Source organism: Chionomys nivalis, chromosome 11, assembly GCF_950005125.1.
Source record: "Chionomys nivalis chromosome 11, mChiNiv1.1, whole genome shotgun sequence".
NCBI lineage: Eukaryota > Metazoa > Chordata > Mammalia > Rodentia > Cricetidae > Chionomys > Chionomys nivalis.
The window spans coordinates 31,229,167-31,279,782 of record NC_080096.1 but is presented as its reverse complement, the minus strand read 5'-3'; the positions used below and the strand labels follow the sequence as shown (position 1 = coordinate 31,279,782).

The 50,616-nt window shown below is 49.9% G+C and overlaps 4 protein-coding genes across 6 annotated transcripts; 2 read left to right on the top strand and 2 right to left on the bottom strand.

Moving 5' to 3' along the window:
- Window positions 1-2,530: 2,530 nt before the first annotated feature.
- C11H1orf50 (chromosome 11 C1orf50 homolog) lies at window positions 2,531-13,632 on the bottom strand. Its single transcript, XM_057784685.1, has 5 exons — window positions 13,525-13,632; window positions 13,293-13,408; window positions 9,548-9,634; window positions 8,173-8,304; window positions 2,531-7,693 (listed from the first exon to the last, which is right to left on the bottom strand). Exons 1-5 carry the CDS (start codon window positions 13,601-13,603, stop codon window positions 7,508-7,510), a joined length of 600 nt encoding a protein of 199 aa, XP_057640668.1. The 5' UTR covers window positions 13,604-13,632; the 3' UTR covers window positions 2,531-7,507.
- On the bottom strand, window positions 8,568-8,930 carry LOC130883874 (60S ribosomal protein L39). The gene has a single exon (XM_057784686.1). The coding sequence runs from the start codon at window positions 8,883-8,885 to the stop codon at window positions 8,730-8,732; it is 156 nt and encodes a 51-aa protein (XP_057640669.1). The 5' UTR covers window positions 8,886-8,930; the 3' UTR covers window positions 8,568-8,729.
- Window positions 13,633-13,830: 198 nt separating the features above from the next.
- On the top strand, window positions 13,831-28,046 carry P3h1 (prolyl 3-hydroxylase 1). 3 transcript variants are annotated; one of them, XM_057784532.1, is made up of 15 exons: window positions 13,831-14,365; window positions 16,011-16,163; window positions 16,692-16,881; window positions 17,482-17,613; window positions 18,255-18,394; window positions 20,529-20,618; window positions 20,914-20,966; window positions 21,136-21,257; window positions 22,759-22,886; window positions 23,003-23,098; window positions 23,563-23,713; window positions 25,487-25,604; window positions 26,192-26,267; window positions 26,475-26,615; window positions 26,951-28,046. In XM_057784532.1, exons 1-15 carry the CDS (start codon window positions 13,892-13,894, stop codon window positions 27,104-27,106), a joined length of 2,220 nt encoding a protein of 739 aa, XP_057640515.1. In that variant the 5' UTR covers window positions 13,831-13,891; the 3' UTR covers window positions 27,107-28,046. The 3 variants fall into 3 exon arrangements, 1 of the variants encoding a protein (XP_057640515.1); XR_009057993.1 differs by lacking the exon at window positions 26,951-28,046 and adding an exon at window positions 24,788-24,999 and having other exon boundaries at window positions 25,487-26,267; window positions 26,475-26,548; XR_009057992.1 differs by lacking the exons at window positions 26,475-26,615; window positions 26,951-28,046 and adding an exon at window positions 24,788-24,999 and having other exon boundaries at window positions 26,192-26,268.
- A 7,579-nt stretch (window positions 28,047-35,625) lies between these two features.
- On the top strand, window positions 35,626-39,785 carry Cldn19 (claudin 19). Its single transcript, XM_057785135.1, has 5 exons — window positions 35,626-35,848; window positions 36,955-37,119; window positions 37,222-37,306; window positions 38,862-39,014; window positions 39,737-39,785. Exons 1-5 carry the CDS (start codon window positions 35,626-35,628, stop codon window positions 39,783-39,785), a joined length of 675 nt encoding a protein of 224 aa, XP_057641118.1.
- Window positions 39,786-50,616: the final 10,831 nt, after the last annotated feature.

Genomic DNA, 50,616 nt, shown 5'->3' with positions numbered 1-50,616 from the left:
CTGTCGGATGACGAAGGGTTGGCTGGCCTGATGTCCCAGTACCTCTTTATTGACCAACCAGCTCCATGTCAGTCGGGAATGCTCACCTGGGGATCAGACATTCCTAGGTGGGGCTGGAGCCCCGCAGCCCTCTTTTCTGCTGCTGTTGAGGTGGAGGGGTCCAGCCCAGGCAAGGGTGTGTGGATGTGGGTCCAGTCTCTTAGCCTGGCTCTTAGCTCACAATCCCGAGGTCAGGGGAGGGGCTGAGGAGTCTTAGGGCAGAGGCACCAGCGCCTCAATTTACAGATCTTGCAGTGGGCCGCTAGGGGCGGGGCATGGCGGACTCTCAGGGGGAGGGGTCTGCTTTCTTGATCCGCTGGATAAAACCATCATTCACTGAGGGCTTCCGCTTAGTGCAGAGACCCCCGCTGGTTGAGTGCCTGGGATTGGAGGTGGGCTGGGAGTGAGTTGAAGAACTATAAAAAGCAGGCTGGGATCCACATCATGAAGAGCCCTTTGAGAGTCAGCTCCGAGCAGGTATGGCCTTTCATAGGGCTGGTTCTTTGTACCTACGAGGCGGTGTAGACATGTAATAACATTTCTTAGAGGGATGACGACCTGAGGAACTGGGACCCAAGAATGAAGACAATGTTTTTAGGTCAGGTTCTTTCAGAAAGGTGGTTCTGGTAGTCACTGTAAAGAAAGGAGGTAGTAAGACGGAAGCTATGTCCGGGAATGGGGAGGCAGCCAGTGTGGGAGGAACCCTAAGAGTGTGAGGAAGGCCCTGAACAAGGACACAAGCCTTCATTTTTTGTTTTTGTTGTAAGACAGTGTCTCACACCGTAGACAAGATTAACCTGAAACTACATAGCTGAGGCTAGCCTTGTACTGGTGTGATCCTCCTGCCGCAGTCTCCCAAGTACTGAGATTACAGGTATGAGACACTCAGACTTGGAAAGAAACAATGTTGGACGATGTTCTAAGTAGGGTCCACCCTTACCTGTCCCACATCCACTCCACACTAAGGATAAAGTACACCAGCAGGAGTATCCAGAGCCCAGAGAATATGCAATAGAAAGGGTGGGGCTAAGAGGCCACGTGACACAACAATCAGCAAGGGAGAGAGGACCTAACTGAGCCCAGAGGCCATCAGACACTGGGCTGGAGGACATCCATGGTATCTCCCTGGGTCTTAGACTGGCCCTGCCAGTCAAGGAAATGGTGGATCAACAAGTTCATTCACTGTCGGCTCCGCTCAGCCCCACCTGGGTTGGGGATTGTAGGCTTATTATGAGCGCTTGCTCAGTGTGTTCGAAGGCCCTAGACTTAATCCCTAGCAGCTAACATTAAAATAAGAACTTGCAGAGTTGAGACCAGAAAAGAATCTGACACTAAAGTCAGACCTGGGTGTCTCTAAAGTAAAACAGGCAGGAGTCGTAATTGGGAGGGTGGAGGGCTGGCAAGATCATACTACAAGTGCAGTCAACACCACTGCCCTCTGTGGTCTCTGTGGAGGGTCACGTGGAGCCTGGGGATGTTTTGGAACAGATGTTGGGATACTGCTAGTGATAAAGGATGCTGCTGGTGGTCTCTGTGGAGACACTCAGGGTGGGGAAGGAAGCAAGGAGACCCACCAGGAAACTACTGCCTTAGGCTAGATATGTAGGTGGCTTGGACCAAGGGAAAAAGGGGTCAGATGTGGGGATGTATTTTAAAAGCAGAGCTGATTGGCATGCGGAGAGCAAATGGAATAAAGGATAGCGTAGCTTTTGTGAACTAAATAACGTGAGATAGGTGACCGTGGGAATGCCGAGGATGTGAAAGGCTTCGGGGTAATCTGAGAGTTCCTGTGGACACATTAAGTTTGTAATGACTGAGTCAAGTAGAGAGGTCAAGTATAGCAGCAGGACAAATGTGCATGAACAGAACACAGATCGGAGCTTGGAACGTGTGAGCTGGCAGCTTAAGGGTGCTAAGGCATGGGAATGGGTTAGAGCATGCAGGAGGGAGAAAGTGCCAAGAACCTGGCACCAGAGGAAGTTTGGATTCAGAAAAAGTAAAGTAGAAGAGATAAGATTAAGACAATATTCCAAATCTAGATGAGGACAAGCACTTTTGTGGAAGCCCCAGCCTCAGTGTCCCTTCCAGGGTACCCCCAGCTGATTTCTACCTGGATGGGTTCTGACACACTTTCAAGTAGTGAGCGACCCCACTAAATCAAATGTTTACAACCATCCAAGTCCAGTTTCTCCAGGGAGGCACTCTAAGCACTAGCTCCTTACGAAACAAACTTACCTTCCGCACACGTGGTGAATGCCAGAGACATGGGTTCAGTTGTTTATGCATAGTATAATGTTGGGGAAATTACTCCTCTGGCCATGGCTAACCTCCTCTACATGCCAAACACTGAACACTGAGTGAGTGCTCACACTTTCATCGTGCTTTTATTTGATTTTGGAGGCTGAGTGTATGTACACATTCTCAGAAAGGCTGTCCACCTTGTTGGTGGGGGGTGGCTGGGATCCACCAACTAGGCTAGGCTCGTCAGTGAAATCCATCCTGCCAGCACTGAGATTACAAGCATGTGCGACCATGCCCAAATTTTTTAAATTCAATTTTATGTGCACTGGTGTTTTGCCTGCATGAGAGGGTATCGGATCCCCTGGAACTGGAGTTACAGACAGCTGTTGAGTTGCCATGTGGGTGCTGGGAACTGAACCTGGGTCCTATGGAATAGCAGCCAGTACGCTTAACTACCAAGCCATCACTCCATCCCCCATGCCCAGATTTTTTAATGTGGATGCTGAGAATCAAACTCAGGTCCTGTTTATGCAACAAGTATTTTTATTACCTATCTCTCCAGTTCCCCACACACCTTTTTTCACTTCTTCAAGACGTTCCCTTCTTGTTGTGCAAACTAGTCTGAAACTGGCATCCAGACCCCTGCCTCAGCCTTCTAGGCTCTGAGAGTACAGGTGTGTACTAGAGACATGCATACATCCCACACTGGCCAAACTCCTTGTGTATGTCACCTCTGTAGAGCTCTAGAACACTGCTGGGGTAAACGTGACCTAGGTGGCTATGACTGTGGTTTATGATTGGACTCAAAGCAAACACAGCCTTGCTTAACCCTGACCTTATCACTGCTATCTGAATAGCCAGGAGCCACGTTCTGAACTGGAAATGCTCCTGCTCAGACCTCCTGGGTGTTGGGCCACATGAAGATTAAATCAGATAAAGGGAACATCTGATAGAACTAAAGTTCCCTAGACAGCATCATCTCTTCATCCATGGCTAGTACCATCCATGTTTGGGGAACAAGTCTTGAGAAGGTAAATACACAAGTAAGGCCTCCTTCCAGACCCCTGGGGTGAAGAGGCGCTCAGTCAGTGGCTACCCAGTGAGCCTGGACAGAGTCAGCAAGGTAGATTCTTGAAGCAAATACAGATCACTATTTATGCTAGAAAATATCAGAATGTTTGTAACAGGGCCCCAGATGTTAGCACAACTGACTCCATGATGGAAGTATCATTCAGGCTGTAAAACATGTAGATAGCACCATCTGCCAAGATGAAAACAAAGACCTAATCCATCAAAGTCCATAGTTGTGGGAAAGTCTCTAAATGCACTAACCTTCCATTTTGGCTTCTGTTGCTCTGCTTCTGGCTGACTGTGCTTGTTAACTGATGTCAAGCCAGGACATGGATTTTGTGCTTGAAAGTCACCCAGAGAAAGGCTTGAGGGTACATTGGGATCCCTGAATAGCCAGTGTAGTCACCAGCGGGCTATTAAGACTTTCTATTGGCTTAAACCCATGTTCAAGTGGTCTCTGGTGAATACCCCACGTATTCTCTCCCACATTTTGTTGAGTGGATCAACACACTTTAGCCAGAAATTCAAGAACTGCCCAAGATCTCCTCCTCTCACGCATGTCCTCACATTTTATTAGCTAACGAGGTAGCAGTCTATTGCACTTCAACATGCTATGCATCATCACATCAGGCGGTGCTCACTCTAAGTCACACCACTGTTATGTAGCTCTAGGGGGGAAAAGTCAAACAGGGAATTGGAGAGATGGCTCAGTGGGTGGTGAGTGCGTGCTGCTCTTGCAGAGAAAAGTCTGACATCTCTGGCCCCTGTGGGTACCTGCATATGTGCCCAGATTTCCCTCCCCCGGCAAAAAAAAAAAACAAAAAAAAACAAAAAAAAACAAAAAAAAAAACAAAGTGACAGGCCACTGACTTCTAGGAGCACTCCAATTCCAGATATATGAACACAGAGGAATTAATTCCACTGTACATCTGACACAAGCTGGCACCTCACACTCCAGTGCTGCTAGCTGGCTTCTTCCAGTCCAGTAGTACAGACCTTGGTTCCCGTCCCATCGCCCCAGCCAGCGTTCACTTCAGCTGCTGTACTTCCAAAGTGGCCAGGCTGCCATCAACACCTTTCATGTTATTTTTGTCAACTGCATTCCTTTTCCTGGCACTGACCTCTTTAGTTAGAGTTTTCTAGCCAGGACAGTCTTACCACACCCCTTGTAAAGACCAGGATGACTTTGCTTGATGAGGTTAAGAGCATATCCAATAAATTCCACCAAAAAAGACCTTCCCTAAGCCCCGAAAGACAAGCCTCCTATACACTGGAAGTCTTCCTGTATTCTACAAGGCCTATGCATACCTCCACTAAGTCCTCGTACCACGTTGTAATTGCTAATCTGCTTGTTCCTTTAGCAGACTGTGTGCTTCTTTGAAACAGGGCCCTGTGCTGAGATAATCCTCTAGAACCTGGAAATGAGAAGGCACTTGGTGCTTAGGAAATCACCAGGACAGAGGGATGAGGGCTGACGGAGAGTAGCTGCTGCATACACTCAGTGGCCCTAATCCCCCATTCATCATCCCTCAGCCAGGCAATCAGATTAACCAGGTAAGAGCACTGGCACTACCTGGTGGCCAAAATGGGAAGTACATCTTCTTGGACAAGAAGTTTCTCCAGGCGCAGCTGGCTGTTGGAAATATCAAAAGTGAGAGAAATCTACATTTTCAGTGATTCAGCATGATACTGCACGCCAAAGGAACTGAGAAAGATAGAGGGAACCGGAATGTATCCAGGAGGTTATTCTGCCAGTGCCGTGTGCAGTCCAGATCCGTGGTATCAACACCATCCAACCACAATCGCCTTTTACCCAAAACTGGTTACTTTTCCTGTCTCAACACTGATCTCTGCCTCCTGATCTCCTTGCTCCTGTGTAATGCTCTCCCCTAAATGTAGGCTGGCCCAGAGACTGACTTCTAGACAATACAGCAAAGATGTCATTCCTGTGGTGCGACTCCACAGGCTGGAACCTTCGTTCTGCTCGTGAGCTCCATCCTTTCTGATGCAGAGTGCACCTATGTTTGCAGGACTCCTGTGGTAAGAAGCTGAGGGGGACCTCTACCTATCCATCAGCAGGTAGCCCAGCAATCTCCAACGAACCAAAATTATGCCAAAATCACATGAGCTTGGAAGCAGATAGTAAGGCCCCGAGAATCCAGCCCTAGCCAAAAACCTGACTACAGCCTTGCAGTACCAAAGAAACCCTGAGGCTGAAGACAGTGAGACCACGAGTGTCACCTTAAACCACTAGCTCTGTGACAATGCTTACCTCCTTACGAACTGTGCACTACTCAAAACCATCATCACCACCAGGTCAGAACCTCCTCCAGGCTGGGCAACGTTCCCAAGTCAGGATCCACAACACCCCAGGAAAGTCTACCAGGTCTGCAGATTCCCAGCGAGGGGCTCCACAGCTCGCACAAGACAGTTCTGTGTGAACTGAATGGCCATGTTCATTGCTAGATCTCGGCTTCTTCTTGTGCTAGGCATGGACCACTTCTAGCTCACAAGGTGCACTGTTCATAAGGGAAGCCGTACACACCAAGGCAGTGTATACCCAAAGTTGGGCCTGTGGGCTCCAGCACATATTCCTCATGTTCTTCAAAATACATTGCAACAGACTACACGGCAATGAAGAAGCAGTCACTCTGCTTATAAATTTAGCTAACTCAGCTAAACAAATAGGAAACAAGGTAGAACCCAAAAAAGTCCACTCATAAGAGTTTTAGGCACAAAAGGCCCCATTCGGTACTGCTTGTCTGCAGTACTGGAGATGGAACCAGAGCCTCTTTATGCATGCTGTGTAAACACGCTAACATTAAGCTACATCCCCGGTCCCTCTGCAGTTCATGACTTACTCAGTAAGCAATAAAAATGAGTTTCAATCAGTGTTAACATGTTAGGTGTGATGGTTCAGTCCACTAAGGAGGCTAAGGCAGGATTATCACATTGATCAAGGTTAGCCTGTGCTAGTCAGCTGCAGGCTAACCTGGGCTACAGAAAACCTATAAATAAATAATCCCAGTCAACCCACAATCTGTGGACAGGTGAGTCGTTTTTCTTGTTTTCACCCCCACTGCTCTACTCTCTTCCAGTCTCTTTTTGAAAAGATTTTAAATGTATGAATATGTATATCTGGGTGTCTGTATGGCTCATGGAAATCAAGTGTTATGAGATCTCCTGGAGTTAAGAGTTACAGGTGGGCCGGGCAGTGTTGGTGCATACCTTTAATCCCAGCACTCAGGAGGCAGAAGCAGGAGGAACTCTGAGTTCGAGGCCAGCCTGGTCTATAGAGTGAGTTCCAGGATAGGCGCCATAGTTGCTGAGAAACCCTCTCTCGAAGAAAAAAAGAAAAAACAAAAAAATGGGTAGTTGTGAGCTGTCCGACATGGGTGCTCGGAACGGAGCTCGGGCCCTCTAGCAGAGCAGCAAGCACCCTGAACTGCTGACCCCTCTCCAGGCCTTCCACACTCTGTCTTAAAAATGCCATTTGATGGGTTTGTCCTGCGGGGTGCTGAGCTCAGGCTGTCCTAAGGAGGCTTCAGAGTGAGCTCAGACAATAGCAGCCTTTGCGACCTCTCCCAGCCCTAAGCGTCTGTGAGGTTTAGGATGGCTGCCTCAGTCTCCAGTCACTCTCACTAGGCAGGAAGGGCAGAAGGGCGAACCAGAAGGACGCCATGAGGACTGAAACTCTAGAATCAGCACTCTCTCCCAGCCATGCCAAGTTGTCTGTTTCTTTTAATCCTCCATAGGCAACACTGCAATTCCTGAATCAACCTTAAATTGGCACAGCACCTACGTGGACAGCTTCAATACCAACCTGACACAAAAGACAGGAAAATGACCCACCAGCTTGTTGTGGGAAGAGAGTTCTTCCTTCCCCAGTGCTGAGGTGAAGGGAAGCACTACCTAATCCTCTGAAACCGAGTGACTGGGTATCGGTGGGCTCAGGAAGATCCCACAGGAGTTCAGCGATTCCATTCACCATCCTTACCCCATTCACCAGGCTCTCCTTCCAAGGAGTTCATGATTCACCCCAAAACCCAAAGTCCTCATGAGCCTCCCCCCACACACACAAGGAAGAGAATGTGGACAAGGAGACGGTTGGTGGTGGTCAGGCCTTTGTCATGAGCACTGTTCCTCAGAGCCACACTCAATGAGTTAGTCCCTGGAAGGTGGGTTCAGTGCATGGGGGCAAGGCCATGGGCTGGTTCAGCAGCTTGTCCATCATGCCAATTTTAGCATCTTGCTTCTCAATGTCTTCGTATGGAGTCCACGACAAGTCATGTTGCAGCTTGTAGGCACCAAGGAAGTCATGTGGACAGCCTGCTCCCCATTCCTAGAGGGTAAAGGAGCAAGTCCTCATCAGGATGAGAAGTGAACAAGGCTCTTTCTCTACATAGACCTCTTTTTATGCTTTTCACTTCAGACTATTCAAACCATCATTCGAAGTTATATTACACATCAGAAATAATGAGTATCACCAGGTGGTGGTGGCGCACGCCTTTAATCCCAGCACTTGGGGGAGAGAGCCAGGCAGATAGATCCCTGTGAGTTTGAGGCAAGGCTGGTCTACAAAGTGAGTTCCAGGAAAGCCAGGACTGTTACACAGAAAAACCCTGTCTTGAAAAACTAAAACAAAGAAAAAAGGAAAGAATATCATTCAAGCACACACACAACTTTTCATTATACCTGGGCTCACATCACTTCACTTTCTAGAAAACCACTGACCAAGCTGCGGGCTACATTTTCATACAAACATGCCCAGCATTTCTCAAAGGCTGGAGCTGGTCTAGAGTTAAGAATGAATGTTCTTACCTCTGGAGAAATGATGGACAAGTACTGCTGGCCACTTTCCCGCTGGTAAAGATAGTAAATGCTGCCAGGTTTTTTCACCATATTACAAGCCACGTGGTGCAAGTCAGCATCTCTGCGAGCATCTTCCAGTACCTGCCAGCCATATAGGTAAGGCAGGGGATGAGTCAGAGGTACCCAGCCTCACCCACATCACCCTAACCAAAGCACAAACTCCAAGCTTGCAGTCTGGTCCCCCAGCAGCAGTGGCTCACTACTGGGGTGCAAACGGTTTGGAAGAGTGGAGGTTACACAAGTTGCTGTGCTGGGAAAGCTATTAGAGGGGTAAGATTTTTAAATGCTGGTGTGGCTGACTTGGGGGATTCTAAGTTCTTCTTTTCCTGTGTCAAGTACATTTCTTTTTTTTTTTTTTTTAAAGGTTCTACATTTTATTACTGGAGAAACCACTCCCAACTTAAACAGGATCAAGTCTCCAGGTTGAAAATGTTGAACTTCATCTTGTAACACTCATCAAGGATCACGAGTCATCATAAATTGTCTTGCCATTCATTGTTGACTCCTTACAGACCCAGCTTCGTTCTCCTCCAGTGTCTTCTCTTGGAGTTGTACCTGATTTTGTTGCCAGTTTTCATCCGAATCCACTGAGGAATAGGGCGATTTTGCTTTTGTTTCTTAGCCAGGAATCGCTTGATTCTGAAAGTCTTGTGAGAAGACATGGCGAGAAGCCTAGGCGGGCAGGTGGCACACGATGGCGAAGGAAAGGCGAAGAGCTCAAGTACATTTCTTAAGAAACTCTTCCTCCCTTAAAAAGCTTTATCTTACCTTTCTCCTGGATAGGAAACAAAGCCCACTTCTGCTTAAGTTCTGCTATGGTTCAGATGTCATTTGTCTCCTAAAGGATGCTAGGAGCCTGGCCACCAGCACAGTGACGTAAGAGGGAGGGCACTGCCCTCAGAAGGGGATTCTGGGGAGAGCGACGTGAAGACACAAACCAGGACTCGATGTTGTAAAGCCAGGGCCTGACACCTGAATCTGCAGCCCGTTTCAAGATGTGTCTGTTCTCCCACACATGCTCTGCTCTGACTAAATGTGACCCAGAGAGTTCTCCCCGGAGCTGAGCTACACCAGCACCATGCCCCTCGAACCTCTAAATGTACAAAATAAACATCATTAGAGGGCTAACCTGCTCCAGGTATTTCATAATAGCAACACGAAATAAACTAATGAAACCTCTTGGGCATATTTCTGGCATTTAATCAAAAGGTCTACATGTTCAGAATGTATGAAAAACAAAGAAGGCACCATGATTATAAGTTCAGCTAACCCTCCCAAGCAAAGGAAAAGAAAAGCCTGCCTAACCTGCACTGGCCTTTCTCACCTTCCTAGCTTGTTCTTGCAAGTGTTGGATTTGCTCAGCAATGACTGTCAGCTTGTTAGTAGCATTTGCTCGGATGAATTCATCAGCCTACAAAGGAGAGAAACCATACTGTAGGGTGAAAAGGCAAGTGGCACCTGTGGTCACATCAAGATGCAATTCAAGGACTTATGCCAACAGCTTCTGCGTCTACCTAAAGTGTTCCTCCTATTCCATTGCCATGTAAATTCCCACCCACCCTAGGGCCCAACTCAGGAGAACCCCACACAGTAACGACCCCGCACCCTTCATCTATCTCCACTACCGTTCACTGTCAGCTTTAATCACGAGGTTTGGTGTTTCCGCACCCTCACCTCCTACCACCAAACATGAGCACGTCCTCCATCTAAAGATCACTCCCTTTCCTCTCTGCACAACTAAACCCTCCCATTTCTCAGGCCCCTTGTTTGGTTTTGCTTTCCCATTGTGGAGTCCAAGCTGTTATGTGATGTAGGATGTTCTTATATATGTTAGAGCCAAATGCAGCGGTGCACACCTTTAATTTCAACATGGAAAGCAGAGGCTGGTGGATCTCTGAGTGTGAGGCCAGGTCTACAGAGCAAGTTCCAGAACAGAGTTCCAAGCTCAGGCAGTGAAGGAAGCCATGGAATACAGAAAGCTGGTAAAGATGTCATTAACAAGGGAATCATGCTCCAGCCCCAGCAACCAGCTGAACTTTGCACCTTCAGCCACATGGTTCTGGCTTTAGAGTCAAGGAGAGAAGAAGGATTATGGAGTCTCCCCCATGACTAAGGAAAGCCACTGAGGTCAGGCATGGGTGCCCTGCATGGAGGGCCAGAGAGGCCACCGCATGAAGATGTGAAAGTGAAGCCTGGATTTGTTGGAGACCCCAGGATGTTGGAGATGCCAGAGAGATATCCTATACCTGCCAAGAAAAGCTGTTAACAGCGAGTGGAACCAGTCCAACAGAGAAAAATGTGTTGCAATCAACAAAACTGAAAGAAGTTGGGGATCTGGAAAGTTTTGACATCAGACATGGTGATGCAGAGTTTGGAGTTTGTCAAGCTGATTTTCAGTTTTGCTTTGGTCTCGTATTTCCTAACTATGCTCCCTTCGCTACGTTTTAGAATGATAATGTATGTCCTGTGCCATTATAAGTTGAAAGTATGTTATCTGCTTTTGTATTTTGATTTTACAGGGGATTATAGTTAAGAGATTACATGTATCTCAGAAGAGACTTTGAACCTTAGACATTTAAATAAGTTTGAGACTGTTACAAGCTATGGAGACTTTTGAAGTTGGACTGATTTTTGCACTATGCTATGTCTAAAAGCCTTTGGGAGAGAGGGAGTGGAATGCAATAATTTGAAAGAAAATGGCCCCAAAAGGGAGTAGCACCATTAAGAGGTTTAGCTTTATTAAGGTAGGTATGGCCTTGTTAAGAGGAAGCATGTCACTGTGGAGCTAAGCTCTGAGATCTCAAATGCTCAAGATACACCCAGTGTCTCAGTTCACTTCCTGTTGCCAGCCTATCAAGATGTAGGACTCTCAGCTTCAGGACCATGTCTTCCTGCATGCCACCATGTCCCACCAAGATAATAATGGCCTAAACCTCTGAAGTTCTAAGCCCCCATTAAATGTTTTCCTTTATAAAAGTTATTGCAGTCACGGTGTCTCTTCACAAAAATTGAAAGCCTAACTAAGACAGTATGAGTGTATAAGTGTTTTACCTGTATGTATGTGCACCATGTGTGCAGTACCTGAAGAATTCACAAGAGAGTACTCAGTCCCCTGGAACTGGAGTAATGAATGGCTGTGAGCCACCAGGCAGCTTCCAGAAACCAAACATGTGTCCTCTGCAAGAGCAAGTACTCTTAACACCTCAGCCATCTCTCCAGTCTCAAAGGGTACTTATAATTGCTAAGCATTGATCCTGTACCTAGCCAGCCCAAGAATCTCTGTATTACTAACGACATCTAACTCTCTAGATATGATAACCTTACTTAGGCATTAAGACTCGGGTGTAGCAACTGAGGTCTTACAATTAATAAATGGCAGTTAAGGGATCTGACCACAGATGAGTCTAATTCCAAAATCCATGCCTCAATACCAAATCTCCCAAAGCTTTCTGAACACATATTAAGGGAGCCAGGAGTCAGTGCATTTCATATGTAGACCGTGAGTATGTTGATTCACTTGCCTTTGGAGATTTTATTGTATGGGGATAGATGTCCGGCTGCATATGTGTAGGCGCATCATGTTCAAGCAATGCCCACAGTGGCCAGAGAGGGCATTTGGTCCCCTGGGACTGGAGTTACAAATGATTGTGAGTTGTAATGCGCGTGCTAGTAACAGAACCTGGGTCCTTTCCAAGAGCAGTCAGTGCTCTTAACCACTGAGCCATCTTTCCAGCTCTCAATTTGCTTGTATAGCATCTTTTTCTTCAGTGTCTCCAAGATGGATCGGTTATACTGGAGAATTGAAGGCAACAGAATAACATAACCTTTATATTTCACTAGGTTATGGTATAAAAGACAAAAACTGTATTCCTTTTTTCTTTGGCTGAGGCCGTGATAGTCACTCAGAGAAACTCAAAGTACTGTTTGCCCAAGATTTTGAACCTTGCTACTTCCCTCTCAATAGCAATTTGACTAAATGGACACATGATAGTCTTCTAGTCCACAAAAGTTCTATTTTTATAAAAAGGTAAGGCTTTAATTAAAGACGCTTCCCTAAACATCTGAAGTTTTCTCAGATAAAACAGCAGACATAACTTTTTATGTGAGGGATTTGACCACATTATCATTAATTTTCTTGACCAAAGCAATCTTTTGAACACGATCATTGCCAAATAAGCTAGTTTACAAAAGAGGGAGGGGACACTAGAAGCTTTTAAAGTAGTCAGGCTCTGGCACTGAAAAGAATTCTACAGAAGAGAAGGACCTAGGGGCTTTCCCACCTCAAATGTCTAATTTTACAGACCCTGAGCTCCAGAGAGAAGCAACCCATCCAAAGCTAATGTGCCCAGACTTTTATTGTCTTTTCCATTATCCTGAATATGTTCTTTACTCTACCTGTTATGGGAACTGATGTCTAAGCTCTGGACATAGAAATACTGAATCCATTGAAATTCACCAGGTGTGGCAGCCCCCGTTAATACCCAGCCTTTGGGAGGCTGAATAGGAAGCCAGCCTGGGCTGTCCAGCAAGATGAAACTGTCTCCAGTTGTTGTTGTTGTTGTTTTCATCTAAAATGGGAATTTTACCCTGTCCCTTTTTACATGTTGTTTTTGGTGGTGCTGAGGATCCAATTCAGCCTAGGCAAGTGGTGTAACCACTAAAATACACCTCCAGCACCAATTTTTTGTTTAAAAGGAAATAGCATGTATTTCCTCCACAAGGTCTTAGGTAGCAGATAAAGACTCTACGGGAAGCAGCATAAAATAATTAACTATTCAAGTATATGGGATAGAAGATGAGCTTGCTGGCACACACCTTTAATCCCAGAACTCAGGAGGCCAAGGCAGGTGGAACTGAGTTGGAAACCAGACCAGTCTAATAGTGAGTTCCATGATAACCTTGTATCAAAAACAAACTAGCAACAACGAAGACCTGGAGACAGAGCGATCCTCCTCGTGTGTGAAGTGGGATGGCAGTACTGCCGAGCTCACAGGTTGTCCGAGGACGCAGATGAAATTTTAGGTCGGAGCCCAAAGACGCAGGGTTTAAAGGAGATGGCGATTCCTCACCTTTTGCACCTGCTCGGCGAGCGCCACGAGGTCTAAGGGATCCCCGACCCGGTTGGTGTGGTAGGGGCTCACCAGAGCCAGGCCGCCGGGGGTCGGGGTGAGCTCCACCAGGGCTCCTGCGACACACACCCGGGAACACCGGCATAAGTTGTAGTCCTCAGCCTCCCGCGAGGAAGCAGAGACGAGCCGCCCGGCAACGACCTCTTCCCCCGGCCAACTCAGCCCCACCTACCTCCAGGACCCGTCGCCTCCTGTACCCCTAGATTTCCAGCGCCTTTTTCCAATCGGCCGGGAGCCGCCGGGTCCGCCATGACAGCACTTCGGCTCCACCGCCCACGGGACAAATGAAGCGCAGGCGCACAACAGTTTGTGGGCGGGGCTTTCTCATTCGCAAGCCATTGAACGCCGTGCCTGAGCTTGGAGGCGGAGCCCCGCGAAGAACGGATGTTCCGATTGGTTGAAAGCAAGAGGCGGTGTAAACTTCCTGGCCCCGGACTCCCGGGCTTGAGGCGTGGCTCGTCTCCGAGTGTGGCTTCGGCGGGGCGGGACTCTGGCTTGTGCCCGAGGCTAGCGGTCCCGTTAAGTGAAGGAGCCAGGCCATGGCGATGAGCGCCAGGAGGCTGCTGGCCGCGCTGCTGGCCGTCGCCGCAGCTGCCGCGTCGCGGGCCGCCGAGGAGTCTGAGCCGGGATGGGACGTGGCAGCCCCTGATCTGCTTTACGCAGAGGGGACCGCCGCCTACGCGCGCGGGGACTGGCCCGGGGTGGTCCTGAACATGGAGCGGGCGCTGCGCTCGCGGGCCACCCTGCGTGCCCTCCGCCTGCGCTGCCGCACACGCTGCGCGGCCGAGCTGCCGTGGGCGCCTGACCTCGACCTCGGCCCGGCCCCCAACCTGAGCCAGGACCTGGGCGCCGCCGCCCTGCGCGATCTGCGCTTCTTCGGGGCCCTGCTGCGCCGTGCCGCCTGCCTGCGACGCTGCCTCGGGCCGCCCGCTGCCCACTTGCTGAGCGAGGAGCTGGACCTGGAGTTCAACAAGAGGAGTCCCTACAACTACTTGCAAGTCGCCTACTTCAAGGTGCGACTACCCCGGAGCCCATCGGCCCAGGGAGACCTGGGGTTCTCGGGGAGCAGAGCAGAGACGAGTCCGCAGGGAGGAAAGGGGCCTTTTGGCTAGAGAGCTCTTGGCGGACTCAGGCCCCTTCATCCAGTTCTTATGGGCAGATGCTAACCCTAAAGGTCTAGCCAGTAGTGACAGCGCAAGCCCAGAAGACCCTGACCTTTCCTTCTGGAAAGGCCTCCTAGAGGGAACCGAGGCGACCGCTTGGGTCTCCCAGCCCTACTTCATTGCAAGTGGTCCAAGTGAGAAGCTAGGCGCTTCTGCAGCATCTTCCTTCCGGTTCCTTCTCCAATCATGCTTTTCCTGCTCCCGAATTCAAGAGCAGCGCCTTCAGGACGTGGGATTGCCACGTCGCCAGCACGGGCTGCCTGGCTCTTCCCAGTGGAGGACCCTCTGGCTAGTAGGCCAGTTTTTGGTTTTGTTGTTTATTATTGTATTCGTGTTTAAAGAAAATGACTGTCTTTAGGGATGCCGCAGCGCTTTAAGGCCAAGCCAACAAACGGGCTTGGAGCAGACTTGTCTGGCAGAGTGTATTTCCGGGCCTCGGAGCTCTTGGCGTTTATTAACTGATTTGCCGTGAAGCAGCATCTTTTGAATAGATTCTATTAGTCCCATTTGGAGGTGGGGGCTGCGCACACAGACTGTACATCTACAACAACAGTTTGAGAGACCTTCGAGTCTCTCTAAAAGATTTAGAGGCTCTTGTAAACCTCAGATTTCCTCTTCTGCCCTCCATCCCTTCTGGTTATTGGAAGGAGAGCTGGACCTACAAGCCCCAAATGGTTGGGTTCTGACTTAGATCACGGCATTTAAAAGCACTACTTAAAATTTATTGGCATTGACAATGACTGAACATCTGCTACATTCCAGTTCTTGGGCAGGTGATTAAAATAACTGGTTGACTCTTTTTCCTTGTGTTACTGCTAGGAGACACTGCACTAAGGGCTAACTAAAGTGGTTATGCAGATAGGGTTGTGGGAGCACAAAGGGGGGGGGGAACTTCAGTTAACTTAGGCCTGCCTGAGAGAAGAGGTGGCATTGAAGAATGTTCCCCCCCTGCAAGGGGGAGAAGAGCTAGAGCATGACACTCCGTGCCGTGGGGGCAGTTCACCGCAGTGACTCCGGTGTCGGGTGTGTGTGAAGAACAGAAGGACCACAAAGTTTAGGGAGGTGGGATTCAGAGGAACCTTCTGCACACTTGGGACAACCACCATCAGACTTAGCTTTCAGAAGGCTAATTCTGGAAGCTGATGGATAGAATGGGCAGAAGGAGAAAGTGGCGGCAGTGGAAAGAGGAAAGACTACCCTTGTGCGGTAGTCCACCAGAGTAGGCCGGGCGCCAGTGCCTAGAGGTGAAAAGGCTCATAGGTAGGGTGGGTAAGGAAGGAAGGCGTCCGTCCTGGAGCACTGGGGAATGCACGCTGGGCATAGTGGCAGTCCTCTGGTCCCAGCACTTGGGAGCTGAGTCAGGGGGATGAGAGTTTGAGGCTGACCTACAGGGCAAAACCCCATGTTAGTAGACACACCCACAGAGAAACCAACCAAGCGAATAATGAAAACCCTAGAGTTTGGATGGGAACTCAGTCTTTTACTTCATCCGTAGATAAACAAGCTAGAGAAAGCTGTGGCTGCTGCGCACACCTTCTTCGTGGGCAATCCTGAGCATGTGGAGATGCGGCAGAACCTCGACTATTACCAAACCATGTCGGGGGTAAAGGAAGCAGACTTCAAGGATCTCGAGGCCAAGCCCCATATGGTGAAAAGACACCCCTCACCCTCTGTGTGTGTGTGTGTGTGTGTGTGTGTGTGTGTGTGAGAGAGAGAGAGAGAGAGAGAGAGAGAGAGAGAGAGAGAGAGAGAGAGAATTTATGTGGGTGCCTGAGGAGGCCGGGAGAGAAGGGAGAGAATATCATAGCCCCTAGAGCTGGAGCCATAGGCAGTTGCCAGCCACGGTATGTGGGTGCTGGGAACTAATCTCAAATCCTCTGAAAGTACATGTTATTAATATCTGAAGCATCTTTCTCTAGCCCGTTACCTGAAAACTGTAGGCTCTACAGCAATGTATAAGGATTACAGCAAACTCTGCCTTCCCCTGCACTAGGAGTTCTGTGTGTATCCAAAGCTATTGGGAAGCCCGTCTACTCACAGCTTCTTTATGTAGCAGACCCAGACTGCCCCTTTCCGTCACAGTTTAGAAGTAGGGATTAGGACCTTCATGACAGTGATTTAAGACAAGGTGAGGGGTTCCTCTGGGACCTGTTTGAGTATACGTTTCCTCCAGTAGCATGAGTTTCGGCTAGGAGTGCGCCTCTACTCTGAGGAAAAGCCCCAGGAAGCTGTGCCCCACCTAGAGGCGGCGCTACAAGAGTACTTTGTGGCTGATGAGGAGTGCCGTGCCCTCTGCGAAGGGCCCTATGACTACGATGGCTACAACTACCTAGACTACGGTGCTGACCTCTTCCAGGCCATCACAGGTGCGTCCATTCTCCACCCTGCCAGGGCTGTGAGGTCAAATTGATGCGTGCACACACTACCTGAAGCCTCATCCTCAATCTCTTCTTCTTTTTCTTTCTTTCTTTTTTTTCTTTCATTTTGGTTTTGGTTGTTATTTTTTCAATGTTTTTCAAGACAAGGTTTCTCTTTGTAGCCCTGGCTGTCCTGGAACTTGCTCTGTAGACCAGGCTGACCTTGAACTCACAAAGATCTGCCTGCCTCTGCCTCAAGCAAAAGATTCCTAAGCTCCCACATAAAGCCAAGCACAGCAGCACATCTGTGTAATCCCTGTTCTAGAGCTTGGTGGTCAGACAGTCTCATCATATGTTTGAGCTTCTGTGTGAGAGACCCTGTCTCGAAAAAAAGGTAGTAATAAGGTGAGAAATGCTGGAGGAAGACCCCTGGCATCACCTTTGGCCTCGACATGTGCATTCACACGTACCACCCCCCTGCACACACATGCACAGATATATGTGCATATCCACCACACAGAGATTGCTTTCCATTTCAGTTTTTCCATCAAGCCAGAATTTGAATCCTAAACCATGACTTTCTTATTCCTCATCTTTGGTTCCTTCCAGATCATTATGTCCAGGTCCTCAGCTGTAAGCAGAGCTGTGTCACCGAGCTGGCTTCCCATCCAAGTCGAGAAAAGCCTTTTGAAGACTTCCTTCCTTCACATTATAATTATCTACAGTTTGCCTACTATAACAGTAAGGCCTACTTTCTTTCTTCTTTCTGATGCTGCAACAAGAAGGTTAGCCAGACAGGCAGGGTTTGCAGCCATTCTACTTTTTCACTGTGTCTAGGATATATGTCTATGGGAGGCCACATGCCCAGTGATCCCTGGGTATTTCGTCACAAGCCACTGGCCGAGGTAGCCAATGTCACTGGCCCAAAAGCTAAGAACAGAGGACTCCAGGGCCTCTTTCTTTGGACCCTCTTTTTTTCATTTGTAATCTATTTTTGCATTTGAATTAAAATGAATAGCAAAAGTAAGGCTGTACTACTGTTGAAACCAGCTCACAGGACATGGCCAGACCTCCTCCCAGTAAAGGGACTAAAAATATCCAACGGAGGGGGTTTAGAGGGGGACACGGGACAGCAAATCAGCAGTTGTGTGCTGGGTACCTACTGGGCACCAGGCATTATAGCATGTCCATGAGTATGTGTGTAGTTGAGCTGAGGAGATCTGTTTATAATCTTCCTCTTCTAAACAGTCATGTTGTGTAGCAAGTCCTGCTTTGCCCTGTCATCATGGCCTCAAGGCTTCTCTGCAACCAGATGCTAAATGGATGTTGGTGCCCATGATTACACCCTTTCCTCAAAGACATTCTCTTTTCTTCCTTTACAGTTGGGAACTATACACAGGCTATTGAATGCGCCAAGACCTACCTCCTCTTCTTCCCTAATGATGAGGTGATGAGCCAGAATCTGGCCTATTACACAGCCATGCTTGGAGAAGAAGAAGCCAGCTCCATCACTCCCCGGGAGGTAGGAGGGTTGCTTCAGTGAGGACAGCTTCTGGCTGAACCCAGTCAGGAAGCAGAAGGGTGCTGCTGGTGCAGGGTGGAACAGGTTCTGGACTCAGCTTGTCACTCGGGGTGGGGAGGAGTACCAGGAGTTTGCAGAAGACCAGAACCTCACAGCGGCCTCTGGATTTGGGTGTGTGCTCTTGGAACGCGGAGGTTTCTCTGCCCTGCTTGGCACCCAGCCCAGATGCTGCTGGATGCCATTGCCCAACGCCAGCGCTGTTTCCTTCATAATGGGTTTCTGGTTCCGTTCCCCGCCAAGTGCATGTCTCCCTGCCATCGTCTGTTCTCTCCTATCAGTCAGCATTTCTCACAGCTCTAGAATGAGAAAGAAAGACTTCTATCTGTGGGGAAGACACGGTTCCTCCCGTACCTCTCTGGAATTGAGACTCCAGAGAAAAGAATCCTATTGTCAGCTCCTCCCAGGTGACGCTTGCTTTCTTGTAGTTACCCTTCTTGGCCACTAGGTGGTGGCCATCTAGCTTTAAGAAGGCCTTTCCAGTCCTTGTCTTACTTAATACTTTTTTCCTTCTTTGTCACCTATTAGCCCGGGAAGGGGAAGGAAAATACTCCACCTGGGAACGTTTACCTAGAACACTCCACCGGAGGGAGTCACTAGCATTGGTTTGAGCCCCAGCCCAGGCCTTGCCCCTTTGTAATCAGTGTGACTGTCCTCTGTGCAGGCATTCTGCCTGCTGTAGCGATGAGAACATGCAGGTGAAATAACTTGTGCGGTGGATCTTACTAGGTAGTGGCAACTGGAATCTGCTGTCTGCCTTGTCCCTGTACTGACATGGTTCCTGACACATGGCTGATACTCAGTAGGTCATTGTAGGCTAACAAGTAGAAGCAATGGGGTCTGCTTCCTATACCCTCATTGACTTGTTGGTGAGAGTTAAATGAGGTAGCACATGTGACTTGGTGTCTGGCGTATGGAGGAGGAAGCAAACAATTTAAACTCCTTCAAATTTCCTCTTCCTCTTGGGCGATTCTGGTAGCTGATGGGTAGACTCCCGTCTCCCCTTGAACGTCCTCACCTTTATTACTGTCCTTTTCTCTTCCTTCTGCTGCTTGGATCCTAGCAGGGGACCTGGGGAAAGATGTGACCCCAGAAAGGACTCAGTTTCCCTGCCCTGGGTAAGCCCTCCGCCTGAGCACACATGGGATGTCAGAATGCCACGCTTAGCTGTTCTGCAGCTGCCTGCCTTCAGGGGGATGGGGTCTGGTCCTTCTGAGGGGTGGCAGGTGGCCAAGTAGCAAGAACATGGGCCCGAGGACCCAATCCCTAGGTCTGAGTGGAGTATCACTTTCAGTCCTGCTGCTCCTTCCTCTTTAACCCATGGGCTCCCACTCAGGAAGCAAAGGCTAGCCCGGGCTGCATAGAAAGACCTGGTCTCAAAACAAAAATGGCAAGCAAGATGACTCAGTGGGTAAAGGCATTTGCTGCCGAGACCGATGACCTGAGTTTCATCTCTGGACCCACGTGATGCAAGGGAGAACTGGCAAATTATTCTCCAACCTCCACACCTAGAGTGCAGCATTTGTATGTGTACACGCACACATGCACACAGACCCATGCACACATGTGCATACACATACAATAAATAAATAGAATAAAAGATTCTTTTAAAAAATTGTTTGCCACACAAGCTTGTGACCTAGTTTAATCTACAGAACCCACATAAAGCTGGACGGAGACCATAGACTCCACAAAGTTACCCTTTGACCTCCACACATGCACTGTAAAGTGAAAGGAGGGCTGCAGGTACAGCTCCGTTGGCAGAGAGCTTACTAGCATGCTTGAAGCCCTGGGTTCTGTTCCCAGAATTGAAAAAAAAAAATTGGTGTTGTGAAGCACATGTTCCATTCTGAGAATCATCAGATCTGTTTGGGAGATCCACTGGGATCTTCCATCCAGTACAGCTGAGTTTTGCTGCCTCAGGGTCTTCTTGAGCACAGAAGAGAGACCTTTGGCCCAGCCTGGGCAACACATAACCTGTGTGATGGGGAGAAATAGGAAAATGTAAAATGTCAGGGAGGACCGCCCTAGGACTAAAGGGTAGAGCTAAATTCTAGAAGAGTCTTTGTTTCCTCAGAATGCCCAGGATTACCGACAACGAAGCCTGCTGGAGAAAGAACTGCTTTTCTTCGCTTATGACATTTTCGGAATTCCCTTTGTGGATCCGGTGAGCCACAGCAGGAACTAGAAGGAAGGGAAAGAGGGGAGCACTGAGAGGTGAGGGAGTCCACGCTGCACAACTCTGAGGAGAGACTGTGGGGCTGAGCCAAGCATGGGATGTGTGGACCCTGAAAATGGGAGGCAAAGTGGAAGAGGAAAGGGAACCCTGGGCCACTAAAAGTGACAGGTTTCAAGAGCCCACTTCCTCACAGGCATTGAGGCAGTGAACTCCTAGAAGCCCCGTGTCATACACTGGGACCTGAAGGTTAAGTCACCCTACTTGTTATTCTGACCCACCTCAGGACTCATGGACCCCAGAAGAGGTGATTCCCAAGAGACTGCGAGAGAAACAGAAGTGAGGGCCTTGTAGAAATGCCATGGTTGGATCGGTCTGACGAAGCACTTGAGGCTTCCTGCGCCCAGGCAGACGAGAACTCCTGCCAGGGGTGGGCAGGTCCAATCTGGGAAGTTGGGGTGGGAACCGGGGCTGGCCCCCACATCCTTCGACATTGCCATGCTCACAGGTCAGAACGTGAAACTGCAGCCCGCATCTCCCAGGAGATTGGTGACCTTATGAAGGAGATCGAGACCCTCGTGGAGGAAAAGGCCAAGGAGTCTTTGGATGTGAGCAGACTGACTAGGGAAGGTGAGCTAGCAGGGGGGGCGTGCCCGCAAAGTGGGCAGCCAGACAGGTCTCCCACTAGGGCTTTGCTCAGCCCATCATATACCAGCGTCTGCCTGAACAGTAGGCACCAGGACTTCCTCCACATCCAGACAGCCCTGAGAATGGGCCTCTGCCTTAGAAGTGAGATTCCTGTGTCAGTTAGACTAGCGTAGTCACAGTAAGTCTGGATGGCATAAACCTTCCTGTCTCCCTCTCCAAACTCTCTTCTGACCACTCATGGTATTATTAAAAGCCGAAACCTTCCTGTCTTCTGTGCTCCATTTGCCATGCTCCCAACCCCCGGTGATGGCCGCTCTCTGCTCTCCTTCTCCTCTCCTGCCTTTTCCTCTTCCATTGCCTTTGGCCCACATAGGCCCAGTCACCTCCTGTCGTTCTTATCCTTTCCCACACACAAACTCCAGGACCATACATGTATCCATAGTAGTCAAGCATCCTCCATTCACATCCTCTATATGTGTTCACATTAGCCTGCTGTCAAACTCAAAAGGTAGCTGCTATTAGAGTAGTTGATCAAAAATTAAGATTGGGCTGGGCCGTGGTTGTACACACCTTTAACCTCTAATCCAGCACTCCGAGGCAGAGGCAGGTGGATATCTGTGAGTTCGAGGCCAGCCTGGTCTATAAAGCAAGTTCTAGGACAGGCTCCAAAGCTACACAGAGAAACTCTGTCTCAAAAAAAAAAAAACAAAAAAAACAAAAACCAGGGGCTGGAGAGATGGCTCAGAGGTTAAGAGCATTGGCTGCTCTTCCAGAGGTCCTGAGTTCAATTTCCTGCAACCACATGGTGGCTCACAACCATCTGTAATGAGATCTTGTGCCCTCTTCTGGCCTGCAGATGTACATGCAGGCAGAACACTGTACATAATAAATACATCTTTAGAAAAAGAAAAAAAAAAAAAAGGCTACCAGATCTCTTGAGTGATGGCTCAGCAGTAAGAGCACTGGCTACTCTTCCAGAAGACACAGGTTTTTGTCCCAGAACCCATAGGATGGCTCATAACTGTCTGTAACTTCAGTCTCAGGGGATCTGATTTCTTCTTCTGAATTCGTTGGGCACCAGGCACATGTGGTACACAGATATACATGCAGACAAAACACCCACACACATAAAAATAAAATATTTAAAAGAAATTAACTTCAGAGTCATTTTAGTAGATTAAGTAATTTGCTAAGGTCACACAGTAAGTGTGGGATTCAGGGACTCAAACCCAGTTCATTCTTTAATTCTGAAGTGCATGTTTTAAGACTACACGTAGCCGTTCACTCAGTGGGTAGAGGCCCAAGAGCTAGCAGCTGTTTGTCGGCAGAGTGAGGCCTAGGATCTGGACCTCCTGATCCTGTCTTTTAGACTACCCTCCCTTTGGAAGTGACTGAGGAGGGTTTCTCTGGAATGCCTGTGTTTTCCAGGGAGGCCTTGGGCAGAGCCTCTGCGGAACTCGTCAGTCTTGTCCTTGATTTTCAGGTGGCCCCTTGCTGTATGAAGGCATCAGTCTCACTATGAACTCCAAAGTCTTGAACGGCTCCCAGCGGGTGGTGATGGACGGTGTGATCTCTGACGACGAGTGCCAGGAGCTGCAGAGACTGACCAACGTAAGTGTCGCCCCGCTTCCTCCTGGGTGCATGGGTCCCTGGTACCCTTAGTTGTCACCTCTCATCAGACACCCGACGGCCCTGACTAACTTCATCTTGTCTTCTGGGCCCATTAGGCAGCAGCAACTTCAGGAGATGGCTACCGAGGTCAGACCTCTCCACACACCCCAAATGAAAAGTTCTACGGTGTCACTGTCCTCAAGGCTCTCAAGGTAGAATCCATCCTGGCTCTCTAGAGCATGGGGCAGGAAGAATCTACTGGCCAGGGAGGAGGAGGGCACTCCAGCTCTGGAGGAGTCGGGGTGGGAGGTAGATAGGGAGAAGTGTCTTGTTGCTGACGTCGCAGCTGCCGGGGAGTGAGGATAAGCTCTGCCAACGAGATTTCCTTGTAAATCTTGGCTCTTAGACGAGGCGTAATAAAATGGGGCAAGTGAGATGGGACCGTCCCCAGGCATGTGGGCTGGCTATGAGTCGGGGCTGATCTCAGAGGCCATGTTCCTCAGCAGGGTACATGAAATATGAAGGAGAGAGGAGAGGAGACTGTCGGGTGTAGTGAACGGAGAGCTTGTCCCTTCGGCAGTGGGAGGGAGATGCTCTCGGTATGCAGCCTGTACCTCAGTGTCCTGGCAGCCTGTAGAGGAGCCTTAGGGCAGCTCACCACCAGTGTTCTTTGCAGCTTGGGCAGGAAGGGAAAGTTCCTCTGCAGAGTGCCCACATGTACTATAATGTGACAGAGAAGGTTCGACGTGTCATGGAGTCCTACTTCCGCCTGGACACGCCCCTCTACTTCTCTTACTCCCACCTGGTGTGCCGCACTGCAATAGAAGGTAGGCCTCACGGGACACTGAGGACACGGAGAAGAAGAGGGTGTGGACTCTTCATGCTAGCTGAGAAACCTGCGCAAGTACATAGGCTGCAACCCCACATGTTGAATCTGGCAGTAGCGTGGAGAAAGATCCACTAGCCAGGGGTCAGGAAGCCTTCCAGGGAAAGTAATGGGAAGTTTGCAGGATGGATGTGTTTGTGGAGTCCATAGGGAAACAGGAAGCCCTGCAAGCCAGGGAGACCAGTTCTAACAGAATGGAAGCACCATGGGAGCTGAGAATGTTGCCAACTCACAGAGAGCCATGTTCTGGAGTTTGTGTTGTCTGCTTTCACTCGGTCCTGCACTGTGCAGCAAGCAAGTGCTCTCTTAGTAACTGTTAGATACAAGTCTTGTGTAGGAGCTAGGGCATGAAGTCCGAGAAGTACAAGACTTTGTTCTTCTCCCTGATACCCCCTGTGCTTTCCTGAGCAGGGGGAGGCAGAGCCAGGCTGTAGGGATCACTTGTGGCCCACAGCCAGCTCTGTCCTGCTGTAGCGTTCAGAAGACTCTGGCATCAATACCTCCTTGGAAGGTGGCTGGCACTTCTCTCTCCCTCAGGGTGTTAAAAGCTCAAAGAAAATCTGGACACAGCAGGAATGTGTCAGGCACTTGGCTACGTGCCACAGAGCCTTGAGGTGGAGGAGTGCTGGCACAGGGAGGAGTCAGCAGACATGCGGGACCTGGCAGAGCCTTCCTTTTTAAAAGATGAATCTTGCTGCTGTATGTGGCGAGATTGGGAGCAAGTGGAGAAGAATAGAGGCAGGGGAGCTGGTCGGCAGTGACCATAGTGGGTGAGCATGAAGGCTGGAAATCTGGAAGTGGCAAGGAGACAAAGAGAAGAGATGCCCCAGGAGAGGTGTAGAGGAAGACAGGCAGGTACTGGTGACTAGCTGGACCCGATGGGGCAGCATCTGCCATCCCCACACAAAGTGTGCCAAGGTTTACACGGGAGGAGGTGTGATCCACTGGCATTTACAGCCACCCTGTCTGTTCTCTTTGTACATTCTCTCCCTGTGTGGTTCTCCGCCATCCCTAGTCCCAGAGCCCCACTTCTCTGGCTGCACTGTGCTGCTTCTGTTGAGCTGCGCCACCCCTCCTGCAGGCCTGCTGTGCCCACCAGCTTCCTCTGTTTACCGCTACGGTCCTTGGGGCTGGAGAGATGGCTCAGAGGTTAAGAGCATTACCTGCTCTTCCAAAGGTCCTGCGTTCAATTCCCAGCAACCACATGGTGGCTCTTCTGGCCTGCAGGTATTATGCACAGACAGAAAAAAAAAAAAAAAAAAAAAGCAAGCTCTGTCCTTTGGGCTGGAGAGATGGCTCAGCGGTTAAGAGCACTGCCTGCTCTTCCAAAGGTCCTGAGTTCAATTCCCAGCAACCACATGGTGGCTCACAACCATCTGTAATGAGGTCTGGTGCCCTCTTCTGGCCTTCAGGCATACAATCAGACAGAATACTGTATAAATAATAAATAAATAAATATTAAAAAAAAAAAAAAAAAAAAAAAAAAAGAAAGTCTCTAGCTCTCCCAGGATGATGGCACTCAGCCCAATCTGCTTTGTTGGCATCGCTAAGCTTTGGATTAACCAAAGACTCCTCACAGCCCAGTCCATGACAGTTCCATAGACTCACATACATTTGAGGGCACTCCTCTGTCCCCTCTCCCATGTGTCAACAAGAGAGTCTTTCACTGTGTCTCTTGTATGTCCTATTCTAACATGGATTATCTTGGCCTCAGAGTCACAAGCTGAGAGGAAGGACAGTAGCCACCCAGTCCATGTGGATAACTGCATCCTGAATGCTGAGACCCTCGTGTGCATCAAGGAGCCCCCTGCCTACACTTTCCGGGACTACAGGTAAGTGTACCACAGGGGGGTGCCAGGGCACTGTGCTTGCCCTCGGAAGTCCCTCCATGTTCTGAACTCTGCCTCCTCACCTTTGGTGCACGCGTGCACACACAGGCAAGCTGTCTGCAAGGACCAGTCCTCACCCTAGTTTCCACATAGGAAGACACAAGAAGACTGTCAGTAGGGGAAGCCCTCAGGAAGGGTGTGATAGGAGGACATGCGGGGTTGGGCACACAAGCTCACTAGCTAGGGTGTGATGGAGTCTCCCAGGTGGTTGGGGGACCTGTTGTGTATAGATTCAGAAAAGCTTTTGGCCTCCAGCTGCTGGCTGAAAGCACACAGTGGGGGCTGGAGAGATGGCTCAGAGGTAAAGAGCACTGGCTGCTCTTCCAGAGGTCCTGAGTTCAATTCCCAGCAGCCACATGGTGGTTCACAACCATCTGTAATAAGATCTGGTGCCCTCTTCTGGCCGGTAGCACACATGCAGGAAGAACCCTGTATACATAATAAATAAAAATCTTAAAAAAAAGAAAGCACACAGAGGGGGGTTCCAGGGAGCAGAGGATAAGCCGTGTCTGGATTCCCTGCCTTCCCAGTGCCATCCTTTACCTCAATGGCGACTTTGATGGAGGAAACTTTTACTTCACTGAACTAGATGCCAAGACTGTGACGGTGAGTGCTCCCCTGTCCTCTTTCCCGGGGACAGAGCTGATGTCCCCAGTGCACAGAATGACCACTGGGCTTCCCCCAGTAGTACATGTTCCCAAGCCAGGGACTTTGGGACATGGCAGCCCTCCTTTGACTGTTCTCTGGTCCTGGTCCTAATTACCCACGACTCTCCTGAGACCTTTTCCCATTTTGCCTCTTTCTTCTCCATAGGCAGAGGTACAGCCCCAGTGTGGAAGGGCTGTGGGATTCTCTTCCGGCACTGAGAACCCACACGGAGTGAAGGCTGTCACCAGGGGGCAGCGCTGTGCCATCGCCCTGTGGTTCACGCTGGACCCTCGACACAGTGAGCGAGTAAGAGCTGTGTGCAAGGCTCTGGCTTCCTCTGAGAACTGCTGCTAGTTCTGGAGCTCTCCCCCCCCCCCCCCCCATGCACTGCTGCAGGCACTGCTGCCTCACTCTCTGGACCACCCTTTCCACATGTGAGCAGGGGACCAGCATAGGCATGATGGGAGTCCTAGGTTCACTTTTGGACCCTGTTCCAACTACCAGTGCCTAGGCACCAAAGTTTAGGCCAGCTGGGAAAGGAGGTGGTCCTACGGCAACATTGCCATTGTTCTCTCTGGAAGCAGCAGCTAAGAGGATGGGGGGAAGGGGGTTGCTTGCTGAGAAATGGTTTGCCGTTGCAGGACAGGGTGCAGGCAGATGACCTGGTGAAGATGCTGTTCAGCCCAGAAGAAATGGACATCCCCCAGACACAGCCCCTGCATGACCAACAGGGCTCCCCAAAACCTGGAGACAAGTCTCTGTCAGACAGAGAGTTGCAGCACAAAGATGAGCTATGACAGCAGCTAGGTCACACATGGGTGTCATTGGACCCATGGGAACTCTGTCCTGCAGCCTGGACTTCCCAGCCAGCCTCTCGGCTGCAGAGTGAGGGGCACTTTTGTCCGCTCACCAGCCAAAGGATCCTGCCCACAGCCTTCCCCATGGTGCTACTGTTCTTAGAGTGGACGCAGCAGGGTGCCACTCCTCCGGGCTTGGCTGAAGGCTCAGGACATAGGCCCAGAACCATCCTGGGGCCTATGTAGGCAGCTGCCTAGTGGCAGCATGATATTTAAATGTCTGTATAGACAACCAAAGAATAAATGATTCGCGTTTTTTTCATTTAGTGGTCTGTTCCGGGAGAGGAAGTATTTCCATTCTACCCCAGAGACCGTGTTTGGTAGCAGTTTCTCTGGCCAGTGTGTGGTGGCCCATGCTACACAGGAAGGCCTGGCCTAGTACCCAGCAGGGTTACTTCCTGTGCAGCCTCAGACCAGATGCTGAACCCAGTACAGAAGGGGCATCTTGATCCTCACTGTGTCCACCGTCTGCGGGACCTGTGTGGCCCAGATACAGCACTTCATAAACGGTAAAGCCGTGGACAAAGCATCCAGGTTGTTGCTAATCCTTCTGGCAGAGAGCAGCAGTCAGCAGTGCTCTGGCTTGTTTGCTTCCTGCTCTGCTGGCCTCAGAACCTGTACCTGAGAACCTCGTGTGCAGGACGATGCCGAGAGACGAGAAACACAGAACTGGAGACTCAGCTCCTCTGGCCACACAGCCAGCACCAAGCCTTCACCACACTTGAGATGCCACAGGACAGAGTGTAGGAACCTGCACCTGAACAATCATTAGTCAGTCAGACAATATTTATTTAGTGAGCAGCAGCCTCGTTAATGGGATCATGAGAGGGAGCAAAGTAAGCCTGGTCCTCACAGAGCTGTATTTTATAGGGGATATGTAATAAATGTGTAAATATCATGAGTGTGGTTTGTATAGCCTAAGCCTTTGCTGTAGAAAGTCAAGTCAGGGCCCCAAAGCAGAAGAGATGACTCAGCAGGTAAGAGCCTTTGCTACTCTTTGCTTCCTGGTACCCATATCAGGTGACTTTTAACCACCTGTTTCTCCAGCTCCAGGGACTCTGATGCCCTCTTCTGGCACCAGCACAAACATGGCATACACACATACAAATAAAAACAAATCTTTAAAAGAAAAAAAAAACTAATACAGGGGCAGAGAGTGGACCAGGAAGAGAAGGGCAGGTGGGCAGATGCTGAAGGCCCCAGCATCAGGATGTGACTACCATATTAAAAGTCTCCTTGGGTGCCAGGCAGTGGTGGCACATGCCTTTAATCCCAGCACTCAGGAGCAGAGGCAGGCGGATCTCTGTGAGTTGGAGGCCAGCCTGGTCTACAGAGCGAGTTCCATGACAGATTCCAAAGCTACAGAGAAACAACCTCACCTCCAAAAAGAAAAAAGTTTCCTTGGGTAATACATAGAGAGAATAAGCTGTTGGGACAGGAATGGAAACAGCCAAACAGGATGTTGAGTGATGAGGGAGAGGAGGAGGTCAGGGCCAAGCGACAGAAGGAGGTGCTGATGGGTTGTCATGAGGGATGAGCAGAAGCCTTTGGAAATGAAGCTACTAAAGGCAGGGAGGGGGCAGTACACAGTTGGAGGAAAGTGAGGTGTGGTCCGCAGGAGCCTGGGTTAGTGTGCTAAGGGTGAGTTTGGGGGCATAAAACTGGTGTGTGAAGCCGGGAGAGGTACACAGCTCATCTATACGTTTGGACTTGCCCTCCCCACACAAGGGCTGTTCAAGAAGCAACAGTAGTGTGTTGAAGCCAATGAAGTCCTGAGTGAATGTCATAGTTGGCATGAGCATGGCCATGTCAAAGACCCCAGCCTCGGACTCATGGAAATGGCAAGGCTTCCCCTGGTCTGAGTACAGATGTACAGATCAAGGTGGTGGTGACACATGGTGTCCAGAAGCTGAACAAGATGAGAGTTGAGATCCCCTGTGATGTTGCTTGTCTGGAACCACAGCTTCAGAGGTGGAGACAGGAGGGTCAGAGTTCAGGGGCAGACCTCTCAAAGGGAGAAAAACTAAATGAGAATTGAGGGTCTGCTTCTGTATCTGACAACAGGAAAGTCAGAATTTCCCAGAGATGTTTTAGTGAGGTGGTGTGTGAGAGATGAACAAGAGAGAACCACAGGAAGGACTTACCAACTCTGCAGCAGTTAGCTGGAGGCAGAAGGGTGAATGGGATGGCCAGCTAGGCTGCCTCTCAAGCTGAGACGGTGCTGGTGGATGCTCCAGGCCACGTGGTCACCACTCCTGTTACCATTGTTGGTCCTTTCTGTCTGGCCTGGGTGAAGCACTTGCTGTATAGAGGACTAAAGGATAACTAAAGAAAGGGGCATGGACTTGTCCTGGGCCCTGAGCTGAGGGATAATCTCAAACATGAAGTACGCGACCAAGTTGTTTCCTCATTAAGACGGGGGGTAACCCAAAATGCCCAAGAATATTTGTAAAAGAACTCTCACACAGCACCTGACACAATAGAAACAATTCCACGGGGGGTGGGGTGAGAGGGAGGGAGGGGGAGCAGGAAGAGGGGAGGGGAGGGAAGAACTGGGATTGATATGTAAAATTAAAAAATGAAATGAAAAGCCGGCGGTGAATCCCAGCACTCGGGAGGCAGAGGCAGGCGGATCTCTGTGAGTTCGAGACCAGCCTGGTCTACAAGAGCTAGTTCCAGGACAGGCTCCAAAGCCACAGAGAAACCCTGTCTCGAAAAACCAAAAAAAAAAAAAAAAAGCCGGCGGTGGTGGCTCACGCCTTTAATCCCAGCACTCGGGAGGCAGATGCAGGCGGATCTCTGTGAGTTTGAGACTGGCCTGGTCTACAAGAGCTAGTTCCAGGATAGGCTCCAAAGCCACAGAGAAACCCTGTCTCGAAAAACCAAAAAAAGAAGCCGGGCGGTGGTGGCGCACGCCTTTAATCCCAGCACTTGGGAGGCAGAGGCAGGTGGATCTCTGTGAGTTCGAGATCAGCCTGGTCTACAGAGCTAGTTCCAGGACAGGCTCCAAAACCACAGAGAAACCCTGTCTCGAAAAACCAAAAAAAAAAAAAAAAAAAAAAAAAAAAAAAAAAAGCCGGCAGTGGTGGCTCACGCCTTTAATCCCAGCACTCGGGAGGCAGATGCAGGCGGATCTCTGTGAGTTTGAGACTGGCCTGGTCTACAAGAGCTAGTTCCAGGATAGGCTCCAAAGCCACAGAGAAACCCTGTCTCGAAAAACCAAAAAAAGAAGCCGGGCGGTGGTGGCGCACGCCTTTAATCCCAGCACTTGGGAGGCAGAGGCAGGTGGATCTCTGTGAGTTCGAGATCAGCCTGGTCTACAGAGCTAGTTCCAGGACAGGCTCCAAAACCACAGAGAAACCCTGTCTCGAAAAACCAAAAAAAAAAAAAAAAAAAAAAAAAAAAAAAAAAAAGCCGGCAGTGGTGGCTCACGCCTTTAATCCCAGCACTCGGGAGGCAGATGCAGGCGGATCTCTGTGAGTTTGAGACTGGCCTGGTCTACAAGAGCTAGTTCCAGGATAGGCTCCAAAGCCACAGAGAAACCCTGTCTCGAAAAACCAAAAAAAGAAGCCGGGCGGTGGTGGCGCACGCCTTTAATCCCAGCACTTGGGAGGCAGAGGCAGGTGGATCTCTGTGAGTTCGAGATCAGCCTGGTCTACAGAGCTAGTTCCAGGACAGGCTCCAAAACCACAGAGAAACCCTGTCTCGAAAAACCAAAAAAAAAAAAAAAAAAAAAAAAAAAAAACAAAAAAAGAAAACAATGAAAAAAGAGAGGGGAAAAATTCTACACTACATCAGTCTCATCCTGGTTTTCCAGAAGTTTCTATACTGGGGCAGATGGGTTTTACAATTTTTGGTTGGTTGGTTGGCCAGTTGGCTTTTTTCAAGACAGGGTTTCGTTGTGTAGCCCTGGATGTCCTGGAACTCATTCTATAGTAGACCAGGCTGGCCTCGAACTCAAGAGATCTGCCTGCTTCTGCCTCCCGAGTGCTGGGATTAAAGGTGTGCGTCATCACTGCCCAGCTGGCTTCTACAATTCAATGCATGCTAACTACATACTGACAGCAGACTGCCTCTTTCGAGCTCACAAAAGGTGTTTTCAGGGGCAACAGGACCAAGGTAAACGTATGTAATTAGACTTGGGAGACTCATCCAGAAGCCAGGAGTGACGACGGGTCCCAGCTGAGATGCAACTGCGCATGCTTGGCCTGTGTTAGGAAAGCATGTAGAAGAGCAGGTCAGCAAGATGAGGAAGCTTGCTTGGGATGGAGACAGCCTGTGGGAGTGTCACAGGCATCAGGAACATCTCAGCAAACCCAGGGAAAATATGGGCATGGCACTCATTGGTCTCTGGTGCCTAGGGAAGCTGCAGAGCTGGGGCAGGGGTACCAAAGATTTGTACACAGTGCTGTTCCCAAGGAGTAAAGATGCCGTTAGACTGCCCCGTGAAACTGCAAGGTGTCCTTGTCCTAGTCAGACAGTGGACTGCCTGAGACTCCTAGTGCAACCTCAAGCTGTTCATGGCCCTTAAGAAGGAGGAAGACAATATGCCAGCTGCAGTGAATGGGAAGCTGCAGAGGATTGTGGGATTCCAGTTTGGCTGCTCAACTATGCCTGGACAGGAAGAGCAGCTGAGGGTGGTACACGGTTGATTGTCTTCCTTTCTTGCTGTGTGGCCTAACGTGAGTCATTTTTGTCCTGAGCCTGTGGCTGTTCAGGGAACTTAACCCAGTTGGGGGGGTGGTAAGGTTAGCACCATTTCTTTTTTTTTTTTTTAATATTTTTATGGTCTATTTAACTTTATTTTATGTGCATTCGTATGAAGGTGTCAGATCCCCTGCAACTGAATCTTCAGACAGTTTTGAGCTGCCATGTGGGTGCTGGGAATTGAACCCAGCTCCTCTGAAAGAGCAGTCAGTGCTTTTAACCACTGAGCCATCTCTCCAGCCCCCAGCTGGCACCATTTCTGAACCTCCAATTTCCCATGGCACCTACAAGGAAAATAGATTGCAGCTGACTGAATCAGACCCTCTTAACCAGCCATGGGAGAGGACAGTGGACCAGTCCCTGGTATTACAAGAGGAAAAAAACAATGAACCTTCATACCAGTTCATCAATGATCAACACATACCTACCTACCAAAGCCACCCTCAGCTGGGCACAGTAGTGAAAAGGTGACAGCCAGTTCCCAGCTTTAAGCACTCTGCCATGCCAGGATAAAACAGCACTGGGAAAGACACGTCCTAGGACCAATATCTTGGGGACAGATTTGGTCAGCCACTGTTGCGGCAGTTTATAGCCCTAATAACCTCATGAACTAGACAAGCAAATGGTATTACCGTATTTTTCAGCTGAAGACAAAGACAAGCTGGGGACTTGCCTAACGGCAAGGCTTTTCAGTAGCTAAGGAAAGTCCAGTACCCTCCAGAAGTGAAAGCATTTTATTTTAAACTGTGATTTATATCTACCCAGGCAGTTCTTGTTAGCTCTGATGAGAGGCTGGGCTGGGAACCCTGAGCTTTCTGGTCCTCTCTGCATGCCTGAGAGTCACTGTGATGCAGGGCCACGGAGAATGGTACGTTTCCTAGTGTAGAGAAGCTACGCCAAGCTAGGGAACTTCTCTTCAGAGCAGGACTTAAGTCCATATGGAACATTGGTGCAGGGAGGCTGTTGGGGAAGGGGAGGATATTTAGGTAGAACAGACCCAAATCCTCAGATAACAAAGGGAAAAGCAACTGGGAGAGCTTCAGGGGAGGACGTAAGAATCATGGAGGCTTACGCTCGGCAATGGCGGTGCACGCCTTTAATTCCAGCACTTAGGAGGCAGAGGCAGGTGGATCTCTGAGTTTGAAGACAGCCTGGTCTACAGAGCAAGTTCCAGAACAACCAGAGCTACATAGGGAAACCCTGTTTCAAGAAGAAAACAACAAAGAAGAATCATGGAGGTTCTGGGTCCATAGGGTGGGGCTTGAGGGAATGCCCAGAATGGAGACACAATCAGGCAGGCATCCTGCTGCCTCAGGCTTCACATCTGGGACACATTAGCTCTGCAGACGGTGACCATCTTCCCGTCTACCTCAGCTCTTACATGTCTGAAGACAGGCGTCCCAGCTAGTGCTATGCGTACCCCTGAGGCTCCAGGACTCAGGTATCTGACCAGTGTCCCCAAGGTCAGAATGAGTCCTGCTTCTTCCTCACAGAGGCCAAGGCCCAGCTTTAGGAGGAGGGGCCACGTCTTTTCATTAGGCAGAACCTCTGCTGCCCCTAAGCATCCTCTCAGTTTGGCAAAACACTGTTCCTTTAGGGATGAAGACACTGAGGCTACACAGTCATCTCATTTGGTGGGAGCATCTTATGCCTCCCTCCAAAAAACCCAGAAAGGTAAAGACACAGGAAGAGGCCATAGAAACCAGCACCACACACATCCCAGTTATCTGCCTACCCTGGAAGGCCTTCTTGAGGTTAACAGGGTCTCACTGTCCCCCAGGAGTCTTTTGCTTTTATCTTCTGCCCCACTCTGGGCTCTGGTAACCACCCCCTCCTTCTTTTGATCCTATTGTTTTGTTATGCATGCGGAAGAATTTGAAGTCAGAACCATCTCTGTCACTGCTCTGGATGGACCCCATTCACATTTGGGGATTGGCAGGCTACCCCAAGAAACAGGTCCTGTGTACACTGGAAGTCAGAGGGACCCAGTGTGACACTGTCTACCCAACAGCACTCACCCCTTACCCAGCTTCCCCCCAGGTCCTCCTAGCTTGGAGCTGGAGCTGCAGGCCATACCAGAGCCCACGCCCTGACCGGGCATACAGGCTTGCCATTGTCTGACAGTGCCAGGCACCCACGTGAAGAATGCAAAGCAGCAGGCTGGGGGTTTGTCCCTGCAGTGGGGGCTGAGGCTGTGGGGGAGGAAGCTGGCCGTGTTGCAGCTCAGGAAAGGCTGTGGGATGCAGGGGATGCAGGGGGGCGGCTGGGAGGCTGGCCCAAGTGGGAGCAGGGGTGTAACATTCTTCCTGCACCCATGCCAAGCCTGTGGGGCTGAAATGAACGTGAGAAGATTGCTAATGAGACCCAGGGGAGTTAAACATTCCCTGCTCCTGAGGCCTAAGTGAGAAGGGGCAGACACGGGTCTAGGAGGGGGCAGCCTGAACCCCAGGAATGTGCAGAGGCCACTGCCCCTGCCAGGCTGCTCTGGAGCTAGGGGCCCAGGCCTGCTGTCTCAGGTGCCAGCAGGAGCTGCTGAGCCAGCCAGCAAAGGGATTAACTGGCTAAGCAGTTCTTCCTCCAGGCCCATGCCAGGTGCTGGCGCAGGTCTCCCAGCTCCCCATCACATCTGAAGCTGGCCTGCAGCCACTGCTGGCCCAGGAACTGTAGGGTCCCTCTTCCGACTCCTCAGACCCCAAACAGACCCTACAGCACATGTTCCTGGTTTGGTCTCCCCTTATTTTGCCACACATGACTTCCAGGTACCCAGGACTCTTCTCAACACCTCATTCTAGCCTAGTCTCTGCACATCTGGCCTCAGAACTCCTACCAAAAACTAACTCTAGGGGGTATAGCTCAGTGGCAGAGTGCTTGCCTCACATGTGCAAGGCCTGGTTTTCATACTGAGCACATACGCAAGCATGCACTCACAGACACACACACATACACGAGCATGCGTGCACACAAACACACACACATGCACACACACAAACACGCATGCGCGCACACACATACAAGCACACACACGAGCACGCGTGCGCACACACTCATATGCACACATACAAGCACGCACGCGCGCGCGCACACACAAACGAGCACACACGCATACACACACATACAAGCACACACACGAGCAGGCACACAACACAAGCACACACACATACATGTACACACACGAGCACACACACATGTCTAACTCTAGTTTTTCCTGCTACAGCTAGAATCTCTTTTTTTTTCCATCCTCAAGTCATTGGGCAAGAAAGCCCAGGTTCAGATCAGGGACGAAAGCACAGCAAAGCCAGTATCCACCGAGCTGGAGCCTGGCGTAGGGATGAGAAGAATTCCTACTGAAATCACACTTCTGAAGGGGTTTCCCTGGTTGGAAAGGCCTTGAGAGTCACTCCTCCTAGCCCCTCCTTCCTTACTCTTGAGGCAGGGAGCGCAAGGGTACCCCATCCTGGTCACTAGGTCCCGCCCTCCACCCCCAAGAAGCTGGGCAAGAACTCTGCCTAGGACTGGCTGTGGGCGGGTTTTGGCCTTTTCCAGCCCCTGGGCCGCCCCCTGCATTCTGGAATCCAGCAGCCACTGCCTTTGCTGGGCTGCCTCTGGCTGGCCGGTCAGCTGTCCCCTCTCCTCCCCTACTCCTGTGCCACTTAGCTTCCCTGTTCCAGCTGTTACTCTCACCATGACCACAGCGCTCCTCAGGACCCTGGCCCATCTCTGAGCCCTGGAATCCTCAGACTCCTCCCTGGGCCATGGCCAACTCAGGCCTCCAGCTCCTAGGCTACTTCCTAGCCCTGGGTGGCTGGGTGGGCATCATCGCCAGCACTGCCCTGCCACAGTGGAAGCAGTCCTCCTATGCAGGCGACGCCATCATCACTGCCGTGGGCCTCTACGAAGGGCTGTGGATGTCTTGCGCTTCTCAGAGCACGGGGCAGGTGCAATGCAAGCTCTATGATTCGCTTCTGGCCCTGGACGGTAGGCTTGGGGCGGGAGCCTGGGAGGGGACTGGGAAGGTCTAGGCCAGGCTCGCCGGGCTGCATGCTCCAGCCTGGTGTGATTCCCTAACTGCCATCCTGTGTACACTGGAGAGTCCAGGCCAGCCAGGTCTCTGGGCTCTGGAGAGGCATCAGTACAGGAGGCTGGCAGACTGGATTCCCTGTCCTGGCACCATAGCCTCGCTACTCACCCAACTCTTCGCCCTCTGATGTTCTCCTGTGTAACCGGGACACTAATACATAGGACATGGGAGGGTGGACTGAGATGAGGGTCTGGCTCCATAAACCTATTAATACCATCTGTTCCTCTTCTCTCCATATTCTATACTGACAGACACATGTACACACACACACACACACACACACACAGAGGTGTGTACACCTCACACAAAATGGACACAAAGCACTAGAACACACACACACACACAAGCACTAGAACACACCCATGCACATGCTCACATACACACCTACTCCTGGGATTTCAACCGTCAAGCTGGCTCACAGTCAGATACTATTACAGCTCTGACCTTGGCAGGGCCATCCCTCCTGCACTCCAACAGGGCTCTGCAGGTACCTGAGGAGAATGGCCACCAGCCAGCCCCACTGCACACTGAGCCAGGCAGATCACTGGTCCCCTGAACTGTCTGCAGCCTAGAACTGACCAGCACACCCGTAGAGAAGCAGGCATACCACTCCATGGATGATTGACAGGGCTGCTGCTGGGGACCATGCTGGGCTTAGGTGGGCCTCACACTCTCGGCTCTTTCTGAACTGGTGATCCTGAGCGGCACCCGGCCCCATCTCATGCTGCTTGGGGGTGCACCAAACCCAAGAGAAATCAACAGAAGAGCAAAGTCAAGTTGTCCCGTCACTCAGCACCACTCAGAGGAGCTGGTCAGGGCCAGTGGGAATCCCCCAATACACACACACACTCTGTTCTCATCCACGCACTGTCTCTTCTCACTAGCAGGCAAGTGGCCGGACCTCTTTGGGCCTCTGCTCAAGCCCCTCCACACTGGGTTCCTCCCATTCCTCCTTGTTGCCACCAGTTCCCCACTGCTGCTCAGTCCCTCCTCGCCGTTCCAGGTCACATCCAGTCAGCGAGAGCCCTGATGGTCGTGGCAGTGCTGCTGGGCTTTGTGGCCATGGTGCTCAGTGTCGTGGGCATGAAGTGCACTCGGGTTGGAGACAGTAACCCCATCGCCAAGGGCCGTGTGGCCATCTCCGGGGGTGTCCTCTTCCTCTTGGCAGGTGAGTGCCCTGCCTCCTCTCCCATCTTGACTATGCAGCCAGCCCGCCCATGTGGCTGGCAGGGCTGGGCAGAACTGAGCACCCCCCTTACTTGATCCTTAGGTCTCTGTACCTTGACCGCTGTCTCGTGGTATGCTACCCTGGTGACCCAGGAATTCTTCAACCCCAGCACTCCTGTCAACGCCAGGTGAGTGCCGGAGCTGGGCCTCCTTCTTATCTGTCCTCCCCTGGGCCCAGCTGCCACTTGGAAGAAGAAATAGGGAATGGGCCCAACTAGTTTCTGAGAAAGGAGAGTCACATGAAGGTCCTTGGGAGGGACAGGAGAGCTGCTGAGAACATTCTGGGGCAGCCAGGCCCCTGAGCAGCCCAGGGCCCTAGCTCTGGGTCTGAAGTCTAGCTCTATGCTAGAGTGACCAGGGTCACTTGTGATTTAACCTTTTCGTGCCAGAACCAGCTCTCCTGTGATTCTGAGGCTCCAAAGGGTGATGAGGAAAGAGGCTCTGTACAGGGCTCAGGATGCCTGGAAGTTTCGCTTCTGCTGGCGGCAGCAGGTCAAGGTGGCTTCCTGGAGGAGGCAGTAGAATGGGGGTGGGGCACTGGTAATACAGACTGGAGCAAATGGGTAGCTAGGGTAAGGCCCAGCAGCTGTGAGGAGAATTTGTCCCTCAGCCTGGGTGAAGCCACAGCTGCCCACTGCTGCAGGGAGGCGAGGCGAGCCCAGTGGAGCAGCTGCTGCTTTGGCCTCCAGGAGAGGGCTCTGGGTGAGGGAGGGAGGTAGCAGCTGGATGCAGGCTGTGTACTTGGGAGCTACTGTGGTCAGAACCTGTAGGGTTAAAGGCACGGGGGAGGGACTTTCAGAAGAACCTGGGTGTACCTTGTTCTTCCCTTCCTCCCAGACCAGCCAGGAGCAAAGAATGATAGTTCCCAGTCCAATTATCCTACGAACTCTGGGGTGGAGGGGGATGGGAAGAGATGCTTGGACTGTCTCTATGAGAAGGCTCAATGGAGAAGACAGAGCATTTGGACAAGAGAGCTGTGCCCTGGGTGGGCAGCTACAGCACAAAGACCTGCCACACAAGGTCTATCCCAAGGAGACAAGCAGGGACTAGGACCATCACTTCAGGGCTCACGGGGCTGCCTGGGCTAAGTCCTGGGAACACAGTTAAGCCTCTGTCTGCCCTACAGGTACAGGTCAAAAGATTCTTCTGGTTGGGGTGGAGGGTGACGGTGAGGTGAGCGTGGAGAGGGGTGAAGGGGAGCAACAAGGCAAATATCCCAGTCTGGAGGTCCCATAGGAACTGGGTCCTGAAGGTAGCTGTTCTAGGAGGGGAAGAAAACTCTGGAAGAGCCAGTCTGGATGTGGAGAGCCTAGAGGATCAGACAGAAGAGCAACAATCTCTAGAGGGCAGTGAGGAGCTGCCCTAGCTAGATGCTGGTCTGTAGACCAGACTGTGACTGGGAAAGAAGGCCACAGATTGTCCCGTGCCATCCATCTGGATTTCTGTACCCATCCCTCCACCAGCCAGATGAGGAACTGAGCCCGAACTGCCTACCTAGACTTGAGCTATGTGCTGTGAACATGCTAGCAGGGAGAGAGGCAGGGCGAGCAGTCACCCTAGTTCATGTGGAAAGAAGGAGGCCTGGGCTATCTTGTGTGCTGTCTTCTGTCTGCCAGGTGCTGGTTGGGACCAGGCAGGTCTGGGGTCTGCACCCTAAAATATAGCCCTTCCTACCTCTTACAGGTATGAATTTGGTCCAGCTCTGTTTGTCGGCTGGGCCTCTGCTGGCCTGGCCATGCTGGGGGGCTCCTTTCTTTGCTGCACATGCCCAGAGCCGGAGAGAGTCAACAGCATCCCACAGCCTTATCGCTCTGGACCCTCAACTGCTGCCCGAGAGTACGTCTGAGTCGGCCTGCCCTGCCCAGCCCAGCCCATCTTTCCAGCAACCCTCTTGCCCAGAACTCCAGCCAGCCTCCATGATACCCTGGGCAAGGGTAGGCAGGGTCCAGATCCCTTGAACTCAGTCTGGAGCTCCAGTGTCCGGTGTTCAACACAGGCTCTGAGCTCCAGACTCAAGACACTCAAAAAGATCAGAAGCAAGACCCAGGCAACACATGTCACCCAGTGAGACCCAAGCCTGTTCTGTCTATACCAGAACGAGCACACAGGGCCTCAGGCTCCTTCAGCTGCCCACTTATTCACTGAAGGGGCCACCTGCCTACTATATGCTGGGCCCTGAGGATTTCAGAGCAACAGAAGGATCTCAGCGCACAGCACTTTGGGCCAGAGAGCCCTCGTACCCATCCAGCAGCTCCTCTCAGCAACCAGCTAGAGGAAATTCTCTAGGCTAAGGGCTGTCCCCCACATGACACCCAAGGACACTGAGCTTCAGAGAGACCTGTCTGTTAGAACGGGCCTCAGGCTCTCACAGTTAATTGCCCGACATTGTTTGGGTGCCCATACAGGTCACAAGGTCAGACTGTCTCACTCTAGTCCCCAGGAATGGGCCCCAGGCAGGGCTGCCCTAAGAATCGTGTACCTGGGCCCTGACTCTACAGCCCCTGTCTGCTTCACCTTGGCTCGTCCCACTAACCCGTTTTTTCTCTTTTGACTTGCAGACCGGTTGTTAAATTGCCCGCCTCCATCAAGGGCCCCCTGGGTGTGTAAAGTTCGGGTTCCCAGCCAGGCCCTCCCCACTACCACATCTAGACGGTGTGTTTGGTACTTTATGGAAAGAGAAGCGAACATTCTGCCCTGAGTGTGATGTCATCCTGTCTGTTCCCACGCGCCTAGGGTGGGGTCTGGATTAGAGAGGTCAGAACCAACTCCTAGGGCTATTGCGGTGGGCTCAAGGACACAGGCAGAGGAAGCAGGGAACATTTACAGTTCCTGCTCCGTAAGCTGCCTGCCCCACCTTGGAGTTTGGTACCAGGACTTGGATGAGGGGAAACCACAGCTGGTCCTAGAGGCCACCTAAAGCCTGGCCTAGGAAGGGTGCAGGACCTCAGGGTGAGGGAACCCCAGGTATGGAGACTATCCCATGGGTAGGTGGAATGTCCTAGGCTCTCCTTGAGAGCCCTCCTGAGGAAAAGGACAATCTCTGTAAGGCCCAATTAAGGACTGGGTCACAGCTGCCTGACGGGACACTGTAGGAGCTCCCTCAGTGAGGAAGAGGACCGTCCTGTGCAGACTCCAAAGCCCTCAGCTCAGCTCTCACCCTAATTCTACAGTGATTTTCAGCTTCCTTGTGCTGAAGTGTGGCCAGGTGACAGGGCTGCGGGTCTTTAAGGCCAGGTATGACCTTCTAGAAGAGGTAAAGTCCTTGGAGGAACTGACGAAAAAAAAGCTCAGCAAAGGGCCAGCCGTGTCCTTCACCCTCAGTTCTCCCATCCAGAGTACGCTGGCCTCTGCCTTCACTCGCGGGCTTCTGCCACTCAGCCTCTCCCTGGACTCCAGGTCTGTCCCTCTCCTGGGAAGAGACATCCACCACTACCCCTCTCATGCTTCCAACACACCTTCCTAGCTAGCTAGCTAGCACCAGCTTCTTCCACTTCTAGTCTGTGACCACATCTCCTGCCAAGTGACTGAATCCCCAGAACCTTGTTCAGCTTCTTGTGCAAAGACCAAAACACTACATGACAGTGGTGGAGGAGGAGGGAAGCAGGCACAGAGGTGCTATGGCCGGATAATGCTAAATTGCTGGCCAATTAATCCGATTGGTGGCAGCCGTCAACCCCCATGAAAGCTTCTGATCCTAAACAGGTTTCCTGAGCGAGGCCCCTTGAGCTGTGAGAACTGCAGCTGAGTCCTCTCTGGGTGCCAGAAACCATCATGGGGTTCCTGGCCTTAGGTGCACATTGGAGTCTCTTAGAAGTGGATGCCCAGCCTCCTCCCAGACACGAAAACTTAGTTGGTCAGGTGAACCGGGCATCAGAATTCCTTTGCTGTGTGTGCTTCACACTGGTGGTACTTCCTTGAGGCCTACACTCAGACCTTCTGAATGGTCTGTGGAGGGCGGAAGGAGCCTTGCCAGAAGAGGGTGGGGGAGAGGCAGGACCAGAAAGGAAGTCTCATCCACCTCCTGCCTCTCCGGAATCCAGACCCCTGGAGGAGACGCCCACATCCTTCCCATCCATGTTCCTTTGTCCTTAATGATTTCCACTTTGAATCCTGTCACACGCAGCCCGACTAACAGAGTTTGAAGCCTATGAACCTAGTGTGACACAGATGTCCCCTCCCCGGGTCTGGTACTCAGCAGCATTTGAGCATGAAGCTGGCAGGAAGCTTTGTGTGCCCTCTTAAGAGTCTGAGGGCTAGAAGGCTCAAAATTTGGTGGGGGAATTTGGAGGCAGAATATACTGGCTACATCTTGGTTGTCAGGGGCAGGCTGTGGGCAAAGAGAGCTCCATGCAAGGACAGGACCTGGAAGTAGGGTGGCATTATCTGTTCCTCCATTTAAGGAAGCCCACTCTTCCCCGTCCTGGGGACTGGAAGGGCAGAGGGTCAGACCTTAATGAATTACACAACCAATTTAGGCGGTGATTAAAACCGTGAGGTACTGCGGTGGGGAAGAAGTGTGTGGGAGACGATGAAGGAGTGAAAGCTGTAAGTTTGAGGACTGTGACCTCCCAGCATCTCCTGAAGCGACCCCATCCAAGGCTTTGTGTCCACTCTGCTGTTTACTGCTCTGGTCTCAGGCTGAGGGCTCTGGCAGACGCTGGGGAAGATAAGCTCACATACAAAGGGATGGTTCTAATGTCATCGCTGTTGTGTTTTAGTAAACAAAATCTCAGAAGTGAAATTGGCAATATATACATTTAAGAACCATGCCTATGCATTCGGTTCCTGAAGTCCAAGACCCTGGGGGAAAGGACCAGGAAGCTATAAGCTGAGAAGAACCTTGAAAACCAAGAAGAATATGACAGAAGGCTTTGAGACAATTTCAAGAAATTATTTTTGTGCTACATAATACTGTAACTTTGTATGATAAGGACACTTGAGTATTGGCTATTTTTTTAATTTTTTGATTCTTACCTGATAAGGTGGCTGGATTTGCTTTAACATCTTTTAGAACAGGTTCATGGGCAAGGAAAGTTATGACATTGGGAAGCCCCATCCCCTGACGAGGTCCACTCTGCCCCTCTTTGTACGTTTGCTAATGAAAGAAAAATAAAAAGTTTGAAGAGAACTCCGGTGTTTGCTGGCTGCATCTGTCATCACCCTCACCCTGACCAAGGAATAAAAACCACTTGATACCTGAGCACACTCGAGTCTCACAGTGCTTCTGACTCCGTCAGTGCGTCACCTGGCCTGTTGACCACTCACCGTCTCAGTTCCCACCCAGGCCTCCCGCGTGACATTTTGACAAGACTTCTATGTGCACCATCACTGCCCGGCTTTAAAAAGGTTTCATTTTTAATTATATGTATGTGTTTGTACGGATGTATGCCATGTGAGTGCAGGTAGCCAGAGTCTGGATGAGGGCAGGGTGTGCTTGTGAACCAGGTGAAGTGGATACTGGGAACTGAACTTGGGTCCTCTGGAAGCAGCAACCAGGCCAGGGCTCTAGCCATTCCTTTAGCTCAGCAAAAATTTGAGACAGGGTCCAAAAACTTGTGACTATCCCTCCTGAGTGCTGGGGTTCCAGGCATGCACTACTATGACTATTTCGTGTAGAGCAGGGACGAGGGACCAGACTTGGGGCTTGCACATTAGATAAACACTACCAATTGAGCTGACCTCTCACCTTCTCCATGAGAATTTTTTTTTTTAAACAAGGGTTTCTCGCCAGGTGGTGGTGGCGCACGCCTTTAATCCCAGCACTTGGGAGGCAGAGGCAGGTGGATCTCTGTGAGTTCGAAACCAGCCTGGTCTACAAGAGCTAGTTCCAGGACAGGCTCCAAAACCACAGAGAAACCCTGTCTCGAAAAACCAAAAAAAAAAAAGAAGAAAAAAACAAGGGTTTCTCTGTAGCTTTGGAGCCTGTCCTGGAACTAGCTCTTGTAGACCAGGTTGGTCTCGAACTCACAGAGATCCGCCTGCCTCTGCCTCCCAAGTGCTGGGATTAAAGGCGTGCGCCACCACCGCCCAGCTTGGTCAGTGTTTTAATTAATAGTTTCTGTGGGATTATTTCGGGTCCGGGCAGCTGAAAACGAACAAACTCTGCCTATCTTGGAGTTTATTAAAATTAGACATCGTGCCTTATAAACTCTTATTTACTGTGGATGCATGCATGCTGACATGTGTACCACAGCCCATGTAGTTAGAGGACAACTTTCCAGGCAGTTTTTTCTTACCACCTTGTTCTGAGGGTCTGTGGTTTCTTGTGCTGCACTAAATATTTACTCTACAAGAGCTGGCCCATGGGCTTCCAGGCAATTCTCCAGTCTCAGTCCCCCATCTCAGTCATGCTGGTATCACACATGCTATATCACACCTGGCTTTAATGTGATTCTGAGTAACCAATCTGAATTGGCAGGTTTGCTCGGCTTTTACTGAGTGACTTCAGTCCTATTAACTTCCTAGATTTGAAATACACTTTTGCTTTATTAATATAGTGTCAGGCTGGGACGATGGCTCGGCTGATACACTCCCTGCTGAGGACATGAGTCTTCAGCAACACAGGGCAAGCCCAAGGGGCGGCTTGCCTATAATAACATCGAGGAGGTGGAGGCGAGACGATCTTCAGACTGCTGGCCAGCAGCTCCACCTTCAGTGAGATACCTTGGCTCAAGGAAAACAAAAACAGTTCCAGCCCAAACATAAGGAGAACTGAGACATCAGATGTCAACTTCTGGCCACACCACACACACAAAAATTTAATAACCACTGGGATCTCTTACAATTAAGTATTTGTGTGGAATTTTTTAATCCTTCCACTCTCATTTTTGTCTCAAAATCTAGTAGGCATCTATTGTGGAGGACATATAACTGTATCACTGTTTTATCCATTAAATTCCATCATTTGGCTGGAGCCCACTTCTTCCCCCTCAAGTACTTGCTGGTGAGGATCACTTTTCTCAATAAAACATTAAAAAGCACTTTTTCATAGCTGGGTGTACTGTTGCACGCCTTTAATCCCAGCACTCAGGAGGTAAAGTGGAACTCTGAGTTTGAGGCCAGCAAGGTCTACAAAGCGAGTTACCCTGTCCTGAGTGGGAAAAAAAGCACTTTTTCTCTATGTATATATAAATACCTATTTTTCTGGTGGCTACTATGGGAGTTACATTAACATCATAAAGTTACAACAGTCCAGACTGAATTTCCACTCCAACAACAAAAACCACTTCTCAGTGGTATTCAGTTCTGGGTGTTCAGATTCTGGCTGCTTTGACACATCTTCCCAGAAGGTCCATCTGTTTGAGACACGGTCTCATCCCCAGGCTGCAGTCAATGATACCCTTGGCTCTGCCAGTGCCGGAACTGCAGGCATCACCACACAGGGCTATCCCAGCCCCTCGTGCTCACACTTCCATGTCGCTTTGGTGTCTGGGCACTTCAAGTAGTAAAGCCTCAAGAAGACTAAATGTTGAGAATTTGACTAAGGAAATGTCTGTGAAAAAAATGGGGAAGCAAAGGCAGAGCCAGCAACAGTGCAGGAGAAGATGTTAGTGGAGCCATTTTGATGGTTAATACTGCAATACCGACAGGATCTAGGATAACCTAGGAGGCAGTCTGAAGAAGTTTAATTATTTATGTGCATTGGTATTTTTGCCTGTGTGTCTGTGTGAGGGTGTTGGAACTCCTGGAGCTGGAGTTACAGACAGGTGTGAGCTGCCTTGTATGTGCTGGGAATTGAACCCAGGTCCTCTGGAAGAGCAGCCAGTGCTCTTAACCACTGAGTCATCTCAAGCAACCTCCCCTTTTCAAACATATATGTTGCTTTGCCTGCACATATGTATATATGGTGACAGATCCCCTGGAACAGGAGTTAAGACAGTTAAGCTGCCACATGGGTAGTGGGAACTGAACCTGGGTTCTCTGGAAGAGGAGCAGTGTGGCTCTCCAGTCCCCTAAATGAGTTTCCGGATTGAGTTCATTAAGAAGAGAGATACTCAGTGGGTAGAGCCATGTATGTGCTCTTTGAGCACCTGTCTGGATCCCAGCATGTGTGTAAAAAGCCAGCACAATTTTTTATGCCTTGTGACTCCATTCACGGCAAAGCAGACACGGGAAGATTATGGGAGCTTGTTTGGTGCAGGAAATCCTACAGCCAGTAGTCTAAGTAACTGCCCACTTGGGTGTGGCCTCTTATACTATTTATGCCAATGTAAAGCATGCATCCGGCCTCTTTTCTGGCTGCGGGATTTGGTTGCTGTTCTCAGTCCCAGCAGAGGACTCAATTCTGAGCTAGTGTGGGACTTCTTTTAAGCATCCTCCTTCACTTGTTGGCTAGCTAGCATGGCTCAAATGATAAGCTTCTATTCTAGTCTGGTGAGACCTTGTCCCAAGGTAGTTAAAGCACATAGCAATAGAAAACACCCAATATTCTGCTCTGGCCTACAAATGTGTCTGGGTATGTGAACCCACAAACTTAACATGCATGCACTAAACACAGATGATACACATACCATGAATGAAGGCAGGACCATTCTATTACTGGGGTACCAGTCTGTATTAATCACTTTTCTGTTGCTATGATAAACCATCAAGACAAAGGCAGAGGCAAAGACAAAAAAAAAAAAAAAAAAAAGGGCCAAAACCTAATCCTCCCCCAAACAGTACCAAGTATGCAAATACCTGAGATTATGGGGGCCAAGGGCTATGAGTGTACTTGGTGATGGAGAACTTACCAGTATATCCAAGGCTGTGAATTTGGTACACAGCATTACATACATACGACACATACCTGGGGATAGTGGCATACAGCCTTAATTCCAGGATTTAAGAGGGCAGAGGGAGGCAGATACCGAATTTGATGTTAGCCTGGTCTATAAGTACGGCAACCAGGACCATACCCAAAGTTGTGTCTCAAACAAATGAATAAAAAGTTAATTTTTGCACCTAAGAAGTCTGGAAGTAGTTGAGAGAGACTAACAATGCCTGGACTTGATCTGCATTCCTGCAGTTCTTCTGGTCTTCCTTTGTCAGCGTCCATGGGAGTCCCGCTCTCTGAGAAGAGCAAAGGCCTGTCTGAGATCTTTAGTTGGTGTTATCACTGCCTGTCTCACTGATGTAGTTTTCTAGGTCACAGAATTAATAACTGTAGCTGCAAAGGAGTTTAGTGAAGCAAATGTTCTACAACTTAATGCCTACCAGGTTGCCAGTCAAGGTCTTTCGGCAACAGCATTTCAGTTCAGTCTTGATGTAAGCAATGCAGTTATCTCGCTTTAGAATGATGGTGGCTGAGGCACTGGCAGAATCGAAACTCAGGTTTTTGTCTCAAAATGGGTTATAAGCCAGGCATAGTGGCACACACCTTTAATCCCACCACTCCAGAGGCCGAAGGATCTGTATGATGCTAGTCTGGCTTACTTAGTTCCAGGACAGCCAAAAGAACCCAAAACCAAACCACCACCATCACCAAATAAAATTTTTTTTAATTAATTTATTTATTATGGATACAATATTGTGTCTGTGTGTATGTCTGCAGGCCAGAAGAGGGCACCAGACCTCATTACAGATGGTTGTGAGCCACCATGTGGTTGCCGGGAATTGAACTCAGGACCTCTGCAAGAGCAGGCAATGCTCTTAACCACTGAGCCATCTCTCTAGCCCCATCACCAAATAATTTAACACAGGTAAAATGAGCAGGTAGTACCAGATTAGAGAATAAAGCATTTACAATTTTTACAGTGATCATACTCAGTCCCTCCACTCCTCCCAGATCAGCCCCAACCCTAAAACTGATTTTTTTTCTTCATCCCCATAAAATCATGTTGTCTCATCCTCACTTCCCTCAGCTTTACTGACCTACACTGAATCCTCCATTCCAGGGTAACTAATCCACTTTCATGACTTACTTGGCTAATGTGCAAACTATACAATGCACTGGGTGCAATTGTGTCAGGTGCCCCCTCACTGCATTCATGTTCAAGTCCTTACCCATGTGAGGGTGTTTGATGACGGAGCCTTTGGGGTTCTTGTGAGCTTTCAGTAGTGGTTTTGAAACAGGCATTGGTAGAGTGCTTGCTTAGAATATGCAAGCACAGGACCAAAGCTGGTGCAGGTTTCTCTTCATGACTTTTGGCCCTCTTACCTAACTTCTGCATCTGTGGTGAGGCAGTCTGTCTCATCAGAAGCTCACAGAGCAAGCTGCTTACTTCATGGCCCAAGGAGCTGAAACAAGAGGCTCACAACCCTTGAGGGTATGTTTCCTGGTAAAATGAGACCTTCCTTCAGACACCCCTAGTGCTATTGGCAAGAGCTAGCTGTCAACATATGGGCCTTTGGGGTAAACTTCAGATCCAAGTCCTAGCAGGAAGTCATTCTGTTTGGATGAGGTCATAAGGGCGGAGCCCTCATAATGGGAGTGGTTCCTCTCTGCCTTGTTGACACAGCATGAAGGCAAGGCATATCACAAGACGTAAATTGATCTTAAGGCCCTGGGCCTATGCTAGGTAATAGCAACCATAATCATCTAACCATAATCATCTTCCCTCCAGCTACTGCCCTCATTCCACCTCACTGTTCAAGGATTTTTTTTTTTTTTTTGGTTTTTCGAGACAGGGTTTCTCTGTGGTTTTGGAGCCTGTCCTGGAACTAGCTCTTGTAGACCAGGCTGGTCTCGAACTCACAGAGATCCGCCTGCCTCTGCCTCCCAAGTGCTGGGATTAAAGGCGTGCGCCACCACCGCCCGGCAAGGATGTTTATTTTCAACACATTTGATATTGTTTTTAACTCAAAGCATGAGCCCTCGTACCCTTACAGGGCTTACCTCCTACCAGAGATAGACTGGAAATAAAGCAGAGTAGGAACCCCGGTGACCAGGAGAGCACAGCAAGAGGGTGCCACTTTTAAGCCTGTCAGTAAGGGATGAGTTTCTAAACCACAGGCCTTAAAAGAACCGAGGGAGAAAGTCACTTAGTTATCTGCAGGAACTGTTACAGCCAAGAGGAAATGGTATGAAAGCTTTGTGATGTACATGGTGCCTAGCACGTTCCAGGAAAAGGAAATTGGAACAAACTGGACACAGAACTGATGCACATGAAGGCTCCAGCAAAGGGAGATTAAGTCTCTAGACACTTCTTATTTGTGGACTTTCGTTTTGAGACAGGGATCTAAGTCCTTTGGAGCTATGTGGATCAGCTTGGCCTCCAACTCACAAGAAGTCCTTCTACCTCTTCTTTCTGGTATACCACCATACCCTGCTAAGCCCACTATACTCAGTGGGAAGTATGCAGCAGAGCTTACCAGATCAGCAGTGGAGTGGGTCTGAAAGTCCACAGAATTTTCGGTGCCTGGATACAGGGGTTGAGTGTGGTAAAGGATGACGAGGGCCTCTGGAGGATAGCAAAGGTTTTAATGAAAATGGTTCCCATGGACCCAATACTTGGGTTTTCAGTTGGTCTGCTTGGAAAATTAGGTCTTGCGGCCATGCTGAGTTTGTGGTCAGCCTTGTGGATTAAGACATGAGCTTTCAAAGGGTGTGGTGGCATTTGCTTTCAGTCCTAACACAATGCCTTTGCTGGCTACCATTGACTCTAACTCTGATACCGCTGTAAACACAACCCTCTTAACCTTTTTTTCCTCTTAAAAACAAGTTATTTGAGCCGGGCGGTGGTGGCGCACGCCTTTAATCCCAGCACTTGGGAGGCAGAGGTAGGCGGATCTCTGTGAGTTCGAGACCAGCCTGGTCTACAAGAGCTAGTTCCAGGACAGGCTCCAAAGCCACAGAGAAACCCTGTCTCGAAAAACAAAACAAAACAAAACAACAAAAAAAAACAAGTTATTTGTTCATGGTTTTGTCACAGCAATAAGACACTCCCCTACAACAGATGAGAGGCTCCAGGAAGCTGACTGCATCCAGCACGGCAGCCCTAATCCTCCAACAATTAGTCACCATGAACAGTCGGGCCTGCTCTCACCAGCTGCCTTATAAGCACAGTAACCTTTTTAGATGGGATTTCCGTGTAGCTCTGAAGACCATGCTGTCCTCAAACTCAGATCCGTCTGCTTCTGCCTCCCAAGCACTAGGATTAAAGGCACACACCACCACCAGCCACAGTAAAATGTTTTTACTCCCTAGTTTTTTCTTTTTTTTTTTAATTTTCGAGACAGGGTTTCTCTGTAGCTTTTGGTTCCTGTCCTGGAACTAGCTCTTGTAGACCAGGCTGACCTCGAACTCACAGAGATCCACCCGCCTCTGCCTCCCAAGTGCTGGGATTAAAGGCGTGTGCCACCACCGCCCGGCTACTCCCTGGTTTTGATGACTGAGCTCTATACATTTGGATCATTGGAGTAATTTTTTCTGACCATCAAATTTGTCTTTGGCCTTCTCATTATACCCAGTCATGGCCATTAACTTAGCCATGCCTGTCACACATCAGACTTTCATTAACCACTCAGCGCCAAGCTGGTCCCCAACACTCATCTAAAGATGGGCTGAAGCGCCCATGTTGTGTATTCTCCACTCCGGCACAGCTACCATGTCTCCAGATTTCTTCTTCACCCTGTTCCTTCACCTCCACTATTGAAAATGTATTTTAATCTGTCTTCTGGATCTCTGTCCCAACTCTCACTTGGACTTCTAGGACTTGGTATCCAGAGGTAGTCTACAGTTATAACTCCTGGGTCATTTTCCTTCCCAAATAATATTTCATTTGCCAATATCAGCACCACTGCAGTGACAAATTAGAATCTCCTGGGTGTAAGGAGCTATGATTCAAAGGAACGTCCTGAATGTCTTGACACGAGAAGACCCATCCCAAATCATGGGTAGGGCCTTCTGTTAGCAGACCAGATAAAAAGGGCAGACGGCTTTTCCTCATTGCTAGTTGATATGTTCTGCTACTTGATTCCTTTCCAAATTCCAAAGCCAATGCTTTCAAGCTCCCACGTTGGACTGAGGATATATGGTTCTCCAGGAACAGCAGGTAAGGTTGCTAAGGCACTTAGCTTCAAGGACCAGCAACTACCAGATTATAGGTCTACGGTGACTGAGTTGCTGTTATTTTAATATAAAATGACACAAAACACTTTAATGCATATATTAATCTCCTGGTTGTTTGTCTAGAAAACTGGCTACACATTCACATTAGATAACTGTCTCCATATTGATACACACACCTATAGATATCTTGCCAGTATTTTTCTCTACTGCACTCCTGACCACAGAATTTTCAGAAACCATGGCTGGTATAAGCAAACACTAACACATCCCACAGCGTATTTACTTTAACAGGGATGACCCATCAATTCTTATTACTTTCTATTATAAAGAAATGGTCCGCCGGGCGATGGTGGCACGCGCCTTTAATCCAATCCCAGCACTCGGGAGGCAGAGGCAGGCGGATCTCTGTGAATTGGAGACCAGCCTGGTCTACAAGAGCTAGTTCCA

Bases quoted from the DNA above. Each gene is read 5' to 3' on its own strand.
- Cldn19 (XM_057785135.1), top strand. From the start codon at position 35,626: ATGGCCAACTCAGGCCTCCAGCTCCTAGGCTACTTCCTAGCCCTGGGT. The intron at 37,307-38,861 runs GTGAGTGCCGGA...TACCTCTTACAG, and splicing joins AGCACTCCTGTCAACGCCAG to GTATGAATTTGGTCCAGCTC. The intron at 39,015-39,736 runs GTACGTCTGAGT...TTTGACTTGCAG, and splicing joins CCCTCAACTGCTGCCCGAGA to ACCGGTTGTTAAATTGCCCG.
- C11H1orf50 (XM_057784685.1), bottom strand. From the start codon at position 13,603: ATGGCGGACCCGGCGGCTCCCGGCCGATTGGAAAAAGGCGCTGGAAAT. The intron at 9,635-13,292 runs GTGAGGAATCGC...TCTCCTTTGTAG, and splicing joins TCGCCGAGCAGGTGCAAAAG to GCTGATGAATTCATCCGAGC. The intron at 8,305-9,547 runs GTGAGAAAGGCC...TATGGCTGGCAG, and splicing joins TGCAAGAACAAGCTAGGAAG to GTACTGGAAGATGCTCGCAG.
- P3h1 (XM_057784532.1), top strand. From the start codon at position 13,892: ATGGCGATGAGCGCCAGGAGGCTGCTGGCCGCGCTGCTGGCCGTCGCC. The intron at 14,366-16,010 runs GTGCGACTACCC...CTTCATCCGTAG, and splicing joins TGCAAGTCGCCTACTTCAAG to ATAAACAAGCTAGAGAAAGC. The intron at 22,887-23,002 runs GTAAGTGTCGCC...TGGGCCCATTAG, and splicing joins AGCTGCAGAGACTGACCAAC to GCAGCAGCAACTTCAGGAGA.
- LOC130883874 (XM_057784686.1), bottom strand. From the start codon at position 8,885: ATGTCTTCTCACAAGACTTTCAGAATCAAGCGATTCCTGGCTAAGAAA.